Consider the following 72089-nt stretch of genomic DNA (forward strand, 5'->3'; position numbering starts at 1 on the left):
AAGAATGTAAATGTTCTGAAACAACAGAATTTACACCTGGTCAAAGAGCAAGAAGCATTCAGGCTGACAGTGGATGCAGAGAAGGAACGGTCCGGTGCTGAGGAACTGACCAGAATTAGAGAAGAAAGGAACTAGCTAGTGGAGCGTGTGAGACAAATAGGAGCTGAACTATTAGAGGCAGAAAATTATAGGGATGAGCAAGAGAAAGAGATTATACTTCGGAAGGAAATGCTCCTTGAATATGCACACAGCATACAAGGCTCACAGAGGGAGGCAGAATGAATCACTTCAGTATGAGATGCTGCAAACAAAAGATCGGTTGGTAGCTCAGAGCAGGGTGCTTGACATTAATCAGGCCTTAGTGTCAGAATTAAAAAGCCAGCTCTCTGACTACCAACAGGAAAGAGACACGGGTGTGAGAGCCTCACCAAGGAAATTGAAAATTATAAACAGGCCCTGAGGCACCCTGACCAATCAGGATATGGGACAATGCCCACTGATCAATGTGAGGCGCCCCTCCTAGCAGGGGGCTCATGCCAGTCATTTAAAACCTCCCATGTATAAATGAGAACCAACTTCATGCATGCCACCAATCAAGGACAGGGTGACATGAGACAGTTAGACCTACCCAGGCCTAGCCCAACTGATCCAGAAGGCCAGTCTCTGTCTGATATTGATGAGTATTCATCTCTACCACACAGAAGAGAAGGTGGCTGGACCAGTGTGTCCTGGGAGGCCAAAAGGAATCTTACCTGGAAAAATCCTACGATGACAAGATCAGGGAGTTAGACTTGCAGAAGATGAGGATGCAAATAGATCTCCTAGGTCGCCTCGCTGGAGAAGAACATTCAAGCTTCACCCCAGGAGGGGCATTATAAAAACCTCTGTACATTCAGGGCGGAAGGGGGAATTCCCCAGACTCCCTCGAAAGGAGGGATGAAGAAACTGGGTTCTATCCTGGGAATAAAAGTAACTACCGGGAGACTGACACTGAGCGTTCAGATTCGCTAAGGCGAGAGGAGTCCAGATGCCATGGTTCTGGGAGATATTCCTAGTCTCAGAGAGATAGGGAGCACCTACAAGACAGGGGAGGGAGTACCAGTAGCAGTTCTGAGTCCGAAGGTGAATGGGCTCCGGTGCAGAAGAAGACAAAGACAGGGAAACAGACCAAGGGTTTTATGAAAGACCCAATAAGACAAATCAAGTCAATAAAGAGCTTCCTAATTCCATACCACAAGAATACCAAGTATTCAGTATAGGAGCACCTGGAACTTTATGGGCAGATGATGGCATCGTTTCAGATCAGAAATTATGTGAATTGTATAGCATTTGCTAAATGGATTTTCTCACCTGAGTACTCCAGTTTCTTTGCAGGACTAGACGACCAGGAGCATTATAAATGGTACCCCTATAAGGCAGTCATTGAAAAATATTTCTCCATACAGAGAAACCCACAAGCGGACCGTAAGGCTGTATATAATTTGCAATGTGGGTGGGATCAGGTGCCTAGGGAGTTTATGCAGGAGTGTAGAGGAGGTCCCAGATATGACCTGCACTCCCACCCCCCATTGCGAGTTGCCAGTAAAGTACTCGCGAAGGTATGTGACGTACGAGGAGCAGCTGAACCCACAAGGGGCTGCAATGGGCCTCTGCCCTGTGAACATTAGAAGATCAATACCTGTTGAAATGACCGTAAGCATGCAACCCTGTGCAGCACGGTACCCAATAAGACAACAGTACCAGCCATTGGTACTAAACGACGAGTATTTACAGACTGTCCACGAGGAGACCCCAAAGGCCTTAATGGAAGGCCAATGGAAATAGACTAAGGTCCTGGGCAGCCCCAGGAACAACCAGAAGTGGCTACTGAAAGCTATGCATGCCAGTACCGACAACTGCGAGGAGAATTGTAATGGATGAAGGGGAGAGACACTGTGAAAACGTATGAGAATGGTGCCATGAGACAAGACGGAAGCATCCGCCTCATTGAACGTGTGTAAAGTAATCGATACCGCCTGCAAGGCTCAAGTAGAAGAATAGAGCGGCATGCGCCAACTATATATGTCTACCTCAATACAGCACAATGTACACGTGCGACTCCATTTTGTTTGAGCAGAAGAAAGCCCAGGCGGCCCAGGCTCAACTGGCTGAGTTACACATCTAGGTCCAAGCTGAGGAAAAGAGCGGGATCGAAACTTAACAAAGGATGGCTCATGCCGGGGAAATCAAGGTCAACTAGAGAAGGGGAGGTGAGCATGAGCTCACGAGGCTCCAACTTCAGAGCACGCCAGCCCGCCCATGAAGGTCAAGATAAGAGAGGCCCATGCAGGTGGACAAGCGAACACAGAATCAAATGCATGAAAAGACTGAGAACTGAAGCAGATTCACGGTGGACCAACACGTGACCTGACAGGCGCGAAGATGTACCACCGCCTGATGTCATTCAGAACCAGAGGGTGCCATAACTTTTCCTGATAAGAGAGTACAGATCCGAGGCCATACCCAGCCAACTAATTGACACATAGCCCTAAACCACTGATTGATGGAAGGGAGGCAGGGTGAATCTTGGGACACCAGGCACCAGGGTGTCTATTCTGCATGCTGCTAATTAAAGTGGAGATTTATGTTTAGGGGTGTAACTTGCCCAATCACAATGGACCATGTAATCTAGGGTCCTATAGAGACTGTAACCAATAGGACGTCGTACTTTTAGTGACGTCAATCACGTGTGTTGTAGAGGGATGGGCGTAGACGCCCACCCGATAAGAGTTAACCAATCCGTGTGCTTTATTTTCATATACAGATATAACACCTATACTTAAGTTACCTTTCCCAACCAATTATATTGCATGATGGTTTTTTATAAGAAGTGTACGTCAATGATGATGAAGTTTGCCCATAAAAGAGGCTGTTGTACTGAAGTACGGGGAAGTCGGGGCGAGACAGGTGTTTGCGATGCTGTTGATTTCCACAAGCTGATGTATGTATTAAATGGACTTTCCTTTGCCAATTTACTGAGTCCCTAGAATTTATTTGTGCTGGAGTATGTAAGTTCTGCACCCTGTCCTCACTCGGTGCAGCTATCTTGTCTTACAAGTTTTTGTGGGTTGAGTACTGACCGATGGGCCCGTCAGTAATTTCCTCTCCCTGAGAACACTTGGTAGCTTGAGTATGGTTTCGGCCATCGATTATTGATAATCGATTAATATAGTCACAAGACACCTGTAAACCGACGGCGCGAAGTAACTCTGGATCTTCGGTTACATCGCAAGTCCTTTCGCTATTCCGGCTGAGTAGGCCGAGAAGCTTCCTGTGGACAGTGATAGTGTATATACTCCCAAAAAATCTGCAGTGGGTCTGAAGGAACCCGCTTTTCCAAGCATAACCCTTTTCATTCCCACGGGAAGCGGATCGGACGAAAACCATAAAGCGGGAAGAGGAAGGGGCAGTGATCCCGGAGATCCAGAGAGGAAAAGAGACAATCAGTGAGTGAAACAACGAAACTCGTTATCTTGGCAAATGACTCATAGGCATTAGAGCAAGTGGGGGAAAGGTAACGGAGGGTGGCGGAGAAAGATAAATTAGTTAGAGGTAGAGAAGACGGTATATATATAGTGGTTTAATGATCGAGTATAAAAGGAAGACATATATAATAGGATTCCAGGGGGCACCTGGGAAAGGTAAAAACGTAAAAGTATACCGGGGGGCACCTGAGATTAAAAATTTAAAAGTATACGGGGGGCACCCGATATTAAAAACGTAAAAGTATACCGGGGGGGCACCTGAGATTAAAAACGTAAAAGAATACTGGGGGGCACCTGAGATTAAAAACGTAAAAGTATACCGGGGGGGCACCCGAGATTAAAAACGTAAAAGTATACCGGGGGGGGCACCCGAGACTAAAAACTGTAAGGAATACCGGGGGGGCACCCGAGACTAAAAACTGTTAGGAATACCGGGGGGGGGCACCCGAGATTAAAAACGGTAAGGAATACCGGGGGGGCACCCGAGAGAAAACTGTAAATTCGCCTTGTTCCTGCGCTTTAAAGAGTGGTCAGAAGGAACTTGAACCCAGAGCCCACAGAGAGGGGGACGCTAGGCTACGATGACATTTAAAGACGTCATAAAGGGGTAGTTCAAATCCCATGACAGGGTAATAATTAGAAGGCAGGTATATGTTGACCAGCTGGTGTCTGTCTAGTCTGTCAAGCGTCTGTTATAAGTGTCTTGCTATATGTGAATGCGCAATAAATGTATTGATGCGAAAAATGTGTTGATGCTCGAGTGAAATGCATTTTGGTTTTTGCGATTCTGTAACTGAGTAAATTGATGGTATAAATTTTGGCTGGAAAAAGTGAATTGGAGCTTGCGGTTGTGGTGCTCGCTCATATTGGTGGAGAGACTTAAGTTATTGTGTAAACATTGTGGGTATTGAAGTGAAAAGATGGAGGAGGTCACCCCGCTTATGCATCTCTGTAAGCAATTGCCAAGACATGCAGCAAAGCTGAAGAAATAAAGCCAGGAGTGGGTTAAGGGCACCGCAAATAAAATGTTTATGCCGTGGCCCCAGAATGGGTCATTGTCTAAGGCTGTCTTACAGCACATGACCATGTTCCTACATGCCACATATAGCGGGAAGAAACTCGAGAAACGCCTTGCCGTTCTCGAGTTATGGAAGATGTTTGAACAAACAAAGGAAGAAGAACCACCTGCAGACTGGATATTAAACATATGTACAGAGGGGGGTGAGACGCCTACTGCGCCACCGGCCCCGCTGGAACCAGTCATTGACGGAAGCAGGTCAGATGGTCTTCACCCGCTACGAGAGCTCAAAGCAGCCACAGGTTATAGCAACCCTGCATACGAGTCACCTGCGTGTAGCAGTGACGAGACGAAAGAGAAGGAACAGGAAATTGACTCGGCCTCCACGATCCCGTGGGACAAAGAGAGGCGAGATGAGGAAAGGAAGGACCAGGCACAAACGAGTGCACCTCTCTATAGAGAGAGAGAGGGAAAGAAGCGGAGAGAGCGTGATGAGATGACATTCGCAAAGGACGAATGGATGGGAGGACAGATATTGTTAAAATTAGATGGAAAGGGGAGTGATGATGCAAGGCCACGAGGAAGGCCTGACGAAAAGCAGAGAAGGGAAAATATAAGGAGACAAGGGATGAAAGAAATAGAAAGAAGGACAGACTGAGGCAAGAACAACTTAATAGCAAAGAGCAAGAAAAAGTCGCACCCAGTATGCAGCCTATGAAAAATACAGACTGAATAAATTGAAGTTAGAGGAAGAACGTAGGGTGCATGAAAGGAAGGAAGAGATTAGAAAGCCAAAGGAACATAGAGACGAAAGGATGCGGGAAGTAGATAAGGCTAGAGAGGAGGCGATGAAGCAAAGAGAAATGGATGAGGAAGCGGAGCGTAAGCGCAGGCAAAGGGCGCGAGATTTAGAATATTTGCAGCGGGAAGTGAAAAAACCCAATCCTGTTGTAGACTGGGAAGACATAGAAGAGTTCTTTCCAGCAAGTGATGCAGTACCAGGTACAAGCAGGACAATTATTGATGATGACTTCGACACCAGAGCATCGGGGAAGCGATTGATAAAATATATGTTGAAATGGGACTGGAACAAATCTCCCAAGAGGGAAGGGAAGATGAGCGCTTAGAGAGCGCTCAGTTATATGACACTGAGGATGTCACCCAAAGTAGTGAGAGTAGGGGACGTTCCCTTGATAGACTAGAAGATAGGCAGAACGAAGATGATGCAAGAAGTTGTGCAAACTGGGAGTATTCGGAGTCTGACTCCGATGGGGACGCGGAAGATGCAATGTATGACGAAGGGAGACGGCACGAAAGGCGGCTCCCAGGGAACCGAGGGGTACAATGGTCAGAGGCTGGCGAGTTCATAAGTAGGACATCGAAGTCCGCTGGACAATCCAGCCGACATGAAGAAACACCCCATGGTCAGAGGGGGGCGTCGGCACCTGCCTATACCGATAGGTTAAGGGCGCTGCCAGGTAGAAAGCAAGGCGGGAACGCCACCCCAGCAAGAGACCGAGGAGGTAAAGAAAAGGTAAAGGAGGATTGCGCATTCCAATTCCCACTGCTAGAGAAAGGGGGAGTAAGACTGCAATATATTCCATGGCCACACCTGGACCGGGAACATTTAAAGAATAAGCTTCCAATGTTGACATCGGGAGCCAGGAAGTGGATACTTGAGCTAGAAAAAATGATGGGGGGTGTCACTCTAGCCATAGGGGACATCAAGGGTCTCCTAATTACTATACTCGGAGAAAGAGCAGACGATGTGTGCAAGAGGGCAGGCTACCCTAGGGTAACCATAACTAACACCTCTCATGACGGAGCACCGTTTAATAACTGTAGAGCAGCAGTATGGAAAGCGCTATGTACGCTATATCCAGACACATCTGATGTGGGAGCTATAATGACTCGAAAAATGAAGGAGTCCGAAGATCCGTTGCTTTATATCCAGAATTTTCAAGACGCGTAGGTGCTTGAAACGCATGAGTCTTGGACGAAATCTATCCCTGTATTCTATCATATATTGTGCCAAGGGTTACCAGAACTGGTGCAAAAACAACTAAAAAAATTAGTAGGAATAGAAGCTAAACCGTGGGCCGAAATCCAGTTGACAATTGCCCATTATTGTAGGCTGTTGCAAGATAAGAATCGAAAGAAAGAGGCAATGCGTAAGGGAGAAGAGGCGAAGCTAGTGCAAAGGAAGCTCTCGAAGTATGCGCTTGAGGGAGCCATGCTAACAAGCCCAGCCGATTTGAGTGCACAATGTGCCACTAACCCGCTGCAAAACAATCAGGGTAACGCAGGATATTATCCGAGAGAAAGGGGATTTGGAGGAAGAGGATGGCAGGGTAATCAGGGAGGCTTTAGAGGTAACCAAGGAGGTTTTCAAAATGTTCAAGGTGGTATCCAGAGTGCACCAATGGGCAGTCCAGCTATGCCAGATGGACAGATGGCCCGACCACAGCCAGTGTGTTGGCTGTGTGGAGTGACAGGACATGTGGCACACATGTGCAGAAGCCAAGGCATGTGGCAGAACAATCAAGGGATGGGGGCAGGCATGGTAAATCAACCGGCCACCCCACAACAGGGCAATGCACAAAACTATACCATGCAGCAGCAGGCAGCTGGCTTGCAGCAAGGTGCACAGCAAGGGTTTCAACCCTTGAACTTGGGGAACTTGCAACAGGGGCAACCCCAGCAGGCACCGCCGCCGGTACCACAAGGGATGAACAATGGAGGTGTTCCACAAACTTATAGTGGGCCGAACCTATACATAAAATAGGACAGCTCACGGGAAACTCGGATGTGCCATATCCTATCGGTGACACCAGACCCTAATAGGGAACCATGGGTAAATGTCACCATAGGAGGAAAAGAGTATTCCTTCTTAGTTGACACAGGCGCGACACGTTTGTGCATAAGAGAAGGCAAGTTTTCCTTGTCCAGCGAGGCAATAGACATGCAAAGTTTCACTGGAGCTCATAGTAGACTTCCCTTTACAGACACTCTCCCGGTCTCAGTGGGAGAGCATGAAATGAATGTGCCTTTACTGTCCTCATGTAAGTCCCCAGTAAAAATCATGGGTCGAGATCTAATGACAAAGCTGAATATGTCAATCTCATTCACTGAGGATGGCATAGTGTGCTCCACACCAGGAATGCATTATTCCAACGTATGCAAAATGATCAGAGCATACTCGGGACGTACAGCTATGAGAGCTTTACCGCTGGAGCCGGAGGTCTTTGAATATTGCGTGCGAGTGCTTGTGGCGGGATTGCCGGGCCTCGCAGGCAAAACTATGAGGACCTCTGACGAGTTTCTTTTTAGACCAAGGATACCCATGCATGAAGAAGAGGGACAAATATTTCCTTTGGTAATACAGTTTGCCGCAGTAAAGGGAAAGGTGGTTTTAGTAGAAGGATACGATGATGAAGGAAGTCAATGGTGCGCAGTCATCGCCATTGAAGAAGGGTATCGAGTGACTGACGTCACAGATGATGATCTGTTTGAAGAGCACATGACTTAGAGGAGTCTCATATTGTCAAAATGATCAAACGAGAAGTGCCACAGCGAATGATGCTAGTGATGGCACGACCAGAATACTTTGAGGAGGACATGGCCCAGGTGCCAGTCACAGTATGGACAAAAGGGCCCGATGACGTAGGGCTCCTGAAGGGGGCACGAGAGGTGAAGATTAAACTCAAGCCTGGAGCGATTCTACCAAAGCGCGACAATACCCCATGTCCAGCGAAGCGGATGAGGGGATTGCAAAGACAATCTCTGCCATGATGGAGCAGGGCATTCTGGTAACATCAGAATTGCCTTGTAACACAGTGATCTATCCTGTCAAGAAATCAAAGGGAGGGTCTTGGCGTTTAATCCAGGATTTACGAGCATTGAATGACATAGAAAAAGCCAAGTTCCCTCTAGTCCCTAATCCATCCACCATTTTGTGCAACATACCCACGGAGGCAAAATATTTCACGGTGATCGATTTGAAGAATGCATTTTTCTCGATCCCATTGCACCGTGATTCACAAGACCTGACGTCATTTACTTTCAGACAAATGCACCTGAAAAGTACAAGGCTGCCACAGGGGTATTGTGAATCTCTGTCCATTTTTAACCGAGTCCTGCAAATGGACCTAAGTAACATTGCGGTAGACAGTGTTGTTTTGCAGTATGTAGATGACATTCTGATCTGCAGCACCACTGAAAAGCAATGCCGACATGACTCTGTTCAGCTATTGACCATATTAGCTGAGAAGGGATACAAGGTGGACAAGGACAAGTTGCAACACTGCCAACCGGAGGCGTTATACATAGGGCAACTAATCTCACATGAAGGGAAAAAGGTAACACGAGAGAGGGCTGAAGCTATCATGAACACGGCTAAGCCGCTCACGACAAAACAAATGCAGAGCTTCTTAGGCCTATGCAATTATGTCAGAGCGTGTGTCTTCGATTACAGCTCATACACAAGCCCTTGCTTCAGGCCTTAAAGAAAGCCCAGGCAACAGAGGGAAAAATTGAATGGACTGAAGAAATGGAAAAGGGGTTTGCAGAGCTAAAGGGGGCAATTTGTAAGGCCCCAGTTCTCGGGATCCCCAATTATGCAGAGGAATTCTATCTCTTCTCTCATACCGATGGCAATATTATGACGGCAATGCTCGCTCAGCGAACATCGCTGGGGTACAAGCCCCTAGCGTATTACAGTGGGAGCTTAGACCCGGTCATGAAGGGCCACTTCCCATGCGAGCAAAATTTAGCAGCCGCTGCCTTTGCCATTGAGAAAGCATCATCCATTGTGATGGGATGGTCCATGACATTATATGTTGAGCGCTCATTATTTGCCATATTGGAGAAGCCAAAGGGCACCTTGACGTCACAGTGAGCACCCGCATATGAGGTGATTATCTCAAATCCATTGAACAAAATAGTGCGATGCAAAACTGTGAACCCTGCTATGTTTATTGCTGAGCCAGTCACAGAGGGAGAACCTGTGCATGACTGTGCCAATTATGAAGAGTTTTATGATGAAATCCCCAGAATAAGAGAGAATGCTCTGCCAAGCGGAGAGGTCGTCTTCATTGACGGGTCATCGAGAATTGACCAAGAAGACGGGCAAAGATACACAGGCATGGCCGTGATCAAACACATGGCAAATGGAGAGTTCCAAGTACTTGTCAGTGCACGAATACCATCCCACTATTCGGCACAGGCTGCAGAACTAGTGGCATTGATACTCGCCATTGAGAATCACGCAGATCAGGAAGTAACAGTGTGACTTCCACCGTGCACACAGGCCTGGCACGATGGAAAAGGAGGGGCTGCCTCTGAGCGGACGGCACGCCAGTGCAACATGCAGCCTTGTTGGACAGCCTGATAAAAGCACTACAGCTCCCAGTGTGCATAGCAGTCGTCAAGAGTGCCGCTCACACCAAGGGAACAGATTTCGTGTCACGCGGAAACCATGAAGCGGACACGGAAGCCAGGCGCATGGCATCCAAGGGTGAGACAATCATGGACGTGGAGGTGGCACGTACCCATGAGCGAATGATGATAGCCCGAGCCACTCCAGAAGCCTATAGCAATATGGGGCAGACACAGTTAATGGAACTCCAGGGGGAGGCACCTCAGAATGAGAAGAATTTATGGAAGCGTCGAGGGTGTTCTTTAAACCCCTCTGATGGGTTATGGAGGCAGGACAGCACTGGTAAACCAGTAATGCCTGTCACCCTCCTAAAGGTCGCTTTAGAACAGCTACACTACCCTTTCCATATGTTAAAAGAAAATCTTGTTGCAACACTCTCAGAAGACTGGTTCGCGCTGAATTTAGCGGAGCATGTTGGGTTCTTTATGGTCAATTGCATAAAGAAAGTGATGAGAGGCATCATTCCCAGACATGAAGGGCCTTTCCAGCACCTGCATATCGACTATGTCGATATGATTCAGTTTTGTAATGGGTACAGGTATTTAATTGTCGTGGTGTGTCCATTCTCTAGATGGATAGAAGCAGGGCTCTGTACACACCCTGACGCTGCCTGTGCTGCAAAGTTCCTGGTGAGGGAGGTTTTCCCCAGGTGGGGGGTGTGTGAGGTTATGAGGTCAGACAACGGGCCCCATTTCGTAAACTCAGTATTTGAGCAGATTAGCTTGTTGCTTGGTGTAAAGCACAAGTTCTCGTCGGCATATCACCCAGAAGGAAATGGCATATGTGAACGGCTCAACGGCCTGTTGAAAGAAAGGATAGCAAAATTGAAGCTCACATTAAAGAAGGGATGGCTGCACTGCCTACCACTGGCATTATATGCGCTTTGGAACCAGCCAGGCTCCGACCATCACCTCACGGCGCATGGGATTATCACTGGTAGAAGGATGAGAACCCCTCTTACCCCCCGAGATAGAGCTAGATGTGTTGCCCAGCCCGCTAGGGAGGTTCTGGGAGAAGAAATTAAGAATTACCTTGACTGCCTTACCTCAAGTACATCTGTCATTTCAGGCCAGCTGCAGCGACGGCGGAAAGGGGACAGCACAGCACAAACCACAACAGACAATGCTGATGCAGCCACAACTCTCAGCCTAGGCGCACCCCTTGTCTTCCCGGGGGACAGAGTTCTAGTGAAGAACTTTACAAGGAAGCAACGAGACGAACCATGATTTAATGGCCCTTTCATCGTAGAGGACTGCACCCCGTCCGCTGTCAAGCTCCAAGGAAGAAGAGCCTGAATCTTCCTGAATGACGTCAAGCCCTTTAAAGGGGAAGGCGCTCCTACTGCATCCACCGTGGAAGCTACAGACAACGGGGAAGGACCACAGCACATGCATACAAGGTCTATGGTGAGGAAGAAGGACGTACAAGCAGAAAAGACAGACTGAAGAACTCGCTGTGAAAATTGTGGCTATACATTGAACTTTTTCTCTAAGCACTGAACGAGATGCAAGACTTTTCAAACAAACGCAATGTGCAGCTGAACTCGCAGAGCAAAGGAAAAGGTCGCATACTTTGAACCTGCAGTGACACTGGTAACGAAAACACGTAGAGCCACAGAGTAGTGAACAAAGAACTCTAAGACTCTGATAAGCAGTAAAGGAAGGACACTCTTATAAGCTGAAACTGTTATCCTGAAAGCATCCAGTATCTAGACTTTGTTCACAAACTTATGGTACACCCCAGCAGAAGCCTTAAGTGGGATGTACTCACCTACTTCCAATTAGTGACATTGACTTATCCATCACTCATAGGGAGAGAAACAAGTGTCACAGAATTCATCCAAGATCCAGAAAATAAGACGGTAATCAGGCAACTATTTACTGTCATCGCAGAGGTCTTCGCTGAGTTGCCTGAGCACAGTGACTCAAAGACCAATGCTCCTGCCTCAAGCAGTCATTGACGAAGTGACCTACACGTTATTCTTTCGAATCATTGAGGAGTGCCCAGAACTTGTCGGGAGGACCACAGATACACTGACGTTCATCAGAGATCCCCGAAACAATCATTTTCTAAACCAGATATGGAGTAAACTAAATAATGTAGTAGCCAATCCATGCAGCAGACAAGTGCAAAGACTGCTCAAAGCAAAAGCGAGGCGTGTGATCGGGACCCAGCAAGGCGAAGCAAATGCCACTGTCCCCCGCAGACACACAGCTAGCCTACAATGTTCTAATTAGACTCGTTGCAGACTATCTAGAAATGGTGGGAAGACCTGCTGATGTTGACGTTGCAACGTTTCTCAGAGACCCAGGCAATTTCCTACAGATGAAAACCCTTCTCCATGGAATCATGCTCCATATGGAGCTATCTAACTTCCAGCAAGAATACCTCAGGAGGTTCCAGTGAGACTTTCCGCCATGGGACAGATCGGGGAGATAAGCAAAGAAACTGTTCACGACAGCAAAAAACCTTGTGATTGAGACTCTGCAAAACGAATAAATGTCTCTGTCCCCTGAGGGCAGCCTACTTGCCCACAACGTCCTCTTCGGCTTAGTAAATGACTTTCCGGAAATGGTAGGGAGACCTGCCGAGGTTGACACCCTCACCTTCCTCAGAGACGCTGCCAACGCGAGAAAGATAGGAGCACTCTTCTATAGCATACAGCTACAAATGGAAGTGTCCAGCTTTCAGAGGGAATTTCTGAGAGAATTCCAGTGAAACTTTCGGCAAGGGACAGATCGAGAAGGCAAGGACTGATCCCACTGCAAAAAGACTGATGGCCTAAGAGACAGAGAATTAGAGCTAATGTCACTGTCACCTGAAGACAGCAGAATTGCCTTCACAGTCTTCTTTCACCTCATCGAGAACTTTCCAGAACTAGAGGGTAGACCCATCACTGTTGACGTGCCCACGTTTCTCTGTTATCCAGCAAAAAATGCACAGCTCAACAGACTCCTGAGAGCTATTGCATCCCAGCTGAGAAGCAACCATGGACATCCGCTGCTGAGAAGGGCTCTAGAAGGGGGAGGTCCAAGATAAAACTTTCATCATCCCCCCATGGGCAGAGCACAGAAATAAAGACGCAGTTCTCCATGCTTTTAACGGAGGACAGATCGAGGAAAGCAGAAACAAGGATACCAATATCATGATTTTTATTTTTCTGGGTTTTCTATTTTTCATCATCATCCCGCAGTGGAATAAATGGGGGAGAGAGAGACTTTTCAGCAACTCGACCTCGAAGAACCAGGTGAAAAGAGCAGAGCAACGAACTTCACTGCCGTGTTTACTTTTTTCAACCTTTTTCTTATTTTTTCCTACCTTCTCATATATTCACTGTTATTTTTATTTTTTGTTTTTATTTTTTCAATGGTTTATCTATGCGTGATGTGCAGCGAAGCCATCCTTTTGTGGTGTCACTGCGAACTAATTCCTGCATATCCTCAGAACCAAGACGAATTGGGAAGGGGCCCTGGAAATGCGTTCTATACACAAATGCAGGAAGAATGTGATGTGCTAAAAATGGTAGTCTAACCTTTTTCCATAGTCTAGCAAAGAATCTGTACTCCATAACTAGAGACTTCCGTCATCACTCACAAGAGGGGGGACATTAAACTTGCACCAACCCTTTTAGTGTTTGCTGAACTTTTAAGTAACGAAAATCAAGATTAGAAAATAAATGAACTATTGACTATGGACTTGTTCGAGATGGGGGCCCAAAACAGTAATTTAGTTGTGCCACCAGTGGAGGGGCGCCCCCGGTTTCCTGGAAGGAGATGCTGTAAGATGTCTTTCAAGGCCGTCATATGTATATGCATAGTGATTGTTGTAGTATTTTTGTCTCTAACTGTCAGAACTGCCTTTCTTATTGGTGCACAAAGCATCCCAATGTCCGTGCTTCCAACACGTAATGAACATCTGGGGTCCACAAAAGCACCCAGACCTTATATTGTCATCCCTGTTCCGAGAAAAACTGATGATAAAACAAATGATTTACAGTTGAATGTAATTAGCAGCAACACATACACACTTGAAGGAATGAATGGTGAGAAAAGCTGGAGACAGGGTCAGCACAGAATGAATGATAACATAGCACTGTCCATGGCACGCCCCCATACACTGAATGCACACGAGCAAGGGCAAGTGTCAATGGCTATGCAACCACAGGCCGGAACAACCGAAAAAGAAAAGATACCTGTGAAACAAACAGCTCCAGAGAACAGAGAACCAAGCGAGCAACAGACAGAGATGGCATGACAAAATCCCTCAAGAGAATAGATTAAGCTACGAAAGAACTTACTGAGAAAACACACGCGGTAGTCAAGTATGTGTTTCCGCTCATACTAAGAGCAAAGAAACTACATGAGGAGCTCAGCAAGAAAACTGCAACAACTGTGATAACAAGTAGGCCAGCTCCAACGCCAGAAGTAACTACCGAACCCACGACACCGCCACGTGTTGGAAGGATGACTAGCCAATGGTGGTGGCAGGAGGTCTACAAGAGAATGCATGAGGGAAGGAAAAGAAACGCAAGATCTCCCCCTATTACTGCAGGGCAAGAAGTGCGACCTGCACCACCAAGGATAATGCCCGAGAGACTGCCTGAACGAAAGAGCAGTACAGACGCATTCAGAGACATAGTGTTGGCCAACTACAGAAAAACGTTAAGAATCAAGAGAAGCCCATATGAAACTGACACGGAACTAAACGACTACCTGGACAGCACAGCCCATCTTGGAAACAACATATGGTACCGGCACATGAAGGAAGTTGGACTAAGAAATTCAGAAGGAGAATGTTTCGTCTGTGCGCTCCTGCCATATAGCATGGGCAAGTCCAAAATCTTTGTTGCAGTAGAAGTTGACGTCCCGACGGCACACTGCATGTCACACATAGCAATGTGCAACACCAGAGGGCAGTTTATGGGAAGAGACGCCTCACTGATATGGGCCAACGAAAAAGACTTCCCAGATGAAGACGGTTTTGTCCAGGACATCAAAACAAGAAACAGGGTGCACACCAAGAATCACGTTATTAGATATGAAAACCCTGACGTCAAAGGATCAGGAATTAGATGGGAAATAAACCCAAGACTGAATGTCCAAGGAAAAACTGCAGAAGAGGCTCAAATCTGGAAGAACAGAGGCCAAATGCAGATCTGGGGATCAGTAGTCTCCCCAGACGGATGGGACGAAGGAGTAGTAATCTGCGAGCTTGGATGGTCCTTGGAGCCTGTAATGAAGCAATAGAGAACTCTCAGAGACTATGCAGACCATTGTGGCCACGATTGGTAAAGCTGTTGACATGGGTCGAAGACAGAGGAGGACCGTTGCAGATAGTACCGCTGGAATACCCGAAACTGTGCTTTAGAAGTAATGGCACGAGGAAAATGGGGGAGAATCAAAACTGCAGACGAATATATGAAGCCCCAGGAATGACACAAGGAACCGCTGTCCTAATGGATCACTATTGGGCATGTGGGTCCAAGGCATATATAAGACTACCTAGGAACTGAGGAGGCATATGCACACTGGTGAACGTCCACGTTCCTGCACTAATGATCCCAAAAAGTGAACTGAATTTGGACAGCTTTCCGAAAGCAGATGCTCACCTGAGCAAAAGGAGGTCTGTAGAGCTGACATCCAGAATTAAGAGAGAAAACTACTTTTCAGCCAAATCGGAAGAGGCATTTCATGCGATTCCATACGAACACAAGCTGTTCAGCCTCACTTCAACAGTATTCACCATAAAGCTCCTGCCACACATCCAAATTGTAGTGAATGCTAAATGGTTGCAGATAACCAGATGGGAGTTACTGCAGACCATCAACACCACAATAAAAGGATTCAATGCGATTAAAGAAGAGCTGAGAGTGGTTCGACTGATGACTCTCCAGAACAGATATGTGCTTGACATGATCACCGCAATGGATGGAGGTGTTTGCGCGAACATTGGAGACTCATGCTGCACTTTTATACCATCTCACGACAAGAAAATGGAACCCTCACAGAGGCCATAAGCATGTTAACGACCCTGAAAAACCAGATCACTGAGGAAACAGATGAAGTAGATGATGATAGCTGGTTCGGAAACCTATTCTCATGGGTCCCGCAATGGATGGCTGACATATTCAAGTTTCTGGGAGCCTTGCTAGCAATGGTGCTGCTATGATTCTGTGTTATCATGATAATCATCACACAGTGCCAGAAAACTGCAAAGAAGGCCATTGGGATGAAAATTATGGTCGACGTCGAACCAGGCTGGAAGCCCAGAGACCTGACAGATGAGGAGATAAAGGACTTTGTGAAGGCCAGCGAATTTGCACCAGAGGGAACAGAATTCACTTATCCCAAGAAACGAAGAAGGTATGAAGGCAAATGGATTTACTGCAGTCCAAATGGACAATGCCAGTTGATGACCTGGAACAAAGATGAGCATGTGAAAACAGCAGGAAGCTTGAAAGGGGTGATAAAGATATGGACACCAAAATTGCATACTTTCACGCCTTCTTGTGTAAACCCAGGAGACGATGAGCAAGAAGCTGAGGAATCAAAGAAACTGAATATAAAGGAGGAAGTAGGAGTGGTCGATGAACTGACCAGAGGGGGGAGTGTAGAGGAGGTCCCAGATATGACCTGCACCCCCGCCCCCCATTGCGAGTTGCCAGTAAAGTACTCGCCAAGGTATGTGACGTACGAGGAGCAGCTGAACCCACAAAGGGCTGCAATGGGCCTCTGCCCTGTGAATATTAGAAGTTCAATACCTGTTGAAATGACCATAACCAGGCAACCCTGGGCAGCACAGTACCCAATCAGACAACCGTACCTGCCATTGGTACGAAACTATGAGTATTTACAGACTGTCCACGAGGAGACCCCCGAAAGCCTTAATGGAAGGCCAATGGACATAGATTAAGGGCCTGGGCAGCCCCGAGAACAACCAGAAGTGGCTACTGAAAGCTATGCATGCCAGTACCGACAACTGCGAGGAGAATTGTAATGGACGAAGGGGAGGGACACTGTGAAAACGTATGAGAATGGTGCCATGAGCAAGGCGGAAGCAACCGCCTTATTGAACATGTGTAAATAAGCTTGAAACGGAAGATGCTAAGTAATCGATACCGCCTGCAAGGCTTAAGTAGAAGAACAGAGCGGCATGCGCCAACTATATATGTCTACCTCAATACAGCACAATGTACATGTGCAACTCCATTTTGTTTGAGCAGAAGAAAGCCCAGGCGGCCCAGGACCAACTGGCTGAGTTACACATCTAGGTCCAAGCTGAGGAAAAGAGCGGGATCGAAACTTAACAAAGGATGGCTCATGCCGGGGAAATTGAGGTCAACCAGAGAAGGGGAGGTGAGCATGAGCTCACGGGGCTCCAACTTCAGAGCACGCCAGCCCGCCCGTGAAGGTCAAGATAAGACTTGGCCCATGCATGTGGCCAAGCGAACACAGAATCAAATGCACGAAAAGACTGAGAACTGAAGCAGATTCACGGTGGACCAACACGTGACCTGACAGGCGCGAAGATGTACCACCGCCTGATGTCATCCAGAACCTGAGGGTGCCATAACTTTTCCTGATAAGAGACTACAGATCCGAGGCCATACCCAGACAACTAATTGACACATAGCCCTAAACCACTGATTGATGGAAGGGAGGCAGGGTGAATCTTTGGACACCAGGCACCAGGGTGTCTATTCTGCATGCTGCTAATTAAAGTGGAGATTTATGTTTAGGGGTGTAACTTGCCCAATCACAATGGACCATGTAATCTAGGGTCCTATAGAGACTGCAACCAATAGGACGTTGTACTTTTAGTGACGTCAATCACGTGTGTTGTAGAGGGATGGGCGTAGATGCCCACCCGATAAGAGTTATCCAATCCGTATGCTTTATTTACATATACAGATATAACACCTATACTTAAGTTACCTTTCCCAATTATATTGCATGATGGTTTTTTATAAGAAGTGTACGTCAATGATGACGAAGTTGCCCATAAAAGAGGCTGTTGAACTGAAGTCGGGGCGAGACAGGTGTTCGCGATACTGTTGATTTCCACAAGCTGATGTATGTATTAAATGGACTTCCCTTTGCCAATTTACTGAGTCCCTAGAATTTATTTGTGCTGGAGTATGTAAGTCCTGCACCCTGTCCTCACTCGGTGCAGCTATCTTGTCTTACAGGTTTTTGGGGGTTGAGTACTGACCAATGGGCCCGTCAGTAATTTCCTCTCCCCGAGAACAGGAGCTAAAGCGCGCATTTGCTCAGACTTCCCGGCGGATGAACACAAATAGTAGAAAGTTCATAACTACATATTTCCATGTGCTCCCTAAATACATAGTGGGCCTCATTACGGGTTCAGCTGTACCCTGCTGGAGCTACCGGTGGGTTTCTGCTGGACCTGTAGAAAATACAGACATACAGAAAATGGCACCTTACTTCTCAGTGCCACCGGGCTATTCCAAGTCCGGCCGCTGGGAAGTCAGGTGCCGGCAGTTTTGTTAGTCCTCCTTCCCATAGAGTCCAATTGGACTCTATGGGAATGGGGACATGAGAGCACTTGCACCGTTGATAGCGGTGCCGGTGCTCCTGTGAAAACTCTGCAGGCGGGAGGGCACGGGCTCAGCAGAGTGGTAGTGTGCCAGTCCGGAACCAATGGTGACGGTAAGCTTATCGGCACCATTGTTTCTGGACCGGCACACTTAGTGAGTGATTTTGCTGGATTGGGTGATTGAACAGGCCACCAGGATCTATGAGGTCCAGAAGCCCGATGAGAGTAAACTCCCCCCAAACCATCAGACACCCCTGCTGCTGCGAATTTGGCAGAGGCAAAAAACGACCCCTCCATTGGATCTGGAGATGGGGCCTAAAAGTACCCTTCCTGCCAACAAGCAAAATGGAAGGCAGAAGGCACCCCCAACCCCGCCAAATCAAATGGTAGTCAGGCAGGGGTCTAGGATAATGATCCCTCTGACCCACCTATGTAAGCCCTTGGCATAAGCATAACAAACCAATCCTGGGATATGTATACACTCCCCTGGCCCAAGAGTGGTTCCAATCGGGTAAGTAGTGCCCGGGAAACTTCTATCCAAACTTCTCTCAGGAGAAAAGTATTACTCCACCTCCCAATCTGAACTTTTCCCCCAGATACCCCCTGAATCAGAACTTCCAAAATAATCCTCCTCGCTCTCTCCTGTTCCGGGACCATCGATTCCTGAACCCGGGAGAAGGGAGATTCAGGATGGAAAATTATGGGGGACATTTCCAGTACCCGAGCTACTCCGGGAAAAGGGACAGTTATCCTTTTCGGGAGCAGCAGAGGTATTACTCGAGACCTCCTTACCACCTCGTAGGTGGAGCGGCAGGTTCAGCAACTGACTAATGACCTAGGGCGCATGCTGAGGGCTCAGTCCAACCTCAACATAACCCTGCTTCCCAGAATGCGCTAATACCCAGGGCTGATGCCTCGGGGGAGAAATGACAGGTTCCTGAGGAGGGGGCCCGGGTGGAGGGGAGATGTTAAGGCCTAGAGGAAGCTTCCTTTCTCGCCCAAACGGAACCCCTCAAAACCTTTCAGCCTAAAAGTGTTTCTTCTATCCCTGAAATGTTATAACCCAAAGAGCAAAGGGTAATTAGGAAAGGCCAAATAAGAACCCACTTTGTGGAGGAACTTCGGATCCTCCCCTTTGAAAGAGAAGAATCCTTGAGGATTCAGGTAAGCAGACCTTCTTTCAACAACGGGGATCCCTCGCAAACAATAATGGATCCCAAAAGACCCCGAGTGGGACAGGTTAAGTATGGAGACCGACACATAACCAGAAATTCTTCAACCCCAAAAGGGTGAGCCAGAAAGAATTCAAACGGAGGGGGTGTCCTTTCTCCAAACCATTTCTGAGAAATGTCACCAGGTAAAGGTAGACAGAAAAGAATCAGTGGAGAACAAGGATGCCAAAAATCCACCCATTGTAAGGTGCAACATTTTATTTACAGATTCGAAATCTCTGACAAAGAAAATCGCCCAAGATAACTGAGTTGCACTGCTCAATATTAAGAAAACGACCACAGGGCTGTTAAATAACTCACACTTTCTTTGCACATTGGAGGAGAAAGAAGGCCAATTTCATGCACTGGTCAGGGCGCTGGGTCAGTGAGAATTTTTAGCTCTGGTGGATACTGGATCCCAAACGACCCTCCTGTCCAAAAAGGCCTTTGAGCAGCTAAACTCAGGATGGGAGGAGGGCAACCAAATTCCCCTCACACCACTTCACAGACAACTGAGTTGCACTGCTCAATATTAAGAAAACGACCACAGGGCTGTTAAATAACTCACACTTTCTTTGCACATTGGAGGAGAAAGAAGGCCAATTTCATGCACTGGTCAGGGCGCTGGGTCAGTGGGAATTTTTAGCTCTTGTGGATACTGGATCCCAAACGACCCTCCTGTCCAAAAAGGCCTTTGACCAGCTAAACTCAGGATGGGAGGAGGGCAACCAAATTCCCCTCACACCACTTCACAGACAACTCCAAAATTTAGATGAAAATTACATTTCTGTTGAATGGACTGTGTATCTACATATAAAAATTGTACGCCACCCAGTTAAACATCCGGTGTTAGTTGTGACTCCAGAGGGCACACCCTGTTTACTGGGGAATGATCTCGTGAGGAGGTTATCACCTCTGATCCACTGTGTAAACAAGGTCCTCTGGGCCCAGACTAAACGGCCTATCAAATTAAAAATGAGTACCAATTATGTCAGCATGTATGGTACCTGTCATTTAATTGATCAACGTTCTGAGAATGTAGAATTCCATTTCCAGAACAAACAAGACCCAATCATCAGGATCGGCTCTGTAGGAGAACACACTGGTTATGGGAACCCTTCTCCAGTCTTGAAAATCAACCTTACTCCCAGTTTTAAGTGGCAATACACACTGGAAGGGAACACCCTAAAATTGTACACCAGTCCAAAATCAGAAGAAATATTGAGTTCCGTGAAACCAGACAAGGAACAACCCTCTCCAAGTCTGATGGATATTCAAAAAAAAGGCAAACAGTTGAGTTTCCCTATTCAATTAAATGAGGTGGAGGAGCCGGTGCTCCAGAGTATGCCTGAATAATGGCCGGATCTTCATCAGCGAAGAATTATTCAGAAAACTCCCAAAAGATTAGACCATTGCCACATTTAAATTGACTGACAAATGGGAAGTAGGTCTGGAAACCCTGAATTTCAAGCATATCCTGCCTAGAAGGTGTATGCTAAAACCTTACATTGGCAACAAAAACATAGAGCATAATTGTTGGGTCGTGAGAGATGTCCCTTCTGCCTTTTATTTTGTCAGTGACATTCTCAACCATTTCTCAATCAATTTGGACCTAATTAATAATAAATCCTGGTCACGACTGGTGGGGGATCCCATGGGCTTTGACAAAACTGAAAAAGCATTTAGGCCAGCTCAATTGCTGCCTTATGCCATTGAGGTTCAAGTGCGAGAAGAGTTTACCATCCCATGACAGGTGCGACAATTCACTATTCGCCTCAAAATTAAGTGAGGATAGAACCTCAAATATCAAGATGCCTATATAAATTTGATTTCCCATCTCCAACAACAAGGTTTGTATTTAAATCTGACACCTCTAGTAGACCTACCACATTACACCATTTGAATATTGGTGGACAACAGCGACCCTTGAAGTATCACTTTGGGTGCAGACAACTTTATTGGAATGGCTGTTGATGCCTAACAATATTTGTGAAACAATTTGTTAAACAATACTGTATTTGTGAAACAATACTGGTTACCTCTCGCGTCCATGGAATCACTCACAGAGATTATTAAGAACTTAGAATTCCGTGGGATAATTAGTCCGATCCACAGTACCTTCAACAATCTGGTACTGCGCTTACTCAAACCAAACGGCCAATGGAGACTATGTGCAGACCTGAGGGAGTTGAACAAACAGGGCCACATAGCAAGATGGCCACTTCCCTACATCGATCAGGGACTGGCACAGCACCAAGGGTCAAAGGTGTACACTGCCTTTGACCTGACCAACTGATACTGGACAGTACACGTGAGTAGGGAAGACCAGTACAAGCTTGCCTTTACCTTCGATGGCAGCAATATACGTGGACCCGAACACCTTTGGATACATCATCGCCGGCAATGCGTTCAACATCTTTCTACATAAGGCCATGATCGACTTGGGTGAAAGGGGAAACCTGCCCTCCTAGATGATGTTCTGATCAAGAGTTTAACTGTGGAGGAACATATAGCAGAAATCCTCTATGTTCTGACTCAGTTGCCGAAAGCTGGAGCAAAACTGTCCTTTTAGAAGGCACAGTGGTGCAAGACCCAAGTGAACTTCTTAGGGCACAGGATCACCCCTGAGAGTCTTAGTCCCAAGGCGAGGAAAGTGGAAGCCCAATTGAAATTAAAAGACCCTGATACTCTGCAAGAATTAAGACACCTTCTTCTACTCACTAATTATAGTCGGAAGTACATTGAAGACTACGCAGAGGTCACTCGACCCTTGGTCCATTTATTAAAGGCCGTAGTAAAGTGGGAGTGGTGTCCAGAACAAGCCGAGGCAGTTAAACAACTGAAACAAAGCCTTTCTCAGGCTCCTTGTTTGGTTTATCCCATAAAGAGCAAGAAGTTCTTCTTGGAGACGGGGTTCTCGGTTACTTGCCCAACACTGGTATTGTATCAAAAGCATGAGAAGGTCAACAAATTAATCTTGTATGCAAGCAAGACTTTGTCCTCTGTGGAGGTAAAATTCAATAACTGCGAGAAGGCACTCCTGGCAATGATATGGCTGTTAAAAAATGATCTCCCATTCATCCAGAGGGAGCACATCATTGTTGAGACTCAACAGCAACCCTTGCAATATCTCCAAAGTGACAGAATTCGGGCAGGGTATGTTAGTAATTCCAGAATTACTTCCTGGTATCTGTCCATGGCAGGTTTTCCTGTGGAGGTCCGATATGGCCAAAACACAAAGAGTCCCGCAGCACAATGGTTGGTGGGCTTGCATGATTGTGCTCAAGAAAACTGTCTTGGGGACAAATGTCTAATGACCAATAACAACATGGAGGCGTGCTTAACTTCCCCACACAAGGTCTAAGAAGAAGACACATGCCAGGGGATACCCACAGTTTATGTGGATGAGTGTTCCTACCATGTTGACAACAACTGGGAAAAATAACTGGTGGCTGGCATAGGGAATGCCTGGGTGAATTATACCCCTGAACCCTCTGGTTCATAAAAAAAGGACTCCAAAGTAGTCGGGTTGCAGAGTTGATGCCTCTTCATCAAGCCATCCTCACTGCAGTGCACCACCAACTCAATGTTCTAGTCATAATCTCTAACTATTATTATGCCAGGATTAACTAGAAGAATCGAGGCATTCTGTGTGGCAAAAATAATCCCCTAAAACATGACAAACTGATCCAGTCAAGTGATGATCTGGTGACCTCCAATAGGATGACCATCTATTGGAAGAAGAGGTCATTCCAAAATAGAGGGGCAGATAAGACTGGAAATGACCTGGCTGACCAGCTGGCGAAACCCAGAGCCCTGCAGGTGGATTTATTAGAAACCGAACCCTGCTGGGGAAGTCCAGGTTGCCGCTGTCAGCATGGTCACAAACTTATGTGAATAGTGAAGTCTCTACTGCCCAGTAGAGTAAAGATACCCCAGGTGCACATTTGATCACTGCACAGAAAGAGGACTCGATCATGGAAAAAATCTATAAACACATTGAAGACCCCTAGAGTTTTCCTCTAACAGAGTCAGATTATACCAGTAAAGAGGATCTCTGGGGGTTGATGAAGTTTTCTAAGATGTTCCGGATCCAAGACGGTTTCTTCGTTAAAGAGAGTACTATCCTGCTGTGACCAGTGGGTGATACCTACCTCATTCCGAAGCCTGATCTTGAACCACACCCATGTCACAGCCACTGACGATCATAGGGCATTTCACACATTAGAAATCTTGCATGAGGATGCCTGCTGGCCACACATGGGCTAGGACCTCAACACTTACCTAAAGGGGTGTCTTGTGTGTGCTCAATTTCAACCCAGTTCACTCACACACAGAGCTCCCCTCCAAAAAAGGGGAATGGCACTGCCTTGGTCAGATTTGCAAGTTGATTTAATCGGGTCAGTGATTCGCTCCACCAGAGGAGAAAAGTACATGTTGACTGTGACCTGCTTGTTCACAAAGTGGGTAGAGTGTCTTCCAGCCCCGAATTGTAAGGTGGAGACAGCTGCTGCAATAATGATCAACCACATCTTGTCTCATTTCGGCCTCCCGCAAAGAATTGAGTTAGACCGAGGAAGCCATTTTACCAGTGAGGTGATGGTGAAGATGTGGGAGATTCTAGGAGTAAAAAGAAAACTCCACTTTGCCTACTGCCTGGCCTCAAGTGGGGGAGGAGTGGGTAGAGAGATACCGCAATACAATTGTGAGTATCTTCAAGAAGTTTGTTGCAGACTCTGGGCCCAGTTGGGACATCTGATTACCACTTGCCCTGATGGCTATTAGGACTTCACCATCTTCTGCAACAAAGCTGTCCCCATTTCAGCTCATGACCGGATGAAAAATTGTGTTACCTCAGCATCTGCTCTGAGGAACTCAGGAGCAGACACTGATAAATGTGTCCACTATTCATGAGAACATTGAAAACTTAAGACAGCACCTCCGGCATGGTTTTGCTTATGCTCAGTGCAATTTAGAAAGTTGGCTGAAGGAATGAAGACCTATTATGATCTAAATACCACCAAGAAATATATATTGGAAGGTGTGCTTTAGATAGGTTTACCCTGACCCCCCTACCTGCCCATTCTTCTCCCTTCACCTGTTCATGGTTTTCTTTGGACCTATGTACCCATCCAACCATCGAGACCCTAACCCTTCTTACCTTCTGGGGTTGCAGAAGCCTGTGTAAGCTTAGACTTGCAGGTTCCAAAACCGTAGTGGGGAGGTTGGTTTGTGCCACTCCTGTCTTGGAGCTGTGGACCCTCTCACCTATCGTGGAGAGCTGGAGGCCATCCTTGAGAGTGGAGTTACCAGGCCCCTGCCCCTTCCTTCCAGTGTGTCCTGACATGCAGCTGGGATTCCTTATTTTAAACAGAGGTTTTCTATGTAAGTAGAATTGAACCCTGGGAGACCAAAAGGTGGGGGAAGGTGGGGGAATCTGCTTGCCTTAAATGCTTTCCCTTTATAGTGGGCGGGGGATAGGGGCGGCACTGTGTAGATACTTAGCCTATTTAACTAAAAATATTAATTTCATTAATTCCTCTCAGCTGGACATCACGCGGTGAATTTTGTTAAAATTTAAAATTTAAAAAGCTAATTCCCAGTGTATGCCAAAAACTATAGACTAACTTTATTGGGCAATCTTTCTGTCCAGCTGCCCAGCTTCCCCAACACAGGCCAACACAGGCCAACACAGGCTTTTAAGTGGAGGGGGTGGGGGGGGGGTCTGAAACCCAAAAATTCTCAAATCAAACAACGTTCTTTTACTGTCCAACTTCCCCAACAAAAACCTTTCAGTGAGTGGGGTCTGAACACAAACCGCTATATCACCCTGTGTTTATTTTAGAGAAAAGGGTGTGGGTAATTGCCATATGCATTGCACAAATGTGTAAAACTAAACTGCTAGCCTTTTAAGCGTGCAGGGAAAATCGAAATTGCACAGCATTGAATACGTAATTGTTTTTGTTCATTGAACAGTTTAATTATTTCTTGAAGTGAAATTTGTGGAAAGTAAAGAATTGTGATTTGTGTTCTTTTCAACTCACTTGTGTGATTTAATTATGATGAGAGACGTTTATTGTGTTGTTCCATGGATAAAGTGGTGTTTGACATTTTAGTGTGATTTTCTTCACATCTAATTCAAATAAATATATATCCTGTACACAGGCCTGGTTCTTGGCTCATTGGTAGCTCAGGGGGGGGGATTCAAGGGGCATGATATAAGGCTGAGATGGGGCTGAATTAAAGAATTGACAGATGTTTATTGTGTGACACTTACCTTGGGGAGGGAAGGAACTCCCTGTGTTGAGGGTGACCTCTCAGTAAACCGTTACAGCGACATGACTGTTCACTGACATTGTGCTTCCATGACATGGTGTTTCAGTGTCACCCCAGTTCAGTGACATAGCAGTCCAGTAACGCTGCAGTTCAGAGACATGGGATTTTATGACATGGGCATGTAGTGACATGGTGGCGGAACGGCATGTGGTTGTGCAGCATGGCCGTTTGGTGATATGGCATGTGTGTGTCCCTGCTTTGCCTGCTGGTACCTGGTGTTCTGCTCTCAGATGGGCTGACGCTGCTTATGCATTGTGATGGGTATCTGCAGGCGTGACCAGCTAGGCTTGTATACTCTGCAAGAGGGCACAGTGGCTGCTGGCTGTCTCTTCACCTTCCGGGTGTCCCGTGTGCAGCAGGCAAGTCCCCTTTCTATCCACAGCCAGCAAGTAGGCGAACGGCCCTAAGGCACTCGAGAAGAGAACCGCACCCGCGTCACCCTACACTCCTTCTGGACCTTTCTCTGCCCTTTCGCAAAAATAACGAGGCGCTTCCCACAGACTGTCCTTCCCTGGGCATGAGCAGGCCACGCTGTGGTCTTTTCGAGAAGTTCCTGAGGGAGGGTAAAGGTTTGGTCACTCTCACCATTATAAGTGTCATACAGGGCCATAACCTCTCACCCCTGACATGACCTCCGCCAAGAGCCCAAGAATGGATCAGCGACACTAACCACAGGAACTCAGGAAGCATGGAACTCGGTAAGAAAGAAGTGTACCCCATGCACCACAGAGCACACAGCCGCATTTATTAAGCTATGTCGCCATCATTAGAATCCCACACTGTCCCCTGCTCACTATTACCCCAGATCCTGAGTACCTTCACACCACACAGCTGCTCATCCCCGTGCGTGAGTTTCACCGCAGAAACTGATCACTGCGTCACTCCATCTTCCTTGCCCTCTTCCTTGCCCAAGGGCGTTTCACGCCAAAATGAAAGCTTCGTCAGCCACAGACAAACACTTTTCGAGACTGATCAGCTGTAAGGACTCTCTGTAACTGTAGAAGGGACCCTTATGTGATTGGTGGCAGGAGGATACGATTACTTTACACAGTTCTATGAGGCAAAAAGCAGAGGGGCAACAGTGGGGACTATTTTGCTTCACAAAGCATAACACGTAGCCCATTGTAAGGCACGGGAGTGCCAAAATGTCCGCTGTGCTGGTTCGGCATAACTCCTTGCCAATGCTGTGCCTAAAATGACTGCTGACAGCCTAGCACGCCCCCCTATCCTGATCAACATCACAGGCAGGTGTCATTACGAGTTTGCCTGTATACGGCAAGGTGCTGGTAACACCGTTTACCAGCACGTTTACCGGTTCAGCCAAGAGTTTTCCAGAACACAGTTGCCGGAATTACCAGCAGATTGATGACAACGCTGGTAATGCCGTATCTGGCAAGGGGGAGGGGGGCTGCACGCCCTTGGAATGCACCAGTATTTCTGGTGGTCACCCTGCCGGAGACTGTAATACCGGCATGCTGGAATTACCAGTGTTTTACCGGAAAACTCTTAATGAGCACAGAAGGAGTGGAGCTATGTTCCACTCTGCCTGCTGGACTCCCACCGACCCCATGTCCACTCTTACTGTCCCTCCCCAATACAAACCCCATATCTGGGTCCTGCCTTTCCTCTGCTCTACCTCCCAATACTGTGGTTTACCACTGTAATACCAAGACTGAACGAAACACAAAGAACTGACTGCTTAAACGACCACCATCGCTTTCAGTCTTTGCCCCCCCCTCGCAGCATGCAGATTTATGCACCCTCCCTTTTCCAATTCCCCACCATTTGCAACTCTTAAGAGGCATGCCAAGAACTATAGCCCCCCTCCTCCCCCGCCCCCCACCGCACCCATTACCGGCACACACAGCTTGCAGCAATTTCACTCGAATGGTGCTTAAATGCAGAAAACAAATGCGGATCACTGCTCTGCAGGGCTATGTGGCGGCTTGGCAATGTGTGTTATGGCCCAAGCAGGCTATTCAAATAATTGAAAGCAAGCCATAGCTTGCACGATGGCTCAGGAAGATTTGACACTAGGGCATTCTAGCAGTGCCCAGTGCCCAGGGTCGAATCCCAGTGCCCAGGGTCGAATCCCCATTATGGGGAACCTACAACGAAAGTGCTCTTTTCTTGCTGTCCAGGAAGCTGCTCACAGTGATGGAAAGTAAGGGAACCATGGAGGCCAATTCATCAAAATACCACGGGTAGCGGAAGTAACATCACATGACCTTTTGCCTTGGTGACATCACAGGAAGTGACATTGCAAAAGCACAAAAAAAAATCTACAATAAGTGTATGATTAATAAAATAACAAATTGTCGTAAAACGGGCAAAAGGTTACTTTAGTTTTGAACCATACATTCACTACGGTGCTGTCCCAATATGTAATGGGTACAGTCATGATATGCCAGGGGCACACCCATCAGAAGCCAGGCATGCCTCTTTCTCATGCCAGTACTGCCCCATACGACCAGTCACTGCCATCCTATGGGCCTCATTACGAGTCCAGCGGTAACCATGCCGGGGCTACCGACGGGCTGCCGCCGGACTTGTAAAATGTTACCGACACCTGACTTCTCGGTGCCACCGGGAGATTCCAAGTCCAGTGGCCCGGGAAGTCAGGCACCAGTAAAATGTAGTGGGGACACAGAAGCCCTGGCACTGTTGCTAAAGATGCCAGTGCTTCCGTGACCGGTCTGCATACCGTAGCTGCTGCACCCGGCCGGGTCAGACCTGTCGGCCACAGCGGCCACGGCAGGCAGACTCGGAGTTTGCTGATCCAGAAACAAGGGTGCGGGTGAGCTTACCAGCACCCTTGTTTCCGGACCGGCAAACTTATAATGAGGCCCTATATCTGTTAAAGCCTCACATTTGCAGATAAATTCATAATGCGCTAAACACTGCCTCAAATGCCAGGCACAGCTAGAAAATGCTAAGTACCACCTCATATCCCATGTAGTGCCCTCTTGTAACAATTAAGCCTCACATGCTGTGTACAGTAATCATATGATGTCTACAGCCTCACAAGCCTAAATGCTGCAACCTTTCCCACGGGCAGACTCAATCACCCAAGTGGTTATCTTATGCCAGGTAAAGCCTGAAATGCTAGATACAGGACTCCGTTTGTTTGTTTAGTTTATAGTGCAAACTTAACCACTTTTTTGTTTTGCCTAGGATCACACATGCTGGTCAGGTAAAGAAGCCACGACTTGTGCCTACCTCACTGCCTCCAATCCGCCCAGTACCTCACATCTACTACCATACAAGCTTCCATTTTCCACCAAGCTACTCATGTTTTGGCATTGTGTTCGTTCACAGAAGACACCACTGTTTATTAAAGCTGACACGTGAAGCACCAAAACACATTATAAATGAATCTGAAAATATAAAATACCTTTTAATTGAAACCTGTTGGCCAGAACAGGTATGATTCATCGTAATATGATGCAGGAGGAAAACAATCAGTGGCAGTAATCAGTTCACTGAGCTATCCCCACGCATTAGAGAATAGAATTGACTGGAAACGCAAGGACCTAGAGTACAGAAAGGCAGTCAAAAATGCCAAACTCAATTATTACAACAGAGAAATAGAGTTAGCCGCTAACTCAACGAGTAAACTCTTCGATATCCTTAAGTCAATTGAAAAGCCAAAAGCACTCTCAGTACCACATAATCCATCTAAAGAAGATTGTGAGAAAGTACAAGAAGCCTTCGCAGCTAAAATTCTAAAAGCCAGAACTAATATAATTCAAGCAAGGGAATCCGCTAGTATTGAAATTTGCTCCTCAGCAGAGCCTAAACCAGGTAATAGGGACAGTTTCCAGTTCAAAGCCATAACAGAGGAAGATTTCTGCCAGGTACTAGCTAAAATGAAACCTACATCATGTGCTGAGAACATCCTGCCCACAAAAATTATTCTGGATAATAAAGAAATATTTGCACCAACTCTCACTAAAATAATTAACACCTCGTTTTCCGAAGGGAAAATTCCCAACAGCATTAAAAAAGTTACAATAACCCCTCTGGTCAAAAAACCGGGCCTAGATCCGAAAGATCCTAGCAATTTACGGCCAATAACAAACTCCAATTTTGTTTTGAAGATTCTGGACAAAATCGCCACTAATCAGCTACAGCAACATGTGGAAGCACAGGTGGTGCTACACACACAGCAATCGGGCTTTAGAACAGCCCACAGTACAGAGTCAGCTATGCTTGACCTACAAACCCACATGTTAGAGCTGATAGAACGGGGCAAGTCTGGGATGCTCATGCTACTAGATCTTAGTGCAGCGTTCGACCTAGTGGACCATCAACTACTACAAAAGGCCCTAGATAAAACCATAGGCTGCTCTCCAACAGCACTGGCCTGGATAGTTTCCTTCTTAAGTGACAGGAGGGCACGCATTCATTGGGGAGACACTTTCTCAGAAGCAGCTCTCATCCTATTTGGAGTACCGCAGGGAGCCAGTCTGTCCCCTCTGCTTTTCAATGTCTACATGCGTAGTTTGTCTGAACTATTGGAAAACATTGGTGTGTTTTTCACCAACTATGCCGATGACACGCAGCTGGTCATTGAAATGACGGGAGACTACACACTAGATAGTGCGAAAGTAGAAGAGGTATATAAAACCATCGATATCTGGATGCAGAAGCATTGGATGTGCCTCAACAACAGCAAGACTGAGCTCATGATCTTCGGAGCTCAGCATGCCAGATCCAAACTAGGCGTTCAATACAAGGTTTTCAGTATAAAAGATGCCAAAATTTCAGTCCTACCCCAAGTTAAAACACTTGGGATGTTGGTAGAAGCCTCAGTAGGGGCCGAAGCGCAAGTAAACCATTTACACAAAAACAACACTTATTACTTGCGCTTGCTAAGAGCCATAAGACCCTACATAAGTGAAGCAAACGCGGCTAACATCGCAAGAGCGATCGTACTATCCCGTCTCGATTATGGCAACGCACTATTGGTCGGGGCCACCAAGAAAGAGCTGCATCGCTGCCAGGTCATGCAAAATGAGGCAGTCCGTATTGTTAAGGAAATTAAATTTGGAAACCACATATCGGCGGCAAGGAAAGATCTTCACTGGCTCAGAATCGAGGAAAGAGTCCATTTTAAGGCCATGACGATCGTGCACAGATGCCTATATGGCACGGTGCCAGGATACCTCAAAGAGAAATTCGCTCTCTACACACCTAGAAGAAACCTGAGATCAGCCGACTCAGGCCTCCTGGTTATCCCCAGGGTGAAACGAGCAGCAGGGGGAGGCCGAGCCTTCCCATTCATAGCAGCCAAATTTTGGAACAACCTCCCAGGGACTCTTAGATTAGAAGGTAATTATGGTAACTTCAGGAAACTTCTGAAAACATACCTCTTTCAATAACCTCCAGTTATGTCAGGACCTCCCACTGGTATCTAGACGATCACCTGTTCTTTCCCCGAACTGTTTTTTTATTATGGCGATCTACAAGACTCTTCTCTCAGATGTTCTCCGCGCCCTGATGCCTGCGGGCTGTCGGCGCGTTACAAATACATAGACATAGACATTGCTACATACTACATAAAAAGTACATTTCCTACATGTGCAAAAGCATCCCCAAATAACCGCTTTGCAGTTTACAATTAAATGTCACACATAAGACATAAAACATCACCCGGTGAACACTGCTACCCACACAATGATAATTCTGAAAGAGCACAGGCGAGAGCTATCATGGAAAATGATTCTTTTTTTATGCAAACGGACAAAGCATGCACTCCTTCAGGAATTACTCGTGGGGGTGGCTCCCACGGTGCAAGCACTCATCATTTGGAAAAGTTGAATGGGACTAAACGCATTTAGAGCAGCAGGAGATTTATTTCAGGTAAACGGTGTCTTTTCAGTGAACAATGATTCACATTTTGACATTTAAGTGTGAGGGCAAGCAGGCGGCAGTTCCAGGGGTACCAATGAGATTTCCAGCCGTACCAACTTGTACCCCAGCTGCACTCAAATGCATCCATGATGGGAACAATAGTGGATTTCCCCAAAACAGTAGAGGAACGGTATACCCTTTAGTTACCCTCCTCTTCGACCTCTGTGCACAGGTCGAAAATAGGTGCTCTCCCCCCCTGCACTTGTGTCTTGCAGATGGGAGCTGTGCAGTGTAATGCTGTGGCCCTGCTGCAGCCTTCTACTAAGTTTTCTCTTCTTTTGCCAGGTTGCCATAAGCCACGCAAGGGGACCCTCAAGGGCTGCTCCTGTGGATGCTTCTTGGTCAAGCAAAGGGATTGGAATGGCCGACAGTACTGCGCTCGGGAAAGACCTGCATGAACACCCGTGAGACCCTCCCTTCAGTGCGGCTCTGCATGCCATAGAGGTTCCATAGAGGTTGCATCCCCACTACAACCTGTGGCCCAAAGAAAGGTGCGTGCATGGCCTCAAAGAGGGATCCCGCGCCCCCTGGCAAGACTCTACGGCCAATCAGGGCAGTATCTTGCGACACTTTTGCCACATGGGCAAAGCAGAATATGCCCCCCTTACATTGCTCCTCTACTGCTACTCACCACTGCCCTCTTTCTCCAACACTATTAAATCATTGCAATGTAGATCAAGTTTTATTGACTTGTACTTACAATTAATAAGAAGAAAACAACGTATTCAACAATATTGCAAACATAAAGTCGTTTTCATTATCCCATGTTTGTGTTAATTATTGTCTAAGTTTTCTTAATTTTCTTTCCTTCCTTCTTCTCCTACAGCATTGGAGCCTGCTGCATGCTTCTGCAGCATTTTGCATGCTGATACCATCACCCAGAATGCACACACGGCTGGGGTAAGCTGTTTCAGCAATTGTTGTGTGCTTTGTGTGCATTACACGTTCTTTTTGACATTTTACTTAAATATTTTCGTGATTATCCTGGCAGTGTGAGGATTGCAGACTGTTCCTCATTTGTGGCTTTTACCCACCACATGGATTGCTTGGATGCTTTTTGTTCAACTTTCCTCACTGGTGCCTCATTGCACCCAAGCCTTTCTAAGATGGCCGCAACACCCTGGCTTCTCTAAATTGCCTGCCCAGCCTTCTCCCCTCCCCCATTGGCTGCAGTGGCTGACATAGAATAATCAGAGAAACCGGGAGGCAGGAGCCAGCCCTGACTACCGAAGACCCCTGTCTGTTCCCTGTCTGCTACCAGGACGCCACATGAGACTGTTGCCACAACCCGACCCTCCCCGAGGCTGCTATCTCACTCAGCTATGAAACTGGACTACCAAGACTCTCTTCCATCACTCACCATGGGTTAGTTCCCTCCTTCTGATTGCCCTTTTTCCCCCCTTCTTGGGAGATTTACTCCCTTCTCTGCTTGTTCTCACAGTTCTCCCTGTTATGCTCTCTAATACACTTGTTTCTGCTCTGACCTCTAACTCCTGATTCATACTGCAATTCTATACCTACAGTGCCTTAGAATTTAACTTTGAAAGTTGAACTTGGGTGTGTTTTGCATTTAACTTTGAAAGTCAAACTTGGGTGTGTTTTGCATTTAACTTTGGCCATTAATTGTAACCTGCTAGCCCAGTGACTGTTCCACACTGCTATACTTGCATACTCATCACACTGCCTCCTCTCTCTACTCACCCAGGGTGCTATCTGTTTTTCCTAGCTACTTCAACTGCTTCTCTATCAACTATCCTTCCCTTGTCACTAAGTCTGGTATGAAGAAGTTTAAAAAGGATATCTTGGCCTCCAACCCAGGTCTCCCCATCGCTAATACATATTCCAACGCCTCTGCCAGACAGAACCTCACCAACATCCTCTTTGTTGTTCCCTTGCCAGATCTATGGACCCCCATATGATCCCTGTGCTCTGTTCTGTCTCCTCCACTCCCATTACTGGTGGTACCCGCTGGGAAGTCCTCATGGATTCTTTCGACTCCTCCAGAGTTATCATAAATGTCTACCTAAACGGCACTGTCATGGTCCAAGGCCCTCAGGCCAATTTCCTCCTCATCGATAGGTGGTTCCCTCTCTTCATCAACTTCCTTTCATCTCCAGCTGTCCCCTCCTCTCCCCCATGGCTACCTAGCCCTCTCTTCCCTTCCCCTCCACCCCACCTCAGGCTCCGTCCACACCTCTGCAGGGCGTGCCTCTGATTTGTACCCCTCCCAGAAAGTCATTAAGGCTGGCAACCTTCTTCATTTTGCCACTCTGAGCTCTCGCTCTGCTGTCAAACATTCCTCTGACATCTGCCACCTCTTGGAAGAACTTGACCTTGATGTCCTCAGTTTTACAGAGACATGGTTCACGGCCAGCTCTGTCACAAGCTTTGACACTCTCTTCCATGATGGCTACAAAATCCTCTCTGTGTCCAGATCACCCGGCCCGGAGGGGGTGCAGCCCTGATCTTTCCTGAGTGGATTCCTGCCTCTATCATCCCCACTCAGACTTACTTCTCTTTCAAATGCCTTGTCTGCAGGCTCTCTCTCTCCTAACCACTCTCTTATTGTTGCTACTTTCTACCGGCCCGCTGGTCAAATCACATAATTTCCCTCTGAGTGGGCAGACCTCTATCCTCCCTTCTGGCCTCACCCACTCAATTCCTCCTCCTTGGTGACCTCAACATCCATCTTGATTCTCCCTGTTCCTCATCCTTACTCTTTTGTGACCTCTGCGATTCCCTCTACCTTTCTATCCTCCCCTTTAGCCCGACTCATTCTGCAGGACACACACTTGATGTCTTGATTTCCTCTGGCCTCCACCCCTCCGCCCCTCTGACCACTTCTCTCTCCTGGAGCGATCACTGCCTACTCTCCTCTCATCTCTTCCTTTCTTCCCCCAAGCTAAGCGTACCCCAAAATTGCCACCTACCTTCTCTGACACCCGGCCCATGAAGCGTGTGTCAGTTGAGGCTTTCGCTGCCACCTTCTCTCAACCCCCCCTCGACCTCTGGCTGACTCACACCCTGGCACAGCCCTGTCCCTGCTCTACTCTTCTATTTCTGATACTCTTGCTGCTTTTGCCCCTGTCCAGGGATGTCATTTGGGGGTCGCCAGAGGTTACAAGTGCGACCTCTGAGGTCTCCCTTGCGACCTCTAAAATAAAATGAAAAGTATGCTTTTTAAAAAATTATTTTTAAACTTTTAAAAAAAAATATGCAATGCAAACTCCTGGGCTGTGGCCAGGACCATGTGGCTCTTTAATTCTGGAGTGGCTAGCTTTCTTGTTCAGGCTCCTTAAAAAATGAGAAAAATAAGAATATGAGGGCCACAAGTCTAAAACTTTCAGCACTGAACCTAAATAAGAAAGAATAGGAATGCCAAAAAATGTGTCTTTCTGGAATTCTATACAATAATTGCTAGACTCATTAAAGGTTTATTTCAGGCACACTTCAGGGGGTGAGTCACTGATTTAGTCTGTTCTCAAACGCCTCAACTCAGCCTCTCATCCTTCTGAGGTTGGTCGATAAATGGGTACCAACACAGGTTGGGTGATATTGGGTGTCTATTTCTTCTATGTAAAGCACTTAAGCTTAAGTGCTATATAATAACACATAATTATCATTTGATCATGGACATCTGCTTGCAATCACAGTAATTTGGTAATATGGGCCTATACACACTGATCTTAACGATACATATGGCGATCCATTCAGGTATGAAATGTACATCACATTATAGTGATATCGTAACCATATTTTTCGTAGTGTACAATGCTATGTGATGCCACTTCCTGTTTTGTCAACGGGTGAAAGGTTGTGTTCCATAGCTTCCTGCGATATCACTTTGGGGTGGGGTGAAATGACATCACTTCCTGTGATGTCATCAGGGGCCAAGGATCGTGTGATGTCACTTGCGCTACCCCTGGCATTTTGGTGAAATGACGTCCCTGCCCCTGTCATGAGGATCAGTTTGAAGTCCAAAGCCAAGTGAAATTCCTGGTATGACTCTGACCTAGCTACACTTAAACGTACGTGTAGGGCGGCTGAGAGGAAATGGAGGGCTTCTTGTTCATCCTCTGACAAACTGGTCTGTCGCTTGCTCCAAAGGCAATACTGACTTTCTGTCCTCACCAAGAAGAGAGTCCACATTCAAGCCCATGGTCCTCATTCCAAGTTTGGAGGTAGCCATGGCGCTACTAGCGCCATGACTGCCTCCAAAATCGGTCCTACTCCCGTCTGGTGAAGGGAGTAATTACCGGTCCTGTCCGAGGCTGGCATGACTGGTGATTCCCCATTCACCAGAGCCATTCCCCATTCCCATTTGAACTCCCATAGGGCTCAATGGGAAGGCGGCAATAACGGTACCGCAAATTGCGGTACCATTATTGACCCCGGTATCCCTTTGCGGGTCCCGTCCATAACGCCTTGTAAAACCAGGCGTTAAGGGAGGACCCGCAAAGGGACCTCGGAATAGGGCGCAAAGGGATTACCGGCACCAGTGTCATTAACGGTGCACGGTATCCCTTTGCGCCCAGGTCGTAATGACCCCCCATGTCTCTTCGGCATCTAACAACTTGTCCGAACTCTTTAAAATCTGCAAGGAGCTGATCAACCCTGCTGCAGTCTACCCCTCCTCTTGCCTCGCAGGCTCTGGCAATGCCCTTGCCTCTCACTTTATCTCAAAAACTGAGGACATACTGTCCACTCTCTCTTCCCATGCCCCTCTCCCCTCTCTGTCTGCACTTGCTGACCCTTCTTCAGCCACCCCCACCCTCTTTCTCATCCTTTCCTCTTTTCTCCCCTGATGAGGTTGCTAGACAAGTCTGATCTATGAAAGCATTGTCAAAACAGGTTCATCCCAGTTCCGCTATCACCATCAAGGACCACATCAATACCCTTGCTCCGGCCCTTGCCAATTTCTGCAACCTCTCCTTTGCCTCAGGATCCTTCTCCTCCCCTCTGAAGCACTCCCTTGTGCATCCTCTTCTCAAGAAACCCACAGCTGATCCTTTTTGTCCTGCTAACTATCGCCCAATTTCCATTACTCCCTTTTTGGGTAAACCCCTTGAAAAGTTGGCCATCTCTCAGCTAAACCTTCATTCCGATTCTGTTGGCTCTCTCCATGACCACCAGTCTGGCTTCAGAGCTGCCAAAAGCACAGAAACTGCTCTCATGACCATCCATGAAGATCTGCTCTCCAACCTTGACTCGAACATTCCCTCTGTTATCATCCTACTCAATCTCTCTTTTGCCTTCGACACGGTCAACCATATCACCCTGCTCAACCGTCTCTGTGATAACCTGGGTATCACCGATCAGGCTCTGGCCTGGCTGACCTCTTTCCTCTCTAATCGACCCTGCCAGGTCCAACTTGGGTCCTTCCTATCATCTATCTCCCTCTCTACCTGTGGTGTTCCCCAGGGGTCTAACATCTTGCCCTGGCTTTTCAACTAATACCTGGCAACTCTAGCTCTCTGCATTGTCATTTTCTGCTCAAATTTCCAGTGCTGGGTTGATGACACTCAACTCATTTTCAGGCTGCCCTCGGCCACCTCCTCTCCTTCCCTAATCTCTGATTGCCTAACTGTCTCATCGGTACACCTTCACCATCCTTTCCCCTCACTCTCAAGCCGGCCTCACTTGGCCCTCCTCCACCCCTTCCTGCGAGGCTAAGAACCGCGGGGTCATCTTTGATTCCACACTTTCCTTCTCCGCTCACATCTCTGACGCCTCTAAAAAGTCAAACTTCCTACTGCACCTCCTCAGAGGTACTCTGCCTTTCCTCTCCTTCCCCCAGAAGCTCATTGTCTCCCAAGCTCTGGTTCTCTCTAGGTTTGACTATTGTAACATCCTCTTTCAAATCTACCTGCCTCTACTCTCCGCCCTTTACAGAACAGGACTGCGAGACTTGTCCTTGACCTCAAGCCCTGGGATTGTATCTCTACAGCTCTGAAATCCCTTCTTTGGCTCCCAGTGGATGCAAGGATTAAATTCAAAACCCTGTGCATTGTCCAAGAGGCCTTCTGGGCCTTGGGTCCAAAATACCTTCAACTATCCATCCATAAATACCTCCCCTCTCGAGCTCTTCACTCCTCCACCTCTAACTCCCCCAGGGTCAGTTGTTTTTCAAAGAAACAAGCTGGGGGTAGATCTCTGTCTTCAGCTGAGCCCTACCTTTGGAACAGCCTCCCTGCCACTCTAAAACTTGAGGAGAACCATCTCTGGTTCCGGAAGCACCTCAAGACCTTCCTCTTTGCTTCTGCCTTTGCCCATCTTCTCCCCTGCTGATCTGTTTCTCTCTCTGCACTGTGCACCTGGCCACCCTCTGTCCTCTGGGCCCAGGTACCTGCTCACCCTGCCACCCTCCTGCACTGCCTCCTGGCCACCCCTTGCACTGGGGTCTGTATCTGTACACATACAGTCGCACACCCCCTTTATTTTCTTCTGCACTTATCAGACATACCCTGTCTGCTAAACCCAGCACGTGCACTTGCTGGCTGCAATACCACGGTTTATTGCTTTTCATATTTATTTATTTATTTTATTTATTTATTATTATTTATCTGTTTCTCCTCTGCTCGACGCTTTCCACTTCTCCCCCCTTGCATGCACTTTTCCCCTTTTCCCTTTCCCAGGCACTTGCGTGTTCTCAATGTCACTGTAAGGCCTAGTAAGATCATTGTTGTGTTCTCCCCTGTTCCCCTCCCTCGCCTATCGCGAGCGCGATATAAATAAAATATCAATTCAATTCTAAATGAAGGGGGTGCTGCATAATTTTTCCAACAATTTCAATCTCTATGTAAATGAAGCAAGAGCCAATAGATATCATCATTAAATTAACACAGCGTTCATAGGCCATTCCAAAAGCTCCCAGGGGAGAATGGAAGGCCGTGAGGAGAAAGAGGGCAGTTCCCAGCTATGCTAATGGAAGGTTACATAGAGTGCCTAGAAGCTGCTTCTAAGTGCTATCAGGGAAGAGAAGAGAAGTAGGTAGGCTGCCATTTCATGCGAGTACTTAGACCCACATTATAATAATACCTGCCAAATGGTCTCAGTGCATGCACATTTAATGGCACGATTTGCCATAAATGCAAGATATTTGTGTAAGTTTTAATTTTTTTAAACCAATTGCCAATAAATCAATGAATAAGATCTAATGTATAGTGAGAGTACCTGAGTATAGTATGGCAATATCTAGAAAATGGCATGACTACTCAGGCATGTGATGGCAATAGCTGTCTAATGGCGTGAGTTCCCGGACATCAAAGGATAACTTCTGGCAAAGAGTTGCACACCAGGTCTATAGCCCATGTACAATGTGGTCATTGCAGGTCCGGGACCATGTGACAAGTTCAAAACCCCTGGGTGGGCTGCCTAGGACCTTCATCCTTTGTCCCTTGATTAGGCTAGAAAAACGACCCTTTTGGTCCATCATTACCCTGAAAGAAATGCTAATGTGCGAGCCTTCCTTGAAGTGGTGATGGAGATGGGTAGGCCCGGCTATCGCCCCCTGCCTTTGTCCGCCGATTGCTGTTGCCTGTTAAATGATGCTAAATTGCAAAGGTTTGCTGCTCTTCCAGGTGGGAGATTTAAAGGCTGTCCCTGCTGTGCCCATTCCCCCATATGTTTCCTGGACGGTTGCCTACAGGTTGCCTTCCCCTGGAAAGGGCTCTGCATACACCTTCCTGGTTCTGTGTGCACACCAGTGGGTGAAGGGGCCAGCCCAAGCACCATACACCATACAGCATGCTGGGGCTAGCACCTCACACTGGTAGGCCCTGGCCGGTGCTTTCTGGCTGCAGCCCTCAGAGTCAAGGGGGCCACATGTCCCAACCATTGTACTGAGCTCCGGTTGCCCTCCCTGTGCAGAAAGAACCACACCTGCCAGGTGGCAAAGTTGCAAATTATTGTTTTGCATGTTCTAATTATTACATGTCATTTATTGAATTCCGAAAAGAAGTCAACTCGACGAGACCCCCGTCGGCCCACTCTATGGCCACATTAGCCTGGCAACGAATGACGCCAGTCCTTGTTACGAGTGTGACAATATTACACAATGGTATCTGGAGTTTGCACCATTTAACGAAGGTGATCCGCCTCCATGCCAGCGTCATCCAGGCTCCGAGTCAGCTGCACTGAAGCTCCGCTCTCTTTCTCTGAAGTCATTTCAGAAGTGCAGGCCATGTCTCGTAGAGGAATAGGGACTAGACGCTGAAGTGCAGCCGGCATGTTTCGTGAATGTGGTTGGGCTGTTGAGAGGTGTTGTGCGGATGGCGGATGCTTTTGGAAGTGGCGGGTAGTTGGCGGAGCTGGGGGCGGGGTGTGAGTTGGTGGGGGGCGTTTGTTTGTGGTAGGGTAGCTGTTGGTGTGGATTGGTTGGGTGTGGTTGTTTGCGGTTGGGTGGCTGGTGGTGTTGAATTGGGGGTAGTGGTTGTTTGTGGTTTGGTGGCTGGAGGTTCGTGTGGAAGTGTGGGTGTCGCTCAGGATGGTCGCGGTGGGTGGGCGGCAGCCTGCGGTGCCTCGCCTGAAGCGCATGTGTAGGCGTACGGGCTGGGGTCTTGCGGGTCTGCGTGCAGGTCTCCGGGCTCGCTGGGTGGTGTGAGTTTGGGGTGTTGTGACTGTTGGTGTGGATTGGTGGGGTGTGGTTGTTTGCGGTACGGTGGCGGGTGGCTGGTGGTGTTGAATTGGGGGTAGTGGTTGTTTGTGGTTTGGTGGCTGGAGGTTCGTGTGGAAGTGTGGGTGTCGCTCGGGTTGGTCGCAGTGGGTGGGCGGCAGCACACGGTGCCTCACCTGAAGCGCATGTATAGGCGAATGGGCTGGGGTCTCGCGGGTCTGCGCACCGGTCTCCGGGCTCGCTGAGTGGTGTGAGTTTGGGGTGTTGTGACTGTTGGTGTGGATTGGTGGGGTGTGGTTCTTTGCAGTAGGGTGGCTGATGGTGTTGAATGGGGGTAGTGGTTGTTTGTGGTTTGGTGGCTGGAGGTTCGTGTGGAAGTGTGGGTGTCGCTCGGGTTGGTCGCGGTGGGTGGGTGGCGGCGCACGGTGCCTCGCCTGAAGCGCATGTGTAGGCGTACGGGCCGGGGTCTCGCGGGTCTGCGCGCCTGTCTCCGGGGCTCGCTGGGTGGTGTTTTGAGTGATGGGGGGTGTGTGTTTGCGGTGGGGTGGCTGGTGGTGTTGGATTGGGGGGTGTGGTTGTTTGTGGTTGGGTAGCTGGTGGTTTGTGTGGAAGTGTGGCCTGTGTGTTGATTGGTGGGGTTGGTGCACATCATCCTTTAGGATGGGGTAGCGCCTGCGTGGGTCCGTCCACGCGTTCGATAATTAAGAAGAAGAAGAAGAAGTGCAGGCCACCTTCTTCGCAAAAGTGGCCTGCCCCTTTAAGAGGGGCAGGCCAGCAGCCCACGTGAATGCTGGGAGCACATTTTGCACTGCTGGAAAAGCATTTCTATATCGGATATTGAGGGATAGTGATGCAAGTGGCCCTCTTAAAAAACAACGCGGGACAAGGTAATTAAAAAATGAGCATGCCATGGACGGTGCATTATTCCAAACGGATGCAGAGGAGTCTGCTGGTTTTCTGTGCATTTCACTTTACACTCACTTGTGCAAAAACACCCTTACTTTTCCAAATGTGCCTCGGGAGTGGAAAAAGGCACCACGATGTACTGGTATATAAGGCGCAGACGCAGATGCTCTTTATGCATACGTCGCACCTTTTTTGGTGCATGAGATGAAATGCGCTAGAGTGCTTTTCACAACAACAAAAAGTGTATCTGCCCCGTACATTCAGGTGTGCTTGAAAACCATAGGCCTCATTATTAGTGTTGCGGTAAGCAGGGGAGCCGACTTATGAATTTCCCGGGGCGGGGGAGTGGGGGGGGGAATACAGGAAGTGACATCACTGGCAGTTATATGACCGCAAATTTGCATGTAGTCATCCACCTGGTGCAAAGGTGCGCGGGGGGGGCGCGCGCAGCGCAGAACAGTGGAAACATTGGCTAGCATGCACTGCGCACTGCATATACTAAAGTCAAGTAAGAAGGAGATTTAAGCAATCGAGTTGCATTCCAGTAAGACATCACTGCCTCTACTGCACCGCTCTATAATCGTCCAGGTTGTAGTAGCCCTCCCTCGAAAGGCAGAGCAACACAACTAGGATGGGAGAATAAAATGCTTGCTAAACAGAAGGTACAGCTGCAAGGTGGAGTACCACCACCACCACCAAAAAAAAGTTCCCAATTCAAGGGAAACGAGAAGTAAAGACGTTTCCCGATTAAAAACTACCAAGCAAGACGTGTGTGGTGCCATAGTTCAGTAAAACATCAACAATTCAAACTTACAATAGTGCTGCTGTAGAATGGCCAGCCACAAGTGACATTTGCTAAAATGTTACCTCTGGGTAACCAGATAGAGTTAGGGATGTAGCTTAATCTTAAACCTTTCAGAGGACACATCAGATGTTCTGCTGAAGTATAATGCAATCCGCGGAGTGGCGGTGAGTGGCAGTCTTGCAGCAGCCAGTGTTTTTTCCAGCTCTACCCTCGAGAGGTGTGTCTCCTGCTACACCTTTCCCTACAAAACCTCATTTACTCCGCGGAGCGGACGCGGAGTGGCGGTGAGTGGCAGTCTTGCAGCAGCCAGTGTTTTTTCCAGCTCTACCCTCGAGAGGTGTGTCTCCTGCTACACCTTTCCCTACAAAACCTCATTTACTCCGCGGAGCGGACGCGGAGTGGCGGTGAGTGGCAGTCTTGCAGCAGCCAGTGTTTTTTCCAGCTCTACCCTCGAGAGGTGTGTCTCCTGCTACACCTTTCCCTACAAAACCTCATTTACTCCGCGGAGCGGACGCGGAGTGGCGGTGAGTGGCAGTCTTGCAGTCATGCCAGGCAAGACGGGCCTGGCGGCCTCGTCACCTTCAAAACCACAATGGTTGGACTCAGAAGACTTTACAGGCCGCTCTCTAAGAAGTAAAATCAAGTCCCTAACCAAAAACACAACTACATCACTCATACAACATCAACCTCAAACTAGTCCCCCTTCGACTGCAATGGAAACAACAGACGATCGTGATATCCCCACGAACCCAAGCTTCAACACTAAAACAAAAATGGGAAATAGAATCTGTGTTGCTAACGCCCAATTTCCCCATCATAAAACCATTGAGAAAGGCTCTGCCACCTGTAGCAACAAACATTTACCACCTTGCAGCGAAGCTGCCTTACCCGAGGAGGAGCTTGCAATCCTGGGAGTAGACGCCGCGGGTTTCCCCCCGACCGCTGTGTTGAAGCCGGCCGCTGACAGCCCGCGGCCCGGGCCGGCACTCTCGGGGGTTTTGCTTGGCCCCGAGAGAGAGTCGACGCCGCCCGCGTCGGCGCCCTCATCGGTCGTTGCCTCGTCGAGGACTCGGGGGTCCCCCGGAGGGGGGACCGCCTTGAGCCCGGAGTCGGAGCCCCCGAGGGCGCTGATAGGGCCGAGTGCTCTGATCGTCCCCGCCACTGCAGCCGCGGCTCCGCGGCCCCTCGAAGGGGAGGCGGCGTTGAGCGGGCTGCCAGCGCGGGTCTCGACGGAGATCGAGGTTTACACGGCGGGGTTGGGGGGTGACCCCAGAGAAGGCGCCCGGCACGCCAACCAGTTGAGAGAAGGAGAGACACAGCCAGTTGGAGCCTCTGAGATCCGGCGCCCATCGGCAATAGGGCAGGAGTGCCCGAGTGGCTTGAGAGTCAAGTACGGCTCATCAACCTTGGTGAAGGAAAGAGAAATGGATGCAGCGCCACCTATAGCTGGTCTTACGGTATCAGCAATGATACATAGGGAAACCCATATTAACTTACTAGCAAACATACCAAATCCAGAAAACAACGCAATGGCTTCAACAAGCTCATTTGTGCCCCAAGAAACAAAGTCACCATCGCAGGAGTCTAATATCATAACAAAAAAAAAGAGATCACGACCTAGAGACGTCTCTACCAAGAAAAATTCAACCCTAGAATTGTCAAATAACCAAGTGGAACCCATAAGATTGGTTAAACCTCTACCTAAACAAACACATCCTACTAAAGCTCCTCGTGCCGGCTCCAAAGTAACAAGAAAGGGCAGTAAAAAACCACAACGCCCTTTTAAGCTATTATCAGACTTTTTCAATAGACACTCCAAAGCCATCCAAGAAAAATGTAAAGAGCTGACTGACGCAGAAATCCTTGAGGCAGCTGATGCAATAACACCACCTAGCAAGCATCGTAGATTGTTACAAGCAAAACGAAGATCCCCTATCCCCCAAACAAAAGATGACACCTGGCCAGCTCCGGATATTGATCCAACAAAATGGCATTTCTCAGGCCAAGTGTCCTCAAAAATACCACAAATTATCCAGGAAGAGTCGGGGACTTCGCAGGTTCGAAACTTGGCACTACTATCTATAACTAATCTAGCACCAGCCCCCCCAGAAAGCACTACTTCTGCGAAAACCTTCATCAGTGATCAAGAAGTGCAGAGTAGCACCCAGACTTTCACGCGAGAGCAAGTCGAAGGAGAGAGCTCTGTTCCTCTCCAATCTATCTCGGCATCACCAAAGCAAACTGGCTCTACGACAATAAATCCCACTCAGTTTCTGATACAAGACCAACAAATGATCAATGACACATTACATCAACCAAACGACAGCACCAAGCACAAAGATCAGGTTCTGTCGACTTCACCACAACAACTAAGCGAGCCCTCAAGATTAATCCCACAAACTCAAGACAAAGATGGTGGAAGTCAGTATTCTGTCAAATCTAAAAACAAGTTACAGTTTGAGAAAACTTTAGATTCTTTCTACTCAAACCTAGACAATTATAGTAACCAAAGAAGACATTCTTATGACTTCCCCCCTAGAAGATCATTAAACATCATTACACCACCTATACGACCATCAACTCCTGGGATAATTAAATCAGCTGTTCATCGTGACACCAATGCAACTGACCCACATCCAAAAAAGCTTGACACTTGTACTTTAATGTCAGCACTATCGATAGCCCTCAACCCTTTCATTAAACTATACGAAACAATAGCGGACTCGTTGAAAGATCACATAGCGATTCAAACTTCAATGCTGAACAAAATAACTTTCTTAGAGGGTTATATCATGGCACAAGAATCAAAGACTTCCGCATCTATGATCAAACCGAACCACGATCAGATTACTGACCCACCTCAAAAATTGGCTCCAACTACGTGCTATACCCCCCAGGTCATCTCGCAAACAAATTCAGAAAGTACTCAAATTTCTTCATTCATCGACCTAACTGTCCCACCCACTTTCTCGACAGAAAAAACCAAGTTGACAAAAAGGGTGGAAAAAACAAATTCTCACCAACAAGGATTAATACCAATAACACCTTTAATTCAACAAGCGAATTCAACAAGCTTAAAAGCTATAGATGCTCAAAGAGACCTCTTTACTCCATTAAAAATAAAGGACAAACCAAAGAAAACTGGGGTGGTAAGCAGAGTCGAAAAGGAAATACAAAATGTATCTCCTAGAGGAATAGAAGCATTTCTAAATAACGAAGAAATGATGAACATCTCTCAACATATCACTAACCAATCAACCACCTTGAACCGAAACTCGGAAGAAATATTTGATCCATCTACAATTCCTACACTGCCGGTAGGAAATTCTAATAAAGAAACAAAGACTAGAGAATCTCCATTTCTAACTCTAGAGGAACGAAGAATGCGACTGGCCATGACTAACCATAAATTTAAAGATCCTGCACTTGAAAAGTCCTTGATAGCCCCTAAAACGAACTATCCAAAACAAGAAATCGAAATACGGAAAAAAACTTTTTCGAGTAAGCAGCCAGCAAGACGATCCCATAGATCGCATAACAATTCCCAATGTTCGTGGCCAAAAGCACAACCAAAGAAATTTTCAACAAGAGCCCCCAGCAAGGAAGCCCAACGACCAACCTACAAATCAAAAACCACAAAACACCACACAAAACCTCTAATACGATGGATATTGAAACTAGAACAGATCCCGGGAAATCATGATGAGGTAATATTAAATAGAAGATCGGTTATGGACTTATTCAGTTGCATTCTGAAACTACGAGTAGTGAAGTCTGATGATCTCCAAATTGTTGACCCGAGCCATCAGGGATCCAGGGCAATTTCACACCTATACACAGCGTCACACGCAACAAAAAATGCCCTGGAATCTGCCCTTGAGGAACTTTTAATAATGGGCTACGATCTCACTGAATCTGCGAGAAAAATTAAAACCTGCAACTACCAAGCTAATAAAGATTTCTTGGCATCTACAAAAGCAACAGAATACTCCCAGTTTTCACGTCAAAAACATCACCAATCATCAAAAAAAAACGATCAACGGCCCAGCCTTGGATCAAAAACCTAATCAGTCTGAAATAATCAATAAATCAAAATCTAAGGAGCCATCTGAAGGCCCGGAAAATCTAAACCCAGAGCATAGAGAGCGGGCTGGTAGACTGACGCTCCCTAAAGAAGGTCAAAAACTTCAAAGGACAGTTCAGAACGAACCCTATCCAGTGACAACAAATCAATCTTCAAACTCACCTCTACTTTCTCTCTGGTCATGGTTACCAAAGGCTCTAAAGTTAAACCAACAAAAGTAGCCATTCGAGAATACGATCAACAGCAACACAACAGACCGTCTAAATGCAAATGTTCAAAACCAAATAAAATTGTGCTCGCGGAACACCAGAGGTTTCCTTCATTTAACATCAGGACCTTCAAACCTAATAAACTATGATATTGTCTGCTTACAAGGGACATGGCTTTTACACTCTCCAGTACTTGATGGCTATGAAATCCACACAGTGTTAGCTAAGAAAGGTTCTTTAGGCCGCCCAACGGCTGGTCTTCTGATCGCAATCCGTAGCGGACGAGGTCTCGTAAACTCGCAAAAGCTAAAAGAAAACCATTTCATGCTGATGGTAAAGCTAAATTGGATTACCAAAAAAAGAGAATCATCTAAAACCTTGCTAAAGACACTCATAATTGTGACCATCTACTGGAACCCAGCCACTATTGAAAGTTCAAGATTCATCAATACAATAGAACAAGAACTGGACTGGGTGCAAGTTACACATAAGCCTGACCACGTAATTTTATGTGGCGACCTCAACATAAACAGTCAACCCTTGATAAACCCAAAGGGATACAGATCAAAAAAATCAGCAGCAGACCAGAGGCCGACAAAATGGCAAAACTTAATGAAATCTAGATCTTTTGACAACTTAGATCTAACATTTCCCGACCCTAATAGACTTCCAACTTGGGAAAGAGCAAACTCATCCTCCACAATTGACTATATCTTTGTATCTCGTTCTCTATTACTTCACATCATCTCCTTTAAAGTGATTAAAACAAAGGAAAGCGACCATAACCTGCTAGAAACAACCTGGTCTACGTCCTCTCCGATTAACCACACCATGACTTCAGATATTGAACTCTCCACGCAAGGAACAAGACTCAGATTAACGGAACAAGCAATAACTATTATTACAGCACAATATAAAGACTACAGTAATCAACTCCCTAAGACAGACGTGGACTACCTACCCCTACTGACCATCTTCAAAGCTCCTAAAAAAAAAAGAAGACTCCACCATCAGACCGAAAACATACCTATGACACATTAGTCATGGAAAAAAAAAGAGAACTGAGGAGAATAAAAAGACAAGCAAAAGGGTTGGAGCCCTCATCTGCACTTGAGACCATTAAAGCGGCCGTTAAAGACTACAAATCATGGTTAAAATGCTACCGTCATAAGTTGTACCAACAAGACGCGGAAAATATTCTCACGGCCATCAACAGAAACAACGCCAGAGACTTTTGGACCTTACTTCATTCAACTGCACCAGGAGATCGACCATGTCAAATAAACGGAATTGGTCAATTGACCTGGGAATGCCATTTCCAAACTCTTTTTAAGAGTCCAACTATCAAATCCCCTTTGATGGAACCAAACGATACCCCCTGGATCAGTGTGGACAACATTGAGGACATTATCGCCTTAATTAAAAAGTTAAAACCATCACGTGCGCCTGGACCGGATGGCATTACGAACCTCGATTTGAAATCTCATCCAGAGACTTGGGCTCCTCTCTTGAGCCAAATATTTAAACGCTGCACATCCACAAAATCAATTCCATCTTCATGGACTTGTGCAAATGTTGTCCCTATCTATAAAAAAGGGGATAGATTAGATCCAGCGAATTATCGTCCTATCGCCCTCCTTGATCCAATAGGCAAAATGTTTGGGTCCTTGCTGTTAAAACATTTCATTACTTGGGCCAAAGATTCCCCGTGCCACGACAAGCTTCAAACTGGCTTTAAAAAGAATTTGGGGACAAATGCCAACATTTTGATATTGAGTGCCCTCAAAAGCAAAATCTTGGAGGGTCGCCCACGCCTATATATCATCTTTGTCGATCTCACACAAGCTTTTGACAAAGTCGATCGAGAAAGACTGTGGAGAAAGCTTACCCTATGGAGATGTCCATTAGACGTACTCAACCCAATTAAAGCCCTCTATTCAAATACTACCATGAGGGTCCGTCTGAATAAGCAAGGCACACTAACACAAGCAATAACAACTAACAGAGGCGTCAAACAGGGATGTCCACTGGCACCGGCTCTGTTTTTGTCCTATTTAGGCGACTTTCAGGAAACGGAAACAAAGATTCGAGTTTTCCCCCCTAAACTCGGAGGAGAACAAATTAGTCGCCTACTCTACGCCGACGACCTGATTTTGCTGGATAATACCCAATTGGTCTTCAACGCCAATTAACAAATCTTCAACTTTACATGACGTCAAACAATTTGGAAATAAATGAATCCAAAATAAAAATGATGATAATAGAGAAATTCCCTAAAAAGAAATCAGCACCGAATTTGAAACTCGGCACTACTACCATCGAAAAAGTCACAAATTTTAAATATTTGGGAGTCACCCTAGATAGCTCATACAAAGAAAAAGCAATGCAAGAGTCCCTACGCGCCAAAACTACCAAGCTAGCCACACAAGGAAAGGCGATTGACATCAAATATGGTAGATTCTCAATTAGACCTGTAAGAGATTTCTACAAAAGGAAAGTTATCCCATCCTTGACATATGGCGCCGAAGCAATGCCGAATCTTCCTCACGACTTATGGCCAAAACTAGAAGCAAACTTCTGGCGCCCAATCTTGGGCCTGCCGAAAACAACTCCGATATCAGTAATTAGACGAGAACTAACTCTTTCCTCGTTAAAATCAATTGTGGATTGTAATAGCGTCATGCTTTATCGGAAATGTAGACAGAAAGAAACGCCCTACGCATACCAGCTGATAAGTGAAGAAATCCGACTGGGTACTTGCCATATGCTCACTCGATGGGAAACTAAAGTTTTGAACATCTTAGACTCAGTTGCCTGCAACACAGAAGACCTCATCGCCAATCCTGTTCGAGTTGTCAAGAAAATCAAAGAACTCGACTGGATCAACACCAACGACTTTGCCTCAAAGTATAAACTTGCCAGTCACCTACCTCCCTTCTCTAAGAAACTCGACTCTATCCAACCTTTTCTGAAATTATTTCCAAATAGAGCGGCCCGAAACTATTTTTTAAAAATAAGATTGAACCTTCTAGAAACTAACGAAATACTGGCGATTAGACAACAATCCTTATCCAGCTGCTGCCGTCTCTGCAAGTCCACTACGGACAAGGAAACCATACGCCACCTACTCCTGAACTGTCCGGCGATGATAGAAATTCGTGACAGATACCTGACAGACATTTTTACAAATTTTACTCTTCAAAAGGAAGAAACGTGTTGGAACAAACTGTTGGACGGAGACAAACAGGCATGGCAGTTGGCAACTATAAACATCATGAAATACATTCTTAATGTGCTTCTTCCAATACAGACTGAATGAAAAGTTCCACCGTTTCTTCCGTTCCTTTCGAACAAATCCTTTCTTCTCAACTATTTTTTTTTTTGAAACTTTGTTAAAAAATCTATAAAGATTATATACAAATAAAAAAAAAAAAAATAATGCAATCCTCGCTGAAGTATAATGCAATCAAGTGTGGTTTCAGACTTGGGGGGAAGAGTGTTAACTGCTTTTAACATTGTAGTTTACCAGAAATTCTTGTAAAGTAGTGTACAATGTTAAAACGCAGTTACCCAGGCTCACCCTGCACCCAAGTGATGTTTGGGATTGATAGAAGCACTCGCGTCTAAATGTTGTAGCCATGGTTGTCTCCATGTTTTAAAAACTCCCACTTTCCTGGTTTTCAACATTCATTTGAAACACCCCTTATTCAAAAAATGAAGGAGTCAGTAAAAAAAGTACACCCCACTTATGCTTGATAACGTCTTACCTTCCAAGAAACAAGCATACACCTCATTTGTCAGGGACTGCTATTAGAGGCCCTGGCAGGGCCGGTGCTATCACTAGGCAAGGTTAGGCGCTTGCCTATATGTTGGAAATGTTAGAGCTGCAAAATGTTTTTTTAACACCCCCACACTACTGCATTGCCTGGTGATAGCACCGGTCCTGTTATTAGTTAATGTCTGCAGTAAGGCTGGCTGCAGCAGCAGACCAGGTGGCGCAGTGAAGATTGGGACTTGGGGCTGGGTCAGGGTCACGATGGGTGAATGGGCATGGTGGCAGCGCTGGCACCTGTGCAATGTGCATTAGCACACCACCAAGCACCACAAATGCCCCCTTGACCGATCCGATCGTCAACTCAATGGTATGAATGCTGCAGTGCAGTGCGACGACCACGATGCAGGAGTCAGGACAGGTGAGGAGGACCCCTGGACGGAGGTGCCGTGCCGACTACACTGCCAAACAAGTAAGTAAATGTACCAGTGCGCAAACCCACGTTAAACGTGCTTACTTACTTGCAGAACACACCCGCTGAAAAACTGCATTGAAGGGCTATGTGGCGGCTCAAGAATGGGTACCACATCAAGCCCCAAGCAGACTATTGGAATCAAGAAAGCCAGAGTCAGTGCCTGCGAGATATCTCAGCAAGATTGGGGGTGGGGGACTGGGGTGTGGTTGCTGAAGATGGCAGTGTGTCGGTGACGAGCACCGCCGCCGCCAGCGAGACGAGGCCCAGTGCCAGGCTCAGCGCCGTCACCCGTCCCCGGGGCTCCATGGCTGGGGGCGCAGGGCATCAGGGGCTGAGAGTGGAACTACTGTGGGGGCAGAGGCCAGCATGGAGCTTACGCCCCCCCTACAGACTGCAGTCCTCACTCAGTGTGGGTGGCTCTACCGCTTGCTTCCCAGGAGCGAGCGCTCCAGGTCTGCCTAAACCACAGTACTTCCATATGTGGCTCAAAGGCTCTGTCAACCTGTGGTAACATAATATTGCCTGAGCTTTACAAAATGTCATGTCATGTCATGAGGGTCCGTCTGAAGTCTCCCAAAAAGTGCAACTCTTGGTACGACTCCGATCTGGCAGCCCTAAAACGCAAGTGTAGGGCAGCTGAGTGGAAATGGAATTTGTCGGGCGAACCCTCTGACAAACTGGCCTGCCGCCTCCTTCAAAGGTGATATCGACTCTGCATCTGCACCAAGAAAATTGCCTTTATTCATGCCTGCATCTCCGTGGTATCAAGCAACACCGCCAACCTTTTCAGTCTGTAAGGAACTGACCAATTCTGAAGCAGCCTCTTCTTCTGTCACACACACCCACCCAGGACTTTTGCTCTGCCCTGGCTGCACACTTCATCACAAAAACCGAAGACATCCTTTCCTCCCTCCCTTCCACACCACAACATACACCTACACTGGAGCCTCTTTTGCCCCCCCCACCTCTTCCCCTCTCTTCCCTCTCACCTGTCTCACCGGCTGAGGTCGCCAGACAAGTCCGGTCCATGAAGGCCTCATCCAAACAGGTCGCCCCTGCCCCTCCAAAACCATTAAGGACGACATTGACTCCCTCGCCCGAGCCTTGGCTGATCTCTGCAATCTCTCCTTTTCCACTGGAGTTTTCCCAATGGCTCTTAAGCACTCCCTTGTGCACCCTCTGCTCAAGAAACCCTCTGTCGACCCCTCCATTCTGGCATACTACCGCCCTATCTCTATCACTCCTTTCCTGGGCAAACTCCTGGAGAAGTAGGCTATATCTCAGCTGACCCTCCACACTGAATCTTTTGGGTGCTTCCACGACCATCAGTCTGTTTTAGAGTATCCAGAGGCACGGAAACTGCTCTTCTGAACACCTGTGAAGAACTGCTCTCAAACCTGACACTAACACTCCCTCTGTCCTCATTTCCCTTGACCTCTCCTCTGCCTTTGACACAGTTAACCACAACATCCTGATTGCACGGCTCTGTGACACCCTGAGAATCTCAGTTCAGGCTCTGGTGGATAACCTCCTTTCTCTCCGACGCCCATCCCAGGTGGAACTCGGAGCCTTTCTCTCAACTATCGCTCTCTCAACCTGTGGCATACCCCAGGGATCTAACTTATCCCCCAGGTCCTTCAACGTCGATATGACTGCCTTGGCCCGTGTGATTGCCACTTTCACCTCTAACTTCCAGTGCTACTCGCGTGACACACAACTATCTTTCAGGCTACCCTCAGTCTCCTCCTCCTCCTCGCTCATATCCGACTGTCTGTCTGCTACTCATTCACCCCGTGCTCCCGCCTTCCTACTTTCACTCTGGCCGGCCTCCCTTGGCCCTTTACCTGCACCCACCTGCAAGGCTAAAAACCTTGGAGTGATCTTCAACTCCACTCTGTCCATCTCCTCTCACATTTCTGACGTCAGAGGTACTCTACCTTTTCTCACTTTCCCCCAGCAGCTCTTTGTCTCCAGAGCCCTGGGTCTCTCTAGGTTGGACTACTGCAACAGCCTCTTCCTCAACCTCCCTGCTTCTGCCCGGCGCCCTCTGCAACTCATCCAGAACAGAAGCGCAAGACTTATCCTTGGCCTCAAGACCAGCGACTGCATCTCTCTGGCACTGAAATCTCTTCACTGGCTCCCTGTGGCTGCAGGGATCAGTTGAAGACCCTCTGCATTGTCCACAAGGCTTTCTGGAGCCTTGAACCTACCTATCTGCAACGTTGCCTACCTAAATACTGTCCCTCCCGAGTCCTCCACTCATCTACCTCCAACCTTCTGCGAATGAGCCGGTTCTCCAAGCAGAGATTTGGTGGAGATACTTATCCTCAGCAGGGACCTCCCTCTGGAATAGCCCCCCTGCCACCCTCCGTCTTGAGCCTGATCTCCTTAAGTTCCGGAAACTCCTTAAAACCTTCCTTTTCTCCTCTTTCTTCTCTCTCCCTCTCTCCCTCCTTTTCTCTACAGCTTGCTGACTGCCCGCCTGGTGTACCTCAAAGTCTCACAGGTCCCTGGCACCCCACCAGTCCTCTCTTGCACTTGCCTCAGCGCCCTGCACTCACCCCACCCTCAATGCACTTGAGAAAGGACCGAAGAGAGTGGCTCTCTCTGCACTTACCCTAGTATCCACTGACTGGGTGCACTTGGACCCCCCCTGGAACTGTCTGTGCACTTCCACGATCCGAATGCACCGTGTTTGAAGATTGTCTGTCTGTTCTCCCCGTCTACCCCCCTTAATTCCACTTGATAAAACTGCAGAATCGTCGGCAGGCCTATTTGCTGTGTCTCAACTGTTAATTGTGTTATTTGCACTTACTCTGCCTGTGAAGACTATTATCGTCTCAGAATTTCAAGGGCTCTGAACGGCTGTTGTTTTGTCCCCATGTTCCCACCCTCCTTGAGCGCTTTGAAGCACTTGCCTTGTGTATAGGCACTTTATAAATAAACATTACCATACCATACCATGACTTTGAGCGTGCTTTAGTCAAGCCTTACCATACAACTTTGTACCTGTAGTGGCTGCAAATATTTTTTCAATGCAGTCTTCTGAGAGTTATTCACTTAATTTGAGCTGTAGGTGCTACTCATATAAAAGGAATGTCTTACCAGCCCTGCCCACAGCCACTCAATTTATAAACACTATGGTGTCCTTCACTGAAGTCCTGTTAAAATAAGCCTTGGCAAAGCCAACAGTTTTGACTTGTATATAGGTACTAGGCATTTGCCAGGCACTGCAGTTATATGACCAGGTAGCCGCACCATTTGCACCTACTACCATCAATGGCCCCTGCCCCAATGGTCTCCTTTTCACACTGTGTGCCCCCACTGGTCCCTGTGTCACAATGTGTGCCCCACTGGTCCCCGTGCCACAATGTGTGCCCCCACTTGTCCCCATGTCCCACTGTGTCCCAATGTGTGCCCCCACTGGTCCCCGTGTCCCAATGTGTGCCCCCACTAGTCCCTGTGTCCCAATGTTGTGCCCCCACTGGTCCTCGTGTCCCACTGTTGTGCCCCCACTGGTCCCTGTGTCCCACTGTTGTGCCCCCATTGGTCCCTGTGTCCCAATGTTGTGCCCCCACTGGTCCCCATGTCCCAATGTGTGCCCCCACTGGTCCCCTGTCTCCACTGGTCCCCGTGTCCCAATGTGTGCCCAGGCGCTGCAGTTATATGCCCAGGTAGCCGCACCATTGGCACCTGCTATCATCAATGGCCCCTGCCCCACTGGTCCCCTTTTCACACTGTGTGCCCCCGCTGGTCCCTGTGTCTCAGTGTGTGCCCCCACTGGTCCCTGTGTCACAATGTGTGCCCCCACTGGTCCCCGTGCCACAATGTGTGCCCCCACTGGTCCCCATGTCCCAATGTGTGCCCCCACTGGTCCCTGTGTCCCAATGTTGTGCAGTGTTATATTGAGTTTGGGAGTGGCGCACGGGGTGCGGTGGGAGTGGAGTGAGGTGGGAGTGGGGCGCGAGGTGGAGGGGCGCATTCCTAGTGTTTCACCCTGGGCATCAAATGGGCTAGAAACTACCCTGCTGCTACCACCCATAGTGCGACAGAGGCCGGGCCTTTGTGGGGCCTCAGGCTCCATTAGGAGCTTATTCATGAAGAAAAAACACACACCTTCTTTTCTCTTCATAAATAGGCTGTTAATGGAGCCTGAGGCCTCACAAAGGCCCAGCCCCTGTCGCACTAAGCATGTGCAGGGGCCGTGGATCGGGCTGCTGCTTGTTGATGAAGCAACAGCCCAATCCTTTGATAATTTATCCTCTTTTTTTTTCTTTTCAAACTGTGGATGCGTGCCCCCCTGGGCATGAGGCTGCGGCCCCCCAGAGGGGCGCGCCCCACAGTTTGAATACCACTGCCTAAACCCTCTCCTCCTGGACCATACACCAATATGAGTCCTAGAGGGGAGGGCTTAATCGGACATGTTCGCACTTTTACCCGGCTGGAGAGAAGTGATGCAGTATCAATGGAAAGGGCCATCGATGCTGCATCACTTCTCTCCGGCCGGGGGGGGGGGGGGCTCAGCACTGACTTGATTTTGCCGGGGACGGGGCTCGGGCCCCGGAGCCCCCCATAATTAGCGCCCCTGGCGGTAAGGCAACAACGGCGCCGGTAGTACTACCGGCGCCGTTGTTACCTCGTAATGAGGCCCCATTTATTTTCTTCACACGTCTCCTGTGCATTGATCCTGCTGTTGGCAGCACAATCGTCAATTGCAATCTGTGTGCAAAGTAAAATGCAATGAAGTACTTTTCAAATCAAGTGTATAGTGTAATTTGGAAGTTTTGCTTGATCTATCGGGACGATAGCTCAGGGGCAACGCTCTCGACGCGGAGCAACACAGGTTCGATCCCCAGGTCTGGGCATGGGGGATATTGCCAGAATGACCAGCACCGATAATACCGGTGCCAGTAATACCAGATTATTTGCGGGAAAGATGCCTGACTTACCTCCAGCTCGTAGCTGGAGGGAATTCAGGCACCTCACTGGCAAACTTGTAGTTGGCCAGTGCGGGAAACGTTCCGATAAATGTTAATACCGGCACATTAATTCCACACCGGCCAACCCGTAATGAGGCACATTGATTTGATTTTTTTAAATGTTCAGACATTTCTGGGACCCTTACATTCCTTTCAGCATCGGAACAGCCCTTTTGTCCAATAGAAGGTTTCCGTGTACAAGATGATGAAAGTTCTTCAGGGCGGCTTAAGGCTCTCAGAGAACAGTACGATTCTTCTAATCGGTGCTAAGCAAGAATAGCCTAATCATTGGATAGCTTTCGGTGAGCACTCCAACAAAAATTGGCAACAAAATTAGATGAGATTTTTTATTCCATGCCTTAAATGAACGATGGCAATTCCATAGATGTGCAAAATAGCACCAGTCAGACATTGAGTATGTTCTGCCTGAGACTTGAATTACAGTAATTCAAATCTTCCTAGATTTGAACCTATCTGTAAGTAGAGTACAGTGGATAGGTGACCCCACTTTCTCACAAAAAATGTCCCCAATGAGAACAAAAGGCTTTTGCCATGCAGCGTGTGCTAGGCAGCATACTTTGTGATCATCTGGCAGTTTGATAAACTACTGGTACAGGGTCCTCAAGAGTAGTTATAAGGTCTGTGACAAGGCTGTGGCCCCGGGACTGGAATATACCCTAAGCCAGCGGATATTGGACCTGGGGATTGCATTGGGGGATCCCTTGGTCACCCTACCTTGTTCCCCGACAGATAGCAGGGGGACAATCACGGTGCCTCACCGCAGGCCAGTCTTGGGGACCTAGACTTCCGCAATACATTGGTCAACTAGTGCTAGTTAGTCTTGAGACGTAACCCCTTCTAAGCTCCTGGTGAGACCCATTTGGGCATTGATATGGCTCCTCCTCCCCTTTTGAGACAGCCTGTGACTCTCTTTAAATAAAAATCCAGCTCCAGCATAAGAAAAAGCTACCTATCTCTTTAAGAGAAAACAATTCCATTCCCAAGACACTGTTAGTAGCATGTACTGTAACTTCGTCTGGAACATCAGGGTAGTCTTTTACAAAATGTAAAGTGGGCATTTGATGAGTGAGGGAGTCCACCGGATACAATGTTGCAAGACTGAGGCTTCCAGACTGGGGATTGCATCAGAGTGAAAATGAAGTTGCAGAACCATTGTCTCTCGGCAGAGTTTTTTGCTGAGAATACAATGTTGCAGTCTCCCTGAGGACACAGAGTGTTCACTAAACTGAGGCGTGTGTTTTCATTAGTGAATGCACACACTTGCAGAGCAGTGACTCTTAGTGCAGCACAAGCAGCGCAGTCCATGGATACAGAGAAGATACTGGATGGCGAGGCCAATTGTAGGCTTGGTCCCGCTCCCTAATCCCAAAGCAGGCGCAAGTGCCCTCAATGACCATATCCAATAACAGCCCGAAGTCCATGAGCGAACACAGATTCAGACTCCTAGCAGAATTGCCACCTGAAGGTATGAGGAAGAGCACTGTAAAATCCAGGCATTGCTGTCTTGAAGTGTGGGTTGCAGGAAGAGGAGGCACGTGTTTAGCGAAGGCTGGAGACTGGAGAGTAGTGGAAGAGGCAGAGGCTAGAGAGACAAAAGAGACTGGAGAATTGGTAGCAGTGTAGAGTAGGAGAAGTTGGCGAGAGCTGAGAGGTGGACAGAAGGAGGTGGTGGTGGTAGTAAAGAAGAGGAGAGAGGAGATAGTAACATCAGGGGGTGAGAGTGGGCTGAAGGAGGCGGTGGAGGTTAAGAAGTTGAAGGAGGAGGTGATGACATCAAAAGGCAAGAGTTGGCAGAAGGAGGTGGCAGGAAGGAAGAAGCTGAAGAAGGGAGTGTCAACAGCAGAGAATTACCGGTGTTTATTGTGTTTCTGTGCAGTGGCGACCTAGCCTAGCAGGGTTGGGCTGCTCCCATTGATTTGCATATGGCTGAACCTCTTTTGCACTGGCGCACACAGGCTAAAAAGTGGTGGTTTGGAAGGTTGCCCAGAGCAGTGCCCGTGGTTCAGATGTTATTCAAAACCTTCCACCCATCACTGTTTTGGTTATAGTTTGTCTTCCTATGTGAGAGAGGGATATGCCCAGATGTGGGTCCCTCGCTCGCTGTGCCTTAGGGAACCAATCTGCACCTCACTGAGGAGGCCCAAGGCCGAAACATATCTGGGGTTGCTTGGGTTTGCGTGCAGTGGGGACCTGACCCATCAGTTTGGGCTGGGCTGCTCCCATTGGTGACAGTGCCTGGCTGATTTGCATATAGCTGTACCTCTTTCCACCCATCACATTTTTGCGTAACAGCAAAGAAGGAGACACGGCAGGAGGAAGAGCGGATAACACCAGCAGCCAGATATGGAAAGGAGGTGGTAAGGGACAAGGTACAGGAGGAGGTGGTAAAACCCAGAGGCCTGCGAGGTGTGAATATCAGAGGCCAGGAGTACCAATAAAGAGGTAGCAACAGGGGTAGAGAGTAGCACAGAGGAGGCAGAAAGAGGAGTGCATCAAGCTAGAGGTGGTAGTCGGAGACCCCTTGCTCACTGTACCTTAGCGATGCTCAGGTTCACCTCATTGAGGAAGTTTAACAAGGCTGAAACACGTGTCTTGGGTTGCAGATCCTACTGTGGTTCAGATATGACTTGCCTAGCATTTTGGTGCTGGTCTTCTCTTGAGGGTGACAGTAGGCTGATATGCAAAAAACACAACAATATACTTCCCCTTCTAATATCAATAGGATACGATTGGTAGCCCGTTAATGCACCCTACCTTCTGAAGGAGAAGCACCATGCCAGTTGTTTTAAGGCATTTTCTGCATCCATGAAGATAACTGAGATATCATAAGCCTTGCTCGCTGCTCTATCTAAAAGCAACGCAAAGCAACGGGCGGGTTTCAAGATGCCACCCGGAGAAGCAAAGCTATGGTGAGATGAGACTGTCAAGTGCAATGTGACTTTATTCAGTCTGTTAGCCAGTAATTTTGAGGATCTCATGACTGAGTTTACTTTAAAATCTCCACTCTAAATGATTTTACGGCCCAGAATTTCCGAATTGGACACCCTAAAAGCCACGCATCTGGCTCTTCTGTTTCTCTAGCCATTCCCTGCATGACGGCTCTCAAAATGGCTTTCATTCCTCACCCACATCGAAGGTTCGTTCGCATAAATAGTTTTCTATTTACACACACCACTATTATTGCCACCTCAGATGACCTAGCCACCTACACCCTGGTTCCAGATGTCCATCTATTTAATGAATCAGAGAGAGGGCATCAGCTTCTTTCTCTCATTGTCAAACTCTAGTTTGTATTTAGGGTTCACTCCTGGAGAAGCACGAGATGGAATGTTATTGACAGTCCTTGTTCTCTTGGGCCTGTCTGCAACGTTTGAGACCATCAACCAAGCTGGGAAGATGAGGTTGACTACAAAAGCGTTATCCTGGACAAAATCATACCTTAGGATCCCGGCTAGTGAACCTTCATCCATTTTAGTCCTGATCACCAAAGTCGACTGCAATGTGTAGTCATTAGTGTCAGTGATACCAGATCAGAGTGCTTGCTCTATTGGAAGTTACATAAGCCGATAAGGTAGCTCAGCGGGTTGAGCGGTCACTGCTGCGATCGGAGCATGATCTGCAGGTCGCAGGTTTCAATCCCGGCAAGGCCAACTCAGCCTTTCATCCTTCCGAGGTCGATAAATGAGTACCAATTTCGGTTGGGTGATGTTGTATGTAAATATGTGCTCTGTAAAGCGCTTTAGATTAAGGCGCTATATAAATAACACATCATTATCACATCATTACATCACGTACCAGATGATGTAACAGGAAGTGACATCACATGACTGATTGACTCCCAGCAAAATGTGAAGTGATGTCACATAACCGTTAAGCTTAATGACATCTCTACACATTAAACATGAATACAATCAATACTAAAGCAACAATAAGGCTACTTTAAACACCAAACATATATTATCTAGGATGCAACCATGGGCGCAGTCATGACATGCCTGGCGCACCCCCTAAATACACCACCAAAGGCCTGTGAATTTGAAAGTCGTGGCCCTTGCGGGCCACTACTTCCTCATAATGGCTGTTCCTGCAGTCTTGTGCCTTCCATAGCCTGGCATGTCAGGGATACACAGCCTTACATTCCCAGGTACTGGCATCATAAGTGAAGTACAGTCATAGGTGTCAAAGTGAGGACATCTTATGCCATCCTGTATATGGGACAGCCGCGTATTCCAGGTGCTGCCACCACATTACACCACACCACTAGCATGCAATGGGTGCTTCAACTGGTTTCCAGTATTATCTCCTTGTCAGACATGAGCTAAACAGACTGCCCTTCCTTATCGGTATTCCACCCTATGAGGACATTACAATACTTATACTTTACATTCATCTACCTTAAAAGTCACGAGGAATTATACCTAGCTCTACAGCACCAAATATCATTGGACATAATTTACAAAAGTGTGAGAGCTCCTCTAGTGAGGACGAGCACTGTTCAAATAACCCATTCTATGGGGTTCACACGCAATCAAGAGGGTCTACAACCACATTTTAACTCATTGCGCCCTTCACCGAAAAGAAACATCCATTTCCATATCAGACTAGCCCTATCCACAAAGAGTGGTCCAGTGCCGAAATGCGGTGCAATTCCTCTCTGAACAAGTGTTTCAGCTTTGTTGGGCCTCATCAGTGAGGTGAAGCATAACCTCTCCAAAGCACAGTGAGCAAGGGGGTCACGTCTGGATTACCCTTGGTAACTTAGAGTAAATTCCCAAGTTTGAAAAAATGTACAAAAGGGTAGGAGCCCCTCTAGCGACAACGAGCATGGGTCAAATAACCTGTTCTATGGGACGTTTCCCACTCAGGAGGGCCTACAACCACGGTTTAGCCTACTGTATCCTTCACAGAGGAGACATTTCCATCGGTCTCGTCCCACCCACATGGTCAGTCCAGCACCAAAATGCTAGGCAATTCTCCTCTTAAGAAGAGTACCATCAACGACCCCAGACACATGTTACAGCCTTGTTGGGCCTCATCAGTGAGGTGAAGCTGAACCTCTCTAAGGCACAGTAAGCAAGACGTCTCAGCTGCTAGCCCCGTGTAGCACACAGGGGCCATCTCCTTTGCAGTGTTGGTGCATAATCTGTTCTACAGCCCCCTCGACCAATCCTCGGGGCATCTGGGTGAACCCGGTCTCAAAAGAGGCTTAATGCCCCACCTGTCAATCTAGGCACCGTCCCTCAATGGGGAGAGACAGCTGAGTATTCAGCCTAAGAGAGTACCAACTACTAGCTTTAATAACCAAGTTTGGTTCGCCTAGGTTGGCATTCTAGACGAGGCAGTGGGCAATCATGAACTCCATTCTGGCTCTCCATTTACATCACCCTTCGAGACTCTCATTTCCATGTAAACAAACTCAATTCACTTCCTGCCAGGGAAAGACCGGCCAGGGATACATGACTTTCAAATGTCCTGCACAGGTACATCATTGCCTATAACCTGGAGCGGAGAGGGATATTCCTCTTCTCTGCTTTGCCTGTTTCATGTTCACATAACAACCCTCTCTACGATCAGGCATAAAGAGATCAATCTGAAATATATACATATGCAAAGACACACCGTAAGAAGATGATGACTTCTTTGAGTAGTTGTTTTGTATTCCTTTTATTTAGAGTTTTAGCCTTTACGGATGATACGTGTTTCAGCAGTATTTACAATGCCTTTTTCAAATCCAGGCCTAGTTCAGTTGTTTTGAATACCAGCATAATGCAAGAAAAAGCGGTAGGTCATGGGTTCAATTCCACCTCATTCTAATGAGTCCTCCGTGGGTCGGGTGGACAACTGAACTAGGCCTGGATCTGAAAAAGGCATTGTAAATACTGCCGAAACACGTGTCATCCGTAAAGGCTAAAACTCTAAATAAAAGGAATACAAAACAACTACTCAAAGAAGTCATCATCTCCTTACTGTACGGCGCATTGGCACTTGTAAGCTCACCTAAACCAAACTTACTTTGTACATATGGAGTTGAGGGTCTCTAGGTCTCCGTAGCAGCTTACTTGGATGTGACGTTTGATCTTACTATTCACCTACTCAAAGCCATAATATTCAATATAATATTCAATATATTTCAATACAGTTTCTAACAGGTCACGAGGTACAGTTCGCAAGGTGTCAACTAAAAAGTCCCTCACTAGCTACGCACTTGCAAAAAAACACTTCCTGCTATAGAACTGACCATTAGGGGATGAGGGGCCATTCACTGTTCTGCTTTATGTTCACTGGTGCTTATATCGTTGCCTGAAAGAGTCCCTACCCGCCTCAGTGCTGCGAGGTGCCCTCACTGTGACACAAAGGGCCTCATTCTAAGTGTGCCATTCCGGAAACAACGGTGCCGGTAAGCTTACAGGCACTGTTTCCGGAACGGCAGACTATAACTCTGCGGGCGGGAGATGTCCCACCTAGCAGGTCAGATCTGCCAGGTGGGATGGCACCCGCTGCAGAGTTTTCACGGAAGCACCAGCACTGCTATTAACGGTGCTTCAGTGGTCCTAAGGGACTCTATGGGAATGGGAACTTAAAATTTACCGGCGCCTGAGTTTTTGGGCCGCCGGGGGTTGTAATCCCCCAGTGGCACCAGGAAGTCAGGGACCAGTAAATCATTACGGGTCTGGCTGTAACCCGCCAGTATCACCGGGACGGTTACCGCCAGACCCGTAATGTACTGTAACCCGCCAGTATCACCGGGACGGTTACCGCCAGACCCGTAATGCGGCCCAAAGTGATATACAATCAAAAGATGGGCCACAGATGTATGTGGGAGTTTCATGTTCTCAACGCAGCCCCCAGCACAGGAACCCAGAGTTGTGCAGCAAATGCTCTCTCAAACAATATATAATCAGATGGTTACCAGTCATTTGGTCGAAAACCAAATGATCGAATGACCATTTGATTGAAGTAAAATGGTCGGAAAAAAAAGGTCGAATTTTTTTATTTTTTATTTTATTTTATGGGGAGGTTCCCCCCAACCACCCTTTTTCTTTATTAAAAATATTTTTTAACCAACCAAAACTAAAAAAAAATTATAAATAAATAAAAGAATTCGACCTTTTTTTTTCCGACCATTTTACTTCGATCAAATGGTCATTCGATCTTTTATTTTCGACCATTTGACTGGACACCTTATCAGATTATCACACCTTTCTCCTCTCTTTCTGAGTGCCAGGCTTTGAGCATAACCCTGAATGTACCCTCGGATCTATAGTAGCCCATACTCCCTTTGGTTCTCCAAACACATTAACCTTTCACACAGTCTCTACTAGACCGGGCCATCAGCCCTGATGAGGCAGCCCCGAATTACTAACCTGGAGTTTTGTCCCCTGGAAACATGTAAACTGTTTTGCTACCCCTGGAAGTGTTACAGTATGCCAGTCTCCGGATAAGCCTTGGCGCTGTTAGAACATGGTGGCTGGTGTAGTATAAATAAATACTATATATATACTTAACAAAAACAACTACTAACATAAACCAATTCGCAGAACATATATGATATTAACAGTTTTTTGTTTTATGTACCCTTGCCTTCAGTCTTCTTCAGTGCTCTGAATCAGCCTACAAGCCTGTAGCGGATTTTGTGATGAATCCTGTGAAATCATCACTGAAACCCCGGTATTGTCCTTGTTTCAGATGGCCAGGGGAAGGCAGCTGCTACCTGAAACCCTGGGGGTGGTATTATGAGGAAGGATCATCTGAGAGGAGACACACATCGGGGAGAAGTGGCAACTCCATTAACACCTGAATCTTCTAATGTTCCTGAAACACTAATTGCATATTTTAAAGTGGAACCAAGTAGTGTAGCTACTAATATTCACATAACAACTCCTAATTTTGACAAACTCAAATTCAGCAAGCATTTTAAACAATACAGCTTTGGAAAGCTTAAACCAATAGGCACTTCAATTCCCATAATACATATGGTACTGGGACGAAGAAGAGGAGTGAAGAGTCAATAGGCAATAGGAACAACCTTAAGCCAAAGATGCAGACTTGCTGTTCAACAAATCATCAGCTGTGCAGGAGATTTGAAAATGGTGCATCTGGCTATGCACCGTGGTGGTGGTGGAGGAGGAGTAGCAGGAGAGGAGGTGGTCGCAATTCAGAGGAAAAAGGAGCAGTGGGAAGGCACAGAGGATGCAGAGCGGGAGAGGAGTTCCATAGCAGATGCACAGCAACAAGCCATGCTGAAGAAGGAAGATGCTCACAGGTACCGGCCTGGAGCCGTCGTGTTCCGAAGGAGAAGGACTCCGGGGAAAGTCAGAGGCTGCAGGACTCAGTGAGACGCGGTTATGCAGAACAGCAAGGGTTCCATTACCAGAAGCGTGAGAGACTGCTGCAGGAACAAGAAGAGACTCTGAGCAGGGAAACTGATCTGACAATGGTTCTTCGTCAAAGACACATGTTACGCCTGTGAGTCAGCCAAAAGGAGTTGGGGACCCCAGGAAGTGTTATAAATTATTGAAGGACACTTGAGCAAGCAATTTGAATACCAACCCAGTTCAACAGAAGGGCAACAAAGTGTACAATTCTCCTCATATGGGATGTCAGACTTTGAAGAAGAGAAAGAAAGGCAAAAAGGGTGCAATTCTCTTCTCGTGAGATATCAGTTTGAGGAAACCTGAATCCGACATTGCCATAAACAAAGAACGGGGCAAACATTGCGCAATTCCTCAAATATGGGATGTTGATGGGGAGAAACCTGGAACAAAGTTTGCCACAAGCAGAGAGAGTGACATTAACAGTTGTCTGAACGAGAAACCATTCCTGGCAGGCGAGTAAAGCAGGAAAGGAGCATTTATTGTGAAGTAGAAATCATTCCCGGCAGTTGAATAAACCAGAAACTAATCAGGAGTGTAGAAAGAAAACATTAACTTTATTATCCAGTCAAACTCTTGTAGAACACAAGACATTTGCTATGCCATTCTGACAAAGGTACTCTATGAGGGAAACACTTACTTTGACATCTAAGAAAACCTTTCTATGAAAGAAACACTTGTGTTAAGCATCTTTAGAAAGGTATTCTATGGAAAAGACTGTTCTTACATCCTTCTAAGCAATGATCTTTGACATCTGGAGAAGAAGAATTCATAACGGAAACAGTTGCTTGGGTGTTCTGTGGAAGAGACATTTACTTTGGCCATTTGAGGGAAGTGTTGGATGAATGAGACATTTTTCATTGAGCTCAATAGAACAATGTTGGAACAGGTCTCTTCCAAATGTCTTCCTGAATCGATCCAGGGGAAGGGAGTCAAACCCTAGAGGCAAGGATTGCTTTGTTGGAGTCATACTTCTGAACTTTTGCAAATGTTATTTGGACCAAAAATAGACACATTTACCTTATACATTTTGGTTGTATATGTCATTGTGAGGGTCATATATATTTGGACACAAGGTCAATTTTCTTTAGCTTTAGTTTGATAGGCATGGACATACTTGTTAGGATACGGACAGATAGGCCATTACCCCTGCCCTCCCTGTTTCTTTTTAAAATGACATGACTAATGTTGAGAAAATTCAAACTTTGTGTCCGCATCTCATTTCAGACCCCTCACAATATGCGATGAAGCAGCATAACGGTATATGCTTCTGAAGACGGAGGTCCAAGTATGGCCATCATGACCACCCCACATGACTCTCAGTCCGAAGACTGAGACACAACAGATGCACCTCACTGTTAGGTCCTTCACTGCCATCGTCGATGTATCACATATGTGAGAAACAATATTCTCTCAGACAGCCATTCAGGTCATTCCCAGTCCTTGATCTTGATGAGATGGTGATGCATCAATCAAACAAGGCGACTGCTGCAAATCAAGAAATAAATGACATCGTTACTGACATCACGACGTAGCCACACTTAGACATGAAGTAAATAGCCATCCATTCATGAAGCTACACAAACATGCACTAGTTTATTGCATATAGACATGAAACACATGCTTATGACTCACACAGGTAGATGACAGACACACATACATATCTCTATATATAGTCACATTCTTCACTAAAGCTGGACCGTAAGATGCTAAAGGTATACATATGCCAAGCTTGCATATGCTTGACTGCCACTATCATGGAAACCCATAAGGACAAATATGGAAGCCACAGGCCCACTGAAATGAATGAGGAACTGGAGACAGGCTTAGAGTACATGGAAGGGCTGGCATGATCGCTGCAGCCAGAGGCAAGCAGAAATCATGCACTCAGCCAAGGACGAGTGGAGATGGAAAGTTCCTGGATACCAAGAGGATAAGCCATCTGTAAGAAACTCAGGCTAAAATCCTCATAATCACAGGCAAGAGAGCCCCATTTTGTGGTCTCAACACACGTGACCCAGCAGAACAAGACAATGCCCATTCAATCAGTGTGGATGGAGAGAAGCTGTTCCCACCAAATTAGAGGTGGGAAGATACAAGTGTTGCACACAAACTGCCAAGTGAATGGACACTCTTAGACTTAGGTGATCAGAGATGGCAACAATAGGGAGCACACCGCCCCTCCATGTTCATTCTCATTGACTTGAGGAGGTACACGCAGACTGGTAACAGTCCAGGGTCCCAAGACTGGGAGGACCAACTCTGCCCAATCCAGAGTCACGTTTCACGTGAAGATATAATGTGTTGCAGGAGCCAATGGTCTCCCTGCGACCCTGCAACATTGTAGATTGAAACATGTAGAGGTGGTCATAGGAGGAGCCACCAGATATGGTTATCCAATAGTAGAATTAACCCCTATAAGACACATACATAGTTTGCTTAAACTGACCAATGTAAATGCCGATAGATTTCGGGGACGGAGCTTGGTTTTGTGATGTCACAACTGGATAAAACTTGGTGACACACACTCAGAAGATGAGAACCCCGCGAGAATTGATGTTTTTCTAGGGTGATCCCTGTCGTTAATTAGATACAAAGACAGTGGGCCTCATTACAGGTCGGGCGGTCCGGAATTAACAGTGGCGGTAAACCCGCCACCACTGTTAATTCTGGACCACTCGATCCCGAGTCCTGCAGGCGGGAGGTGATGTTCCCGCCAGGTCTGACCTGGCATGTTTAACACCGCCCGCCTGCAGGCCGATGTGGAAACACCGGCACCATCACGAGATGGTGCCGGTGTTTCCACTTCCCCATTCCCATTGAGTCCCTTGGGACTCAATGGGGATTTACCGAATTCCGCCTCCAGAATTCTCGGGACACCAGAATGCCCTGGTATTTCCGGGAGTCACGGAAGCGGAATGGTAATACGAATCTGGCGGTAACCGAGGCGGTAAAACCGCCTGGTTACCGCCAGACTCGTAATGAGGCCCAGTAAAACATTGCCCCATGGCTGAGTCTTCAATTATTTTGGCATGGAGTGTTGGATGTTGCCCGAGTGTCCGTCTGCTGGTAATTGGGGTGAGTGCTAAAGAGCCCCTGCCACTCTCTTACCAGGAACAAATCGGTGTTGTGGAAAGAAAACCTTTACTTCATTATCCAGTCAAACTATTGGCGAACTAGTGACATTTGTTATGCCATTCTGACAAACGGTATTCTATGAGGAAAACACTTACTTTGATCAGCTAAGAAAAATCCTATATGAAAGAAACACTTGTGTTACACATCTTGAGAAAAATATTCTATGGAAAAGACTATTCTTACATCCTTATAAGCAATGATCCTTGACATCTGGAGAAGAAGAAATCATGAGAGAAACAGTTGTTTTGGTATTCTGTCGAGGAGACATTTACTTTGGCCATTTGAGGGAAGTGTTGGCTGAAAGAGACATTTTTCTTTGAGCTGAATAGAATATTGTTGGAACAGGTGTCTTCCAAAGGTTTTCCTAAATTGGTCCAGGGGAATGCAGCCAAACCCTGGACACAAGGATTGCTTTGTTAGTAATACTTGTGAACTTTTGCAAATTTTTGTTGAACTGAAAAATAGGGTTGATAATCACTTTTCCCGGTGATGCCAGGATTTGCATATCCATGCACATAGCGTTAAAACAAGCTGTCAATATTGGTTCCCAAAGGCCTACATTTTCTCTAAATAAATCCGCGAAAATGCTGTCCAAACCTGGTGAATGGACACATTTCTGATGAACAATTGCGTCTGCTACTTCTGCATTAGAGAGTTGTGCTATTTCTAAAATCTCTGTGGCTTCATTAGGGTCAGTAGTCTTCTGACCCATTCCGAACTCAGAGGGATTGTAAAGAGTAGCAAAATGAGTGGTCCGATTTGCATCTGCAATATTAGTTTCCAGCCCATAACCCGGTCTTTCGTGTTTAGTATCCAGAGAAACTGGGTTCCACAACACAACCAAATCATACCATGCGTCCCTGTCTAAATCTTTTTTGTGCTCAGCTACTATCTGCTTACAATTTTCTCTGGCTGACCGCATGAGATTTCTGCTTGTATCTTTCCTTTTTAACAGAGCAAGCAAAGCTTGTTTTGCCTTCTTGCACTCTTTATTTAACCAGCAAACCTGTTTTTTAGGGACCTCCTTCTGTCATTCTGCAGTCACCTTCCTACACAAAAGATCAAAATCATCCAAGATGGTAGTATCTTGATGGGGCTAAACCATTTCCTCTATCATGTCAATGAGGCTGGGTAGGACATTATTATATATCTTCGGCAGCAACTTGTCTTTGGTTGCCACCTTATCCTACGTTTAGTGCCCTCCAGAACATTTGTGCCACGATGCAAGATGGCCCTATTCTCTACCACATTAATATTCACAAACTCCAATACTAAAGAGTGATGATCACTTAACACCTCCTATAGAATGTAGAAATCCTTAATCCTGTTTCAGAGACGGAATGGGAAACACCAGTAAAACATTGTAGTGCATCCCTGTGGACCCCTAAAGGCCGATTTTCTCAGTCTATCACCTTTGGTACGACCATAGGTTTATCTCAGGCCCCACTGATGTAAGCGAGATGTTAACCTCAGCCCATCCTCACACATTCTAGCGCCCATCAACGCTGGTTCGGGAACTCCAAGCAGAAAATCCTCTGTATTGTCCATTAGGTCTGGTGGAGGTCCACTTACACATTTTGCATTAAAGTCCCCCAATAGGAGCACCATATGTGATCCCTGATCAAGATCAGAAAGCTAGTCATCAAAAAGTAGCTTCAATTGTGTTAAGCCCTTCCCCTTATTGGATTTGGGTGGGCTATTGTAAATCTTAACCAAAATAATGTTCTGGTTAGCAAATTACAGCCAGCTCAAAATGCCATCATCCACCAACCTGCTGGCCTCAGGTGCTCAGAATACCAAAAGGCAAAGCTAGGCCTTCACTTAACCTAGAGGCCTTGACCTGATTTATTAGTGCCTACTCTGGACCATGAAACCATGGCAGCCCTGGCTGACATGTTTATGTGATATGCCCCTTTTGGCCCACTCAGATGAGCCAATACATGTTCCTTTTTCAAGAACTGTCAGGAGAGGTTACAGAAGATTAGCAGACAAAGGGCCTCATTACGACCCTGGCGCTAATGGGTTAACGGCGCCGTAAAAGGCTGCGGTGCCGTTAGCCCATTAGCGCCTTACTACGAGGTCCCTTTGCGGGACCCGACCTGAACGGCTGGTCTAGACCCGCTGTTAAAGTAGGGACCCGCAAAGGGACCTTGGTGCTAAGTACGGTACCGCAATTTGCGGTACCGTACTTAGCGCCTTCCCCAGTCCCATTGAGCCCTATGGGGCAAAAATGGGAATGGGGAAGGGCCAATGTTCAATGGGGAATTACCACCCAGCCAACCTTGGAATGGGGTGGTAATTCCCCATTGAACATTGGCGGACTCGTTACGATACCGGCACCAACCATGGTGCTAATAGCGCCATGGTTTAGCGCCAGTATCGTAATGAGGGCCAAAGAACCTATGAAAATCAGGTGCGCCTCACCTTCAGGGTCATTTTGAAATCTTCGTGCAGCCCATTTGTTTGAGTAGACCCCGCTATTAGGGGGTTCTGAAAATGCTTCCTACAAGCCAAAACTGTTATCATGAGAGAAATGAAGATAGGAGCAAGATGATATGTGAGGAGAGATACTCAGCCTGTGGGTGTTGTTTAGCTGTTTACCGCCCCATTGACCACCCTAGTCTACATGGCCATTCCCAGCTACTACCTGCCCCACCTAGCCCAGAACACAATCTGCTGCACCTCTTTGGAATCTAGCTCTGTCCTCTGTGCATTCTGAGAAGCCTTCTGAAAGGTAATGGGTTAATTGCAGCTGTAAATCAGTGAAACCGTATACTGGATCAATACAACTGCCCTTAATCACTTGATGCATAAGCAGTATCTCTGCCCTTGCATTGAACTCCTGTAAAACAATTAGTGTCAAAGCCAACAGTTTAGGCTCTTGTTTAGGCATTTTCCAGGCATTGCCATGATATGTCCAGGTTTTAGAACATTTGACAGCTTTTGCTCGGAAAATGCTCATAACATGCCTAGACAAAACCAAAACTGTTGGCTTTGCCAATGCTTGTTAGCTCTTTTCCAGAACAAAGTGACACTGGCTAAAGAGCAGCGCTTCGAGATGATGAAATTTGTATTGGTGAAAAATAAATGTCAACGTGGCTCACTCGGAGAGTAGGGACACCTGAGCAGAGGCCGTGTCCTATCAGAATTCCATAGTCTCCTCCCCAGCATCTGAAATGGCAGCTCTGGCCAACGCATCCAAACGGTCACTGTTCCTGTCGCGCAGAACTCGTTCGAATGTGTGCTGTGCTCTCCCTGGCCCTTATCGTTTCTTTTAGACCTCAAAATTGAGAGGCCCAGCGGGGTTGGACTTCCACATTATTAAGCAGTGGTAATTGGCTCTTTCACTACCCTGCCATTGTGATGATTTTATGACGCTGCCTGTGATTTTCCAATGCATTTGTGACTATGGCACCCAAGGTAATAGGGACAATCATTTTGGGGTCTGGGATTCGAACAAACCCGATGAACGAGCAGTGACCGAAAAATGAGACCCACTTGAACAAAATAACATATTGTTTGCACTCCAAAACATACATTTTTTCACAAATATTAGGCAACTAATTTCTCTTTGGAATTTTGGAAATACATAGGAAGAAAGAACCTCAAAATGCAGCTTCAACAACTATCATTATCTTATGGTGAAAAAACGACCCACCATTTTACTATTCTTCTCTTTAATGCCTAGATAATCAAACCATGTCCCGGCTGTTGCATCTTATGGACAGGTAGTACTGTTATGACGGTGCCTGTCAATACAGAACAATCTAATATAAACTCAAACCAATGCAGCACCTACCCTTGAGGAATGTCCCAGTCAAAGGCTTATTAAGTGCTGTGGGTTCAGATTTTGCCATCAACATCATCATGTGAAAATGTCCTCCTGCAGTGACAACGTGACAAGCCAGGGCGCCGCCACATTGAAGAGCCCCATTGGCACGTTGTGTGCCTGTCAGCAGTACCTGGTGGGTTCCTGGTCCCCCACTACACGTCGGTGGCCTGGCGGACCATGCCACTATTGCCCACACCAGTGCTTTAAATGGGCTGGTCCTACACTTTTTATATTTGAGCATTTGAGTACCTGCACTTCTCAACGCCTGAAAGAGAGCGCTCAACTATGTGTTGAGGTGAACATTAAAGCTTTTCATTTCACTTTATTGCAACTTCTGCAGCCATTGCTTTGGAAAGCAGCACCCTCTCCCTCCTCATCTCTCTGACACCCGCAGTGCCCATAATGTCTCCTTCAGGACCCACCCTGCAGAACAAAAGGAGGGACAAACATGCACCGACTGTGCTCTCTAGGTGCAGAACACTGTTTCTCTAAGTGGGCCTCACCTGCTACCATTGGTGTCCTTTGATGGAGCAGGGATTGATTTGGAAAGCCTGAGATATGCCTTTTTATAGTTGTTTCTTTGTTATTAGCAGTGCCTGTTCTAATATGTAAATTCTTAAGTAATTGGAATTGTGATGGGACATTTTCCACTGAAAACTCTGACACTGCTCCAGTTACCTACGAATGTCTTATTAGGCGATGAAAGCGAGCAACAATAAGACTCCCCTTTTAAAGCTTCGTTTACAGCTATGATATTGTAGCATTCTGCTACTCTGGAAGACACCTGCCAGGCCGTATCATGGTTTACTGCCTGGATTCCGTGCTCGTGGAGCGAGCACGAGTTCCGAGCTCCAGCGCTGGAATCCGAATGCAAGTTGAATGAC

Source organism: Ambystoma mexicanum, chromosome 2p (assembly GCF_040938575.1).
Source record: "Ambystoma mexicanum isolate Mex_15411 chromosome 2p, UKY_AmexF1_1, whole genome shotgun sequence".
Lineage (NCBI taxonomy): Eukaryota > Metazoa > Chordata > Amphibia > Caudata > Ambystomatidae > Ambystoma > Ambystoma mexicanum.